The sequence below is a fragment of the Gopherus evgoodei genome, chromosome 7 (genome assembly GCF_007399415.2).
Source record: "Gopherus evgoodei ecotype Sinaloan lineage chromosome 7, rGopEvg1_v1.p, whole genome shotgun sequence".
Lineage (NCBI taxonomy): Eukaryota > Metazoa > Chordata > Testudines > Testudinidae > Gopherus > Gopherus evgoodei.
The window spans coordinates 86,202,815-86,274,903 of record NC_044328.1 but is presented as its reverse complement, the minus strand read 5'-3'; the positions used below and the strand labels follow the sequence as shown (position 1 = coordinate 86,274,903).

Sequence of the window (72,089 nt, the reverse complement as noted above, 5' to 3'; positions counted from 1 at the left end):
TCACTCAAAACAAACCTCTCATATCAGATCAAATCAAACCAAACCAAACATATCCTGGGTTCTGGGTTTTGTTCCAGAGGACCTCCATACTGCCATCTCAGCCTCTTCACTAGGAAAGGGGAAGGAAGAAGGAACCTTGCTGCTGTTGGTGTATGGTGAGGTGCATGGTGAGCCCTCATGTGATTGTGTGCCTGAGACCTTAGTCCCCTCTCCCCCCGATTTAAGGGGAAATGGGTGTGGCCCTCATCTAAAAAAGATCTATAGTGTAAGCCAGCGTGTTGCAGTGACCTCATGCAACATGACGATAAACCCCTTGTTGACTTCAAATTGGAGCAGAGTTAGGCCAGCGCTGGGAACATCTGAAAATCCTCCCTCAAAAAAAGATTGTCCTTGGTCCTGTTTTTGATGCCTGCAAATCTACTGATAAATAAAGTGTGAATGAAGCTTCTCTCCTCCAGATTGGATCAGACCAAGAGAAGTAGCATGCTGTTTACAGGCACCTGCTGGTAACATATACACAAAGACACAGCTGTGCATTATTATATAGGATTAAAAAAACCACAGCAGCCATTTATGCAGTAGTTAATCATCGGTCTTATTTTTAGTAGCCCGTGGGAATGTGTTAACAATTTTACAGAGCCAGATATAGACAATGATTGATCCAATTTTATTTTTATTTTGAGGTCAAATCCGGAGAGGTACAGAGTACCTGAAAATCCTATTGAGGCTATTTGAAAATTTGAACCTTATTTCTAATCTGAATTCACCTAGCATTAGCTTCCAGCCATTGGATCTTGTTACTCCTTTGTCTGCTAGATTAATGAGCCCTTGTCAACTATCTGTTCCCCTGGTACTCTCAGGGCTTAGGGGGTGTCCTTATTCAGGGCTGGCCTTACCACGAGGTGAACTGAGGCGGCAGCCTCAGAAGTCAGACTGGGGATGGGGGGAGGGAGACACCACTAGACCCAGAATGTAGAAAATTGTGTCTGCTGCTGGTGCATGTATTCTCTCTGCTCTAGATGCACAGAGATGGTGGAGTGCTGTGCTGGAGGAAGGAGGGCACAAGAGACATAACAAGCAGGCAGGAGAAAAGGTGAGGGGGAATAACGGAAAGCAGCAGGAGCTGCAGGGAGAAAGAGGAGACGCAGCCTCTTATGTACCTCTCTAGCACCCCCAGGAGCCTGGAATGATTAACAACAGCTTCTCAGGGAGCTTCCTGTTTTCTGCTGCTTCACTGAACCCACTGGAGGAGAACAGGCAGTCAACCAAAGTAGTAGGAGCCAGTTAGGCCCCTTAAGATGCTGATATCTTCCCTCACTCAGGCCCTGCTACCAGCCTGCTTATTTGTCCCCTTCAACTGAGTGTTGAGAGCCACTATAGCTGGCACAGAACAGCAGTCATGAGTGAAAGAAGAAAACGCCCTTCTGAGGCAGCATTCAGAAAAAGAAAGAGGCAAAGGAAGCTTTTCTATCTAAGCAGGAAGGAGCTCTCCTGAGATACACAGACACAAATGTTCATGGTGAGCCTTCCGGCCCCAGTGAGGATGTGAGTGGTGAGGAGATGCCTGATCTTCCAGTTAGTCAGAGTTCAAGTGACCTGGCAGCTACTGCAGCATCAAGATCTGGATGGGGGGAAGGGATAGCTCAGTGGTTAGAGCGTTAGCTTACTAAACGCAAGGCTGTAAGTTCAATCCTTGAGAGGACCATTTAGGGATCTGGGGTAAAAATCTGTCTGGGGATTGGCCCTGCTTTGAGCAGCGGGTTAGACTAGATGATCTCCTGAGGTCCCTTCCAACCCTAACATTCTATAATCTCCATCTCAAAGGGATGTAACCATGCACATTCCTGAAGAAAAGTGTTGATCAGAGAAGAGTGTGGTGGAGGTGCAAGAAACAGCTGCTACTGAGTTTAATTACTTAAGTCTAGATGATCCAGGACTGTGGCCCCATTTGAGCAGTAGCCTGAGGGATTTCCTTGTACTGCCTGGGCCACAGCAAGTGAAAAACTTCATGTTCCCCCAAAAAATGAAAATAGAAGTTTCCATCCAATACATTAATGGCATAAAATCCCCAATGGTGACAAAGTAGAGAAGCCATGGCTTATGTATTCAAAAATCCAGAATGCTGTATACTGTTTTTGTTGCAAACTCTTCCAGTCTAATGTTCCAGCCACATTGGGTTCACAGGAACAAAGGACTGTGGAAATCTGGCATGCCATGAGAAGGCAGCAAATCACCAGAGAGCATTTCATAGGTGGAAAGAGCTTGAGATGAGACTAGAGGTTAAAGGTCACCATAGATGATTAGCATCAAGAGCAGATTGTATCAGAGTCTCTTTACTGGCAAAATGTTCTGAAAAGGCTCCTTGCCAATGTGTGAATGCTTGCTACCCAAAACCTAGCACTGTGTGGCACTTCAGATCAGCTGTATGTGCCAAATAATGGAAAGTCCTTAAAATTGTGGAGCTGATGGCTGAGTTTGATGCTGTACTCCAGGAGCATCTAAGAAGAGTCACCACCCAAGAAATGTACACACACCACTACCTCAGAAAAAAAAATTCAAAATGAGATCATACAGTTACTGGTAACAAAAGCCAAACAGAAGATTGTAGCAGATCTGAAGTTAGCAAGATATTACTCTGTTATTTTGGACTGCACACCTGATATCAGTCATATGGAACAAATGACTTTAATGGTGCATTTTGTAACAACAGCAGAACCTAGTGAAAATGTCCCTGCAATGGTGACTGTGAGAGAGCATTTTCTAGAATTTATTGACATTGATGATAGTACAGGAGCTGGTATGACAAATGTGCTTCTTAAAAAGCTGGAAGATACAGGAATTGCGATAGCTGACATGAGAGGTTAGGGCTACGATAATGGTGCCAACGTGAGAGGAAAGAACAGACGAGTGCAGACCATGGAACGGAGAGTTAAACTCTCAAGCTTTTTTTGTCCCATGAATTTCTCATTCATTGAACTTAGTCGTCAGTGATGCAGAATCAGCTTCTAGTGAGGCTGCTGAATTTTTAAATGTAATTCAAATCATCTATGTATTTGTCTTTGCATCAGCTCATCAATGGCAAATTTTGAAGCAACATCTGGGAACATCCTCTCTGACACTGAAACCACTGAGTGCCACACAATGGGAAAGTTGGGTGTAGGCGATGAAGCCTATCAAACACCAAACTGGGAAGAGAGATGGTGCCATAACTGGCATTATGGAGTATAATGATATGACAGGAACTGTTCGTGGGATAACAGTGACAGAGGGAAATGATGTCACCAGAAACATACATAACTTCACATTTCTGTGTGGCTTAATGTTGTGGCATGACATACTGTTTGAAATAAATGTTGTAAGCAAGAGACTTCAAGGTGTTGACCTCAATATATCTGGAGCAATGGAACAACTGGACAAAGCAAAGTCATACCTACAGTCTTACTGGTCAGATGAGGGATTTCAAAACTTTCTGAAGAGTGCACAGAAGTTGGTAGAGGAACTTCACACTGAAGCTATTTTCCTACACATTCAAGAATACAAGAGTCACCGAAGAAGAAGTGATTTAGGTGATGAAGTGAAAGCCCTTTCAAGATACATTTCAGCAGAATCAACTCCAAAGGCTGTTCTGGAATACATGTGCACAAATAAGATGACCACCCTCTTTCCAAATGATTTTGTTGCTCTGCGCATACTTCTAACACTTCCTGTAACAGTTGCCAGCGGAGAACGCAGCTTCTCCAAGCTGAAGTTAATAAAAACACATATATGCTCCACAATTACACAGGAGAGGCTGGTCGGCCTTGCAACCATCTTAATAGAGCATGTGCTGGCCCAGACTGTGGACCTTCAGCAGGAAACAGTTCAAATCTTTGCAACCAAGAAGGCATGGAAAGCACCATTTTGATTTTTCAAATGGATAAAAATGCCAGAGTTTACTATGCAGACAAGAAAAGTTACATTTGCTGTTCAGGTGTTTTAAAGTTAAATGTTACTGAAAACTTTTGAACAAGCCATTTTAAGTTGTTAGTTCTCCTTTATTGGGGTAGGTAGCAGAGCAGTACAGGAACTCCTCACTTAACGTTGTAGTTATGTTCTTGAAAAATGTGACTTTAAGCAAAAAGATGTTAAGCGAATACAATTTCTCCATAAGAATTAATGTAAATGAAGGGGTTAGGTTCCATAAATTTTTTTTCACCAGACATATATACACACACACATATACACACACACACACACACTAGAAGTTTTAAACAAACAGTTTAATACTGGTACACAGTGATGATGATTGTGAAGCTTGGTTGAGGTGGAGGAGTCAAAGGGTGGGATATTTCGCAGGGAATGTCTTACTGCTAAATGATGAACTAGCAATTGGCTGAGCCAGGGCTGGCTCCAGGCACCAGCAAACCAAGCACTTGCTTGGGGCAGCACAATTACAGGGGTGGCATTTTTGCTTCAGCAGTTGTGCATTTGGAGCTTTTATTTTCTTTTTGTGCTTGGAGCAGCAAAAAAAATAGAGTCATACCTGGGCTGAGCCCTCAGGAGTTAACTCTCACACTCTACAGGGCAGCAGGAAAGGAGAGAGGGCAGACAGGGACAGAGACACACACCCTGTGTGTGTGTGAGAGAAAGAGATGCACATTTCCCTTTTAAGTATGAAGAGTGGGGTCAAAAGTACACTGCCTTGTTAATTAGATCAGCAAGCTAAGACCTGATCGTGGCTGCAGCTGCCAGGGCTGTCCTTAGCCATAGGCAGAACGGGCAGCCACCTAGGGCACCACTAGGTCTGAGGGCACCACTCTGCCAGAAAGCAATGGAGAATGTAAGAGCAGGACTGCTGGGTCCTAGAGAGAGCCAAATGCAGCACAGTCTGAGGGAGGGGATTGGCTGTTGGGGTCTCTGGGAAGGGGTGGGGGAAGGAACTCACCTGTGAGTGTGACTCTTTTCCCCAGCTTGAGGTGAGGCAGGCTTGGTGGCTCTGGCAGTATCCTTTGTTGTCCCTCATAACATCCATTCTTCTCTCCCCTGCCCCACAGAGCACCACCCCTTTTCTTCCTCCCCCCCCATGGAGCACCCCTCTCTCTCCCTTTCCCTCCATCAGGGCTGGGTTGGGTGGGAGGGGAGACTGGCTGCCTGCCTGCTGAGGAATGACAGTGAAAGTAACTCACTTCCTCTCAGGCAGCCAGGATTTGAATGGTCACACATGGCTGGGCTGGGAATAGCCAGATAGCGTGTGTGAAAAATCAGGACAGGGGTTGGGGTAGGGTGAGCAGATGTCCCACTTTTATAGGGATAGTCCCAATTTTGGGGTCTTTTTCTTATATAGGCTCCTATTCCCCCCCACCTCCCGTCCTGATTTTTCACACTTGCTGTCTGGTCACCCTAGATGGGGGTAATTGGTGCCTATATAAGATAAAGCCCCAAATGTCGGGACTGGCCCTGTAAAATCAGGGCATCTGGATCTGGTCACCCTATCTGGGGAGCACGTCTCTCCTCTGAGCTCACAGTGATCCATCTCATCCGGGGGGTGGAGGAGCTGCACAGGGCAGGATGAGGTGCTGTGGCTCCATGGGTGCCCCGTCCCTGAGATCAGATGCTGTGCTAACTTCACCATGGTCCATTGGGCTGGCGGTGGTGCCCATTGGCGTGTGATCGGACCTGAGGGTTTGCTGCTGCTGTTGCCACTCTGCACCCCAAGAGTGGATTTTGGGGTCCTGCAGTTTTCCACCTATCTCCTCCTCTATTGCAGCTGTTGGACCAGCAGGCTGGGGGGTGAGCCACGCATGAAAGCAGTACTGTGTTGCCATTTAGATTGTCATTTAACAAATTTTGTTCACCAAAAATGCTTGCTAACAATCCTGAATTCAATTTCAATATTTTTTAAAAATCAATATCTTAGCCAAAAACAGAAAATTAAGTTGTTGACAATTATTTGTGACAAGTTTGGCATGGGGAAGGGAGTGGGCCAGTTTTCATCAGAGAAACAAAAAATGTTGACTGACTTTCCTATAACCCTGTTACTGCTAAATAGAGCCCTCCAATAACTGTAATATGCTCATCTCCTTACTAGTGTATAGAGCAGGGGTCGGCAACCTACGGCACACATGCCAAAGGTGGCACGTGAGCTGATTTTTGATGGCACACAGCAGCAGGCTGAGCGGCTCAGCCTGCCGCTGCTCTGGGGTTCCGGCTGCTGCCCCATTGCCACCCAGGGTCCCGGCCGCCGGCCCCACTCAGCACCCACTGCTGGCCTGGGGACCCCCAAGGAACCCCAGGCTGGCAGCGGGCTGAGCAGGCCTGCGGTTGGTACCCTGACTGAGCCACTCAACCCGCTGTCAGCCTGGGGTTCCATTCACTCAGCTGGTAGCAGGCTGAGCAGGACTAAATTCAACGAAATAGGAAAACAAGAGCAACTAATGACAAAGTGCAAGAACCTAGAGAAGTGGTCCCCAACCTTACCATGGTGGCGGACGAGCATCCGCCGAAATGCTGCCAAAATTCAGTGGCATTTTGGCAGTGATGCCTCTGGATGACGCTGCTTGTCAGGGACAAGCAGCGTCATCTAGAGGCGTCGCCACCGAAATGCTGCCAAAATTTCGGCGGATGCTCGTCAGCTGGTGAGTACGCAGGCGTACTGAGAGGCCCCTGCGGGCGCCATGGCACCCACAGGCACCGCGTTGTGGACCCCTGACCTAGAGAGCCTCCTGAAGCACGGCGATCATTCTGATTTAAATGGACTTGAACTGTACGAGAATTGAGTACACTGTCATCATTGTTGCCACATGCAAAATCGATGATGGACATTGCACAGTTTATTCATACCAGCAAACTTCTTGATATATATATATATATCCTAATGTGTACATTACCACTCATATTCTACTTACAATTCCTGTAACAGTAGCATCCGGAAAACGAAGTTTCTCAAAACTAAAGCTCATTAAAAACTATGTCTGCTCTACAAGGAGTCAGGAACATTTGACTGGTCTTGCTATTCTTGCAATCAAACAAGACATTACTTTGTCTTTGTCATACGATGACATTATTACTGCTTTTGCAGCCAAAAAAGCCAGAAAGTTTGCTTTTAATCAAAAACTAGTCCTTGTTTCAATACCTCTTCATATAAATTTCCAATAAAACGTTGACAAATTTAAAAAATTGTATTATTTGCATCATTCTGTCAAATCAGAATTTTTTCTATAGTGCTACTTCTTTAGTGCTAGTCCATCAGCATTATGGTGTGCTTAACTACGTTAAACTGGTTTTAATAACATGCATGTGGCAATTTTTCCAGTAGTGTAAGCTTATGTGTGTGTTGCTAAGAGCAAGACAGGCACAGGGGCACCAGTTTAATATTCCCGCCTAGGGCACCATAAATCCTAAGGACGGCCCTGGCAGCTGCTGCTGCCTGGAAGCTCCCTCTATCGTGTGTCCCCCTGCTTTATGGAAGATGGGGTAAGCGGGGTGCAGGAGGGCAGGGGGACACTGTGACAATAGCCCCCCTCTTCTGCCCCTCTCCTCCACCCCAGCAAGCAAGAGTCCAAGGCAGAGGGCAGGAGCAGCACATGGCAGTGGGGGGAGGGACAGCTGAACTGCTAACTATTGATAGCCTACTGAGCGGCTGCTGCACAGGGAATTTAGGGGAGCGGGGAGCTGATAGCGAGAGCTGATGGGGGCAGCTAGTCCACCCTGGTTCCAACTACCCACCAGCTAGCTCCAATGGGCTGCTCTTCCTGCAAGCAGTGGACAAAGCAGGCGGCTGCCAAACAACGTTAGAAGGGAGCATTGCACAACTTTAAACAAGCACGTTCCCTAATTGATCAGCAACATAACATGAGAGGAGTAGAATGGGAAGAAGGCAGAATTGAGAACTTTCAAAGTTTTGGCTCAAGCAAGGGGCCATGGGGGCATCGTTTGAGCTCCCTGCCCAGGTGCCAAAATGTTGAGGGCCGGCTCTGCATTAATTTTATGTGTTTCAGTGTTAAGGGTGGGTGGATGTGTGAAAATGACCAAAAAAAGGCATCATATATTTTATGGACAGCCCCATAACTGTGAGTAGGTCAACTCTTCACCTTCTTTGATAATTAAATAGATTGAGCTCCGTGAGCTGATCACTATAAGGCAAGTTTTCCAATCTTTTAATCATTCTTGTGGCTCTTCTCTGAACCCTCTCCAAGTTACCAACATTCTTCTTGAATGACAGCAGAACTGGACACAGTATTTCAGTGCCAAATACAGAGCTAATGTAACCTCCTGTCGTGGTTGCAGGGCTAGCTGCACCTCTTTCCCCCGCTCCTCGTGCCTTTCCCCGCTATGGTGGAATTCTACAGTTCTCCAGCTGTGACCAGACTGAGATGAAAGTATCGGCCATGCTTACTGAGCAGGTCTTGACTGAGCAGTCAAGTTTTTCCAGACTGCACCATGAACAAAGGGGTACAGAGTTGCCACAGTTTGGAAGGGTGCTACAAAGCCTGGGATATGGGTGACTGGACTCAGGGATGCAGCAGAGATTCCTAACCTGGGGTTACAAATGAATGTAGATGCTCAAGCCCTAGGTTAACAAACCCAGGGTCTCCTAATTTGGTAACTAACCCTGGGCTTATGGGTCAGTGTAAACATATCCATTGAGTTTAAGCAGGGCTGTCCTTAGGCATATGCAGCATATGCAGCTGCATAGGGCACCATGAAATTTGGGGCACCAAATTGCCCCAAACTTCATGGTTCCCTAGGCAGCTGTGTGCTGCATACATGGCAGCACCAGCCCCAGCGACCAGCCCTATCCCTCGGCTGGCCCCCCCCTGCAAGATGCAAGGCCATCCCTAGGGGTGTGTGGGGCCCCGAACAGCTCCCTCCGCCCTGCCTCTTACCCTTCCCCCCGGTCCACCCCCAGCCTGCCCCTATTTAACCTCTTCCCCCAGTGACCCCCACACTCACCGGCAGCAGCAGGAAGCAGAGCAACCTAGCCCCAGCTCCACTCTACTCTGCCAGCTCCCAGTTGCGGCGCCCTGCTTCCCGCCGCCAGTGAGTGCAGGGAAAAGATCGCCCCCTACACTCACAGGCAGCAGGAAGCAGAGAGATAAGGCCTCACTCCTCTCCACTTCCCTGGCCCCGGCCCAAGCCCCAGCCTTGTCAGTCAGGTTGGGGAAAGAACCACCTCCGGCTCTCACAGACAGCGGGAAGCAGAGCACCACGGCTGGGAGCTGGTGGAGTAGAGTGGGCTGGGGCTGGGCTGCTCTGCTTCCTGCCGCTGCTGGTGAGTGGGGGATCCCTTCCCCCAAGTCCCCTTTCCTGAACGAAATGGCTGGGGCAAGGGTGAGGGAAGTGGAGCAGGCTGCTCCTGCCTCCCCACTAATCCCCTGGGCCACTCTGAGCCTGTGGGACCCCCAAAAGTGGCCCCCCACAGCTCCTGCCTTCCAGACCCTGGGGGAGGAGGCCTGGGGCCCCACAGAGCCCCCCTGAGGGAGGGCTGCTTAGGGCACCCAAATGGCTAGGAACAGCCCTGCTTTTAAGGCCAGAAGTATCACAACCCGTGGTTCTCTCATGGTCCAGTAACCATCTTCAGATATTTTCCAACAGGTGTCTTATCTGGAGCCAGTGTGTTCTTCCTCCCTGCTTTTCCTTACAGGGTGCTATGAAGCTACACAAATACAGTCATACAGTAAGCGTCTCAATAACAAGGTTAATAGACAGTACATATTACAGAGCAGCCCCAGCTTCCCTCCACATGATATTCCTGTTTATACATCTCCAACTTGCATTAACTCCTTTAGCCACAGCATTGCACTGGAAGTTCATGTTAGAATCTACCCACCTTCCAGGGGGTGTGGCTGTTCCGTTTTACTTTTAGAAAACATTTGTATTTGGACGTTACACAAATGTCCCTTCATTAGGGTAGTGAGTGTGGAGTATATGTCCAGTGCTCCTGTGTGTACGGCCACTGTGTCTGATCACTGTGTTAGAAGAAGTAGGTGGAAAGTGGTTATGTAACTTCTTAGGGCTGAATGGTTCTTCTGTGCATGCTCTCAGCACAGTGGGAGGCAGTTAATCGTGTGCCACTCTGGACTGCTATTGTATCCATAACAGATCATTTTCCTCATTAACCAAGTGAGCAGATGCAGTGCTTAGGATTATACGTTTGTATATCTTTCTTTTCAGTCCAAGCATCATGGATATAGGTCAAGTTGGCACAGCGCAGCAAACTCAAATGGTTCAAAGCTCTGCAAGAGCACCCTTCCCTCCAAACTCCATTTCCTATTCTTATGCTCCTTAAATTGTCATTTAAAAAAAAAAAGCAGAATGACAAATGCTAGCTGGAGTCATGGGGGCAGAAGCCAGGAAATCAGGTAATAAAAAGGAAGAGGGAAAAAAGTCTTCAAAGGCTGGATTTTGAAAAGAGCACTGCAGCCAAAAGTTCTCAACAGTCTCATTGGGAGAAGGTGGGTGCCGGCCACTTTTGCGAGGAAAAAAAACCCCTCAATCCTTCGAAAACTTTTTCCCTTTTTTGTCTTCCCTTTTATTAGAAAGCTGATAAAATGCCCACAGTAGTTTTTTTCCTAACTTTCCTAACAGATCTAGTTAGAGGTTGGTGATGTCCCCAGACATGAGGGTTTATCTTCCTTCCAAAACACTTCTTTTCAGGATTACTCTCTGTCATAAATTGGGAAGGATTTTGAGCTGGTTGCTTTTAGATGGGCCCCAACAACGAGGCTTCCATTGGGAGATCATTACCCTATCTAATTCACGTTCAGGGTCCAGTCCTCATCTGGTATAAATTGGCACAGATCCGTTCACTTCAATGGAACTGCAACAATTTACACCAGTCGAGAATTTCACCCTCCGTTTATGTTTTCCTTTTCTTAAGGTCATCCAATTGCTCCCATTCTTGGTCCCGCTAGCAGAATTGCCTCTTCCTCCCAAGTGTTTAGCCCCTTTGAATACTAGAAGAAAGAAATTAGTTTCATCATTTAGCTACGTTATGAATATTTACTCCTTTTAATCTCTCCTCAATCAATCAGTCCCTCCATCTCTTTATTCATGTTTGCTGCTCTTCTGTGATCATTCTGGTACTGAGCTTCCTGGAACTGCTAGTTTTGGCTGCTTATCTGAAGCAGACAGAACACACAAGCCTTTTGAGCTTGCCCCAGTGCTAGTCAGGGCCGCCCAGAGGGGGGGTCAAGTGGGGCAATTTGCCCCCACTAGAGTTTTTCGGGGCCCTGGAGCAGGGTCCTTCACTTGCCCTGGGAGCCCCGGAAAACTCTCACGGGGCCTGGGCCCCCGGAGCTTTTTCCACTCCGGGTCTTCGGCGGCAATTCGGCAGTGGGGGGTCCTTCTGATTCAGGACCCGCTGCCAAAGTGCCAGGTCCTCGGTGGCAATTCGGCTGCGGGTCCTGGAGCAGAAGCAAAGTCAGTGAAACCCTAGGATTAGCAGCAGTTTATGAACCTCAGCCAACCTTCAGACTTTTTTCCCAACCCCTAAATATAAAACCCAAATACTTCCTGTGTGGCTGATCGACACATGCCAAGGGGACACTGCTGCTTTATATCCAGCTTTGATGCTGCATGCACTAGAATTTCAGGAGTTCAATAAACTACATTCAGCAGTAGCAGAAATAGACAAAGGTGCAATACTGAGAGAAATTCATGATATTTCATTTCTAGTGCAGAACACATTGAACAGGCTCTGTATTATTGCCTGAATGTTCGGTTATGCACTGCTTTGGAAAATAGCTTCAGGAGCATGCACAGGGTTGGGCTGAATACTGTTTTTACTAGCAGCCTTCTCCTTTCTCCCAGAGCTCTTGAAAGTCTATCCGCCAGCAGCATCAGGAATGGTGTTTGATTACAAGTGTATGGTGGCTTTAAAGGGACAAACTATTACAATTTAAGGCCCAATCCAATTCCAATGAAATCAGTGGGAGCCTATTGACTTTCAGGGGCATTGGAGCATGGCCAGAAGGTTCATAGGTTGCTATAAGCAGCCATAGTAGTCAGGGTCATCATTCTCAATGGACATTTTCCCGCTCTCTATGGTTAATACTCTAAGGCCTCCATCCACACTGCAACTTTTAGCTGCAATTTTTTAGCTATAGGCCAACTGAGGGACACAAGTAACTTTGTGGTTTCCATCTTGGAAAACTAGCAGAACCGTTAACTGTGTCCAACTCCTATATCTCACAATTCTTTCTGGATACATGGGAGTGAGACTATCCGCTGATACGTTATTAGCTGTCGCCCAGCCATACCCTGGAACTATTAGTCTCAGTTCTGTGAGGCAGGAATTTGTACCCACATTGCTCACATAATCCCTCTGGACCATGATAGATCAAGAGGATTCAGCTCTTTACATTGTTCTCATTCTGCCACAGAGGAACTTCTACATCTTGGAGCTTCAGATATAGTGACCAATTGCCCATTGACCAACTGCTTACCCATAAACGGTGTCACTACTAGGGAATATTACCACAGCCTTGGAGTACACGGGAGAGAAGGGGAGGGGGTCTCACATGTGTCTCTCCTCCCCCCCCCGCCCCCCGGCTGAGTTTTAGCGCCTGAGCAGGATGGCTACACTGCCTATTTTTAGCCCTACAATGACCAAAAACCCCAAACTGGACATAAGAAATCAAGATTTGTTTTAGTTTTTCCACTCAAAAATCTCAAAAGCCCCTCTTCTACTCACATAAAAAGTGTGATAAACCCCACCTGTTACTCAAAAATGGCCATCCAGGTCTAGTCACAGGTACAGTAACTCTGTGTAACTATGGGTACGTCTACACTGCAAAGAAAAACCTGGTTCTGGAACAAAACAAGTGTGGAGGGTTTCAGAGCTCAGGCTCCAGCCCAAATGGGAATGTCTACACTGCTATTTTTAATCCTACAGCCCAGGCTCCAGTCAGTTGACCTGAGACTTGGCACCTATGGGTTTTTCTTTGCAGTGCAGACATAACCTATATGACCTGCATGACCATCTAGGACTGTGATCTTTTCAAACTAAGCAGACCAAGGATCTGGATGGAAATGTATTACTCTGTATTTAGTGAAATGCAGCCATGTCTGGAGTGGCATGCATCAACTATTGCTATTGTGTACAATATCCAGGCACTATTTCCAAAATGAGTAGGAATAATAATATTCAATTAAACTGTAAAAGGAAGAGTTGATGCAGGCAGAATGGAATTATTTATGTCAGCATTTGGGTGGGACACACCCTTAAGCACTCTTGTTCTTGCTACTAATGCAATGGAAATTTTAGGCGGAATTTAGGTTCCCATTGGGTGCCTGACTCCCTTAGACTCCTTTGAAAATCTCAGCCTTAGGACCATAAGTAGGCAGGATTTCAGATATTTTATCTGAAGAGCAGCACCTGCAAGAAGAACAGTGCCCCCTAGCACCATGGCAAGGCACTGATTCAGCACCCACTAGGAGGAAGAGCTCCACCTAACACCAACTCCTGCAGCACCTGTTTTCCTTGAACACCTCCAACTTAAGGACTGCCCTGGACAGCACTGCTTAGCTTGAGAGATCCCAGCCCTAGCAATATGGCTGCAGTTCAAGGTGCTCTGTGGGATATGCAGTTTACCTGGCTCTAGTGAAAACAGGAGAGCTACTACATCACAGGGGGACAATGAGGAATCACCTGCTAATATCTGTACAGTGCTTTGAATGTGTGCAGCTAAATGCTAGCTATTACTTAGTTAGATCCCCCCCCATTCCCCCATTTCCTCCACTTGTGAGTTACCAGCTCATTTCCCCCTTACTTAGAGCATGCTCCAGCTCTTGGCTGGCATTATTCCAGCTGCCTTGACATAACAGGTTCTCTCATTCCCAATCATGCATTTCCTGGCACTGTCCCCATTGGAAACCTCCAGTTCTCAGGGTAGTTGATAACATCTGGTGACCTTTCCTTGATTATTTCCCTACAGCACTCTTCAGTCTGATATTTTCTAAAATTGGGCTTTGCCTTCCTGGAAAGCACGACACTCAGGGTGAGTGACTCATGAGCTTTGGCATGCAGTTCCAGCAGCCTGGGACATGAAGGCAGCACCCTCCCCCTCATACAGCAGATGTAACAGTAGGAAGTATTATTTCGCAAGGCTGTGCTCAGATATTTCCTAGAAAAGCAACACAGTGTCACATGTGTGTGTGTTCCCATGTGAAGTCAGTACAAGGAAATCCATATACACCATATGTAGTCTAGAAATAGTAGGTGTTTTTAAGACCCATGTCTGCATAATCTCTTGCCTGTGGTATGCAATAAACATTCCACATCTTTAAGAGAAACTCCTACATGGCCTGGGTAAAGGAGAGTTTTTTAAATCAAGTCCCAAAATAAGTGTAGAGGCACCAGAAAGACAACAAATTTTACATCTGCTTGCGGGGACATCTGATGTCACCTGGTTATTCTGATGGATGCCAATTAAAAACTGGAGCAAGACTAACCCCCAATACATAACCCCCAATAATATAAAGGGCTTGGCAACAATCTGTATGCTGAAGAGAGGAAGGAGAATCTTGTGGTTAAGGCATTGGCCTCGACTCTGGAGATCAGGGTTCAGTTCTGAGAGTGACACACCTTGGGCAAGTCAGTAGGGCTGGCTTTCTGCAGGAACTCAGAGGTGCACTTTCAAAGAGAACTCAACTCCGGCAACTTCTTTTGTTGCCTTACCAGGAGCAGATTTCCAGACAGCTCAGCCCAGGTGATGCTGAGCTGTTTTTAAAGCCTGAGTACGCATACCACCGACAGCTGGTTGAGTGGGCTGCGCTTGTTGGAAAGCCTTGCCCTAAAGGTGCATGCTGGGATCTTGCATCTCACCTCACCTCACCCTTCTACAGAGGGGGAGCAGAGGCACAGAGAAGGGGGAGAATGGTACTTTCCATCTTCTACTTTGTCCTCCTTGTTTATTCAGGTGCAGGCTCTGTCATTCACTATGTTGATACAGCACCTAGTAGACTAGGATTCTGAGCTTGTGTGGGGCCTCTAGAGGTATGGCTTCACAACAGCCCGTGGCAGCAAGTCCCAGAACCTGGGTCTGCTGCCATGGGCAGTTTTTTTACTGTGTAGATGTACCCTAGGTGCAACTACAATACGAATAAATACCCCATAAGCAGCTATACTGCCTCATGTCTGAGGTCTCCCCCTATCTAGTGTATCTGACTCTACAGCTTAAGTAAAGCAACAGTAGTTTACCTTTAAGAAGTTAATTGTAGTGTAATCAAACTCCTGAAGAGGATGTACACAACAACAGCACCATGTGCTGTGGCATCCAGCTGTATTAGGGAGGAGTCATGTTGAGAAACGTAATTTAAGGGGAGGAAAAAGCAATGAGATCAGTTATATTGATTCCTGTCTGGTCTTGATGGAAAGAGTTAGAAAGCTAGATGTTGACTTGAAACTGGTTATTAGAATAAGACAGATGGAACATGATCTTTGGAGAAAACAGTACTGTTTGTAGGTTTCCAATACTAGGTTTCTTAGGTAACTGGAATTCTGCCAAACCATCTGGCTCTTCTGCAGTTCATTCTAACAAAAAGAGGCCTGTACGAAGTCTGTAAGAAAATGCTGCTATCTGAATGTGCAGGAAGTGTAAGAAACTTGTGAGATGTGCCACTCAAGAGGTTTTAGAAAGATTTACGAGTACAAGATAGGAGAAAACCAAACCAAACCAAACCAAACCCAGAAACCCACAAAACATCTCATTAGCTGGGAAAAAAAAAGATCCCAGGAAAAATATGCTTAAGTGTGAAGGAAATATCATAACATACCCAGATCCACCAATATCTTTAGGTACCTAAATGCCAATTTATTTCAATGCTGTAGGTCTACTGGTCCAATCATCCCAGGAAAACTAACAGTATTTTAATATTTCTTGAAATTAAAAACTTTAGATTGATATTCTTCTATTTTGCCCCCATCTAGGAGTTCTAGTCCCTGCCAGTCTGCTTCAACCCTGTTTGGAGGACACCCTCTCAAGAGGATAGCTCAGGGGTTCTCAAAGTTCATTGCACTGTGACCACGTTTGCACAATAAAAATTACTATGCAACCCCAGGATGGGGGACTGAAGCCTGAGCCAGCCTGAGCCCCCAGTGGGGTGGGGGGCAAAGCTGAAGCCTAAGGGCTTCAGCCCCAGGCAGGGGGGGGGCTGTAACCTGAGTCCTGATGCCCAGAGCCGAAGCCCTCAGGCTTTGGTTCTGGGCCCCAGCAAGTCTAAGCCAGCCATAGCGACCACATTAAAATGAGGTCCTGACCCAGAGTTTGAGAACTGCTGGGACAGTTTAGTCTTCTGCTTCTCTGCTGAAACTGATAAAGGGCCAATTAATACCAAATACCAGTTTCTTGGATATAGACACTTGTCTATAATGGGACTTGCCCCAATATCACATTGCACCTGTTTCTGTGCACTACTAAATGGGGTTGGATATGAACTGGCAACATACGGGTTAAAAGCTGCATAGCCCATTGTTACTCTGCAAGGACCCCCCCTTCCCTCTGTCTAATCCATTTATCTTGCATTTAGTCCAAGAAGCTGAAGTAAACTAAAAAGGCACAAGGATTATTAGAGGGTGTATGAGGCATGTAATTATATCTGTTCTTGGCATCTCTCCATTCCAACTGGGGTCAGGACTTCTAGTGAGAGTCTGACACGGCAAGCCTAGGCTGTACTTGCAACTGCAGCATGGTTGGTGGTGAAAGGGATCATTAGGCTCACAGGGGGATTCCTCTAATCAGCACGCAAGAGGCAGGTGGGAACAGATCAGAAAATTCTTTATACTGAGGTACCAAACGGGTTTTTCCACAGATCAGATCAGCCAAGTATTTTGTCATGAGTGTTTGCACCAGGATAGTATCTCTAAAGGTGCTGCTGCTCTTCAGTAGTCAAGCACTGGTATGAGACAAGGAATCGTGAGAGAGAGAGAGAAAGAGATTGATTCATCCTCTGCTAACCTTTCATTGTTTTCTTGACATCCACCATTCTGTGGCTTCAGAACTTGTGCCTTTTCATTCCAGGTCCCTCCTAAACAGTGTCTATGTGACGGCATCTTTGTAGCCAACCACCCTGCCTTACTGAATTCACTTGTAGTGCCCCTGGCGGTAAATGACAGGCCATCGAGACATGGCCAGGATATCCAAGTGTCACTGTCTGGTGCCATGCCAGTACTTAAACAGGACAAACAGACTGGAGGGAAGACCGAACTTTCCTTTCAGATAAGTCAACAAAAGTCCTTTTGGCCTTTCTCTGGGGCTGGGCAGGTAGCGTTAGAAGCCGCTGGCAGTTTATGAACAGAGAGGGATGTAAACCCAATTTTCTGGCTCTAAAGTTTTGAGAGAGGAATGTCCAAGGCTGTATAGGCTGAAATGCCCTCCTGAGCAGAGGCACTGCACAATGTCTGTCTGCTGCTAAAACCCTGTTTTAAGGGCTTAAGTGCTCTATAGGCCCTGCATGGACTTTTTCCACTGGGGGAAGTTTTCAAATATATGGTGAAATATCTATGGGTGTATGGCCCAGGAGACAGGGCATTGGACTGGGAATCAGGAGACCTGGGTACTAATTCCTAATCCTTGGGCAAGGCATTGCTCCTTTCTGTGCCTCCAGTTCCCTTGAGCCTTGTATGTTTAGAAAGTAAGTTCTTTTGAGCAGGAACTGTCTCCTGCTGTACATTTGTTCAGCACCCAACACGATCAGGAGCTGATCTTGGTTGGGGTCCCTCGGCAGGGCTGGATTAAGGCAGGGGCTTTAGGGGCTCAAAGGGGGCCCCGCAAAAAAAATCACAGATAGCAATCTCTGAGCCGCTAAAAGGGGTGCTCAGGCAGGCTGCCTGCATGTTGTGGCCCCACGCTGCTCTCGGAAGTGGCTGGATGCTGGCAAGTCTCTGTGGCCCCTGGTAGTAGATGGGAGGGCGGCTCTGCATGCTGCTCCTGTCCCAAGCACCGTCCCCGCAGCTCCCATTGGCCAGAACCAGCCAATGGGAGCTATAGGGGTGGCACTTACAGGCACAGACAGCAGACGGAGACCTGCTGCCCCCCTCCCTCCAAGGGCTGCAGAGGTGTGCTAGCAGCCAGCCACTTCTGGGAGCAATGTGGGGCTATGGCAGGCAGCCTGCACCTCACACCCTCTCCTCCATCCCAAACCCCTGGCCCAGGTCAGAACCCCCTCCTGCACCCAAACTTCCTCCCAAACCCCACACCCACTCCTGCACCAGATCAGAATCCCCTCCTGCACCCAAACTCCTTCCCAGACCCTGCACCCTCTCCTGCATCCCAATCCCCTGCCCCAAACTCCCTTCCAGGAAAAAGACTTGTATTCAAAAGTCTAATAGCCCCGGACCCACAGGAGAGTGAATCTGGCCCTATCCCTCAGTATAACCTTGTTAAGAAACACTTCCTGAATACAATGGCTGCTGTGTTACAAGTCTAAGTCATAACACTATGAGACAGCAACTTTCGTGCCTGAGCTAAACCATTACTGCATTCCACATTAATGGAACAACAGGTGGTTGTTCTCTGAGCCTTCCATTCCATTCACCTTGGGAAACTCTTTCGTAAACAGTGGACACCTAGTTTTATGTTGTAATGTTGACAGACTGGGTTATGCAAACATCCCTGCCCTTATCCTCACCTAATACTCCTTTTGCTTTTCTTCCTTTCCACATGAGACAAGGAATCATCTTCTGAAGTCTAATTGTTTCAGGCAGCAAAGCACACACCCCAGCAGGCCAACAGTCACTGGCACTGTGCGTGACAAGGAACTGCAAACTGCTGCAGTCAGAGCAAAAGCAAGATTAGCAGAGCCTTTCCAAAGATAAGCACGCTAATCTCCGATAATTGGCCTCATTGTGGTGATCAGACCAGGCTTGTCACAAGTGGCACCATATGTGCACCAACTAGGTAACAGTGTGATAGAATTACATATCCGCCCTCTATGGGAGTGGATTCCCACATCATGGCCTCTCACCTAGTTCTGATTTCAGCTAAAACTAACTCTCAAGCCATTAGGTCTTGGATCTATGGTTGCTGAAAGTGTTGGACAGAAAACAAAAACACAAGTCAGAAGAGGTAAACACCAGTGAACTGGCTAGGAGCCGCATCTCATCTGAAGACTCCAGTATAGTGCCTGGATGGGACCGATGAACACAAGTAGTGCATCCATGTGCATCACCTCCTAAAATTACATTCCTAACAACCATCCCATAATTACTTTGGGGTATGCAATGTGGTTTTCCTTGGTAGTTATGGGTGTCCTCATACTGCCTCTTTGCTCTTCTATTCTTAGTTTCCTGGAAATACTCCCTTCCATAGAAGAGTATCAGAGGGGTAGCCGTGTTAGTCTGGATCTGTAAAAGCAGCAAAGAGTCCTGTGGCACCTTATAGACTAACAGACGTTTTGGAGCATGAGCTTTCGTGGGTGAATACCCACTTTGTCAGATGCATGTAGTGGAAATTTCCAGGGGCAGGTATATATATGCAGGCAAGCTAGAGATAATGAGGTAGTTCAATCAGGGAGGATGAGGCCCTCACCCACGAAAGCTCATGCTCCAAAACGTCTGTTAGTCTATAAGGTGCCACAGGACTCTTTGCTGCTCTTCCATAGAAGAAACATCTGAAAAGCGTTTTTATTCTTTGAGTTAGGTGTTGACAGAATAAAACGATCAATAAGATTGCATTGCTTCTGCATCAGATAGGCCATGTAATAGATTCAACACTTAGGCCCAGATCCCCAGCTGGTGTGACTCAGGGTAGCTCCAGTTACATTCTCTGCTGGAGTAGATCTTTGAATTTACACTGTCCATGGATCCAGCCCCTAGAATTCATGAAGTGACTAGTGACTTTTAGCATTTCCATTTTTTGGGTGTCCAACTTGACACACCTTGAAGGGACCCCATTTCAGAGAATAGGCACCTAACACTTTTGAAAGAGAACCAATCCCCTTGGGACCGCTCATGCAACTGAAGCATTTCCAGGCTGGCTCTAAATGATTAAAGGGACTTACTTTGACCTCTAACGACAGAGCAAGGAACAAAAAAGTTAACCCCTCTCCCCAGAGCTGTAGTGTAAAGTGCTGTTTGGTATGTGCCCTACTGCTCAGATATGAAATCAGACCCACCCATTGCCTTGTAGCTAGCCTCAGTTAGAGGCTGCAGGCCTGATTCTCAGAGAATAACTTATTTTCAATCAGAAAATGCAGATTCAATCAAAACCAAACCTTTTTGCAGAATTCTAACAGTTTTGATTAAACTTATCGGGAAAGTTTCAGTTCCAGGATGGAATTTTGATCAAAACTAGAGAGAGGCATCCCAGTTTAGCCAATCGTCTGGTGGGTAGGGCACACATGGGAGATATGGAAGACCCACATTCAAATCCCTGCTCTGAATCAGAAAAACCTGAGCCTTCATACAACCTAGGGAAGACCTTGCCCAATGAGCTATTGGCTACTCTGGGGTATCGTGCCTTCTTTCTCTCTCATCAGGAAAAAAAAAATGTCAAAGGTCTCAGTTTCGTCCTGTTGTAGAAAAAGACTTTTTGAAGTCTTTCTGTCCTGTGAAAACAATTTCCCACCAGCTCTAATGCCAAGCACCTACAATTCCATTGGAAGTCAACAGGAATGGCAGGTGCTCAGCATCTCTGGAAATCAGGCTTCATATGCCCCAATACTCTTGGCAGGTTCTTTTAGTTCCAATGATAGAGGTTCTTATGAGTTCTGTTCCCCATGCTATATATGGGCTATAGCCAACCATTCCTAGTGATGGTGAAGGCATGTGGTCATGGGCTGTTTTATTTACAGCTTTTTACTGTAAAGCGAGAGGTGAGCTGGTTTCTGTCTCCCACAGGGGACAGGCAGGTCAGAGAGATTTATATAAGCAAGCTAAGCTGGCACAGAGCCTCTCAAACACAGTGATAGGAGATATAACCATCATGTAGGTCTACCGCATGCTCCAGAATGAAGATTTCCCCTGAACATACCACCTCTCAATGGTCCCTCATTTTCGATCCAAATTTACTTCTGTTTCCCACAAGCTTGCTATTATCCCCATTTTCTTGCTGTGAATTACAGGCATGAGAGATGCCTAACAAGGGTGAGGTTTTAGCAGAAACAAAGTTTGCTACATGGATGATGGTTGGGCAAGCTTCCTAGAATCTGAGGATGCCAGGATGTCTGGTGCTATTTTAGGGGGGGATGCAGAGCTAACCCATACCCCTAAAGCCTTCTCTTCCAGTAATTCAACCTTAGGTTACAGGCGAGGTGAATTCATTTAAAACAAAATCCAGCCCTGTTCCTCTAGTTATCAGAAGCCCATGGTAAAGGCTCTGTATTAGCTATGCATCTTCTCACCCAAGGCTTAGACTGGTATCAGTATTTATCCCTCATTAGAATGATCCCTCTGCCAATTTCCCCACAGGGCTAGATTGAGTTTAGACACAGCCTCGAGTAAGGAGACATACTTAAGCAGCACCATCCCAGAGATACGAATCTGTCAACAGCCTACTTCAGCAGCAAGTTATAACATCCACCCCCACCCGCACCAACTCTGCTCATCTGCACTGGGCAGAGATGGAACCAAATCGATCTTTTTGTCATCCCCCCCATGTCCACTCTCCACCCACCCACCACCCTCCTTTGCACCTGGACTCATGGTCTAGGTGGCCCCTGTACGCAGGGCTGGCTCCAGACACTAGCCTACCAAGCACGTGCTTGGGCCGGCACCTTGGGCCGGGGCAGCACTTGGGGTTTGTTTTTGGTTTTTTTGGTTCGGCTGGGCGGCGCTGGGGGGAGGCGGGGCTTGGGAGGCATGGCGCTGTGCTAGGGGGGCGGGGACTTGGGCGGCGCGACTCGACGCTTGGCAGGAGCGAGGGATTTGGGCAGCGAGACGCGATGCTTGGGGGCAGGGGATTTGGGCGACACGATGCTCGGGGGGGCGGGGCGGCGCTCTTTGTTTTCGCTTGGGGCGGCAAAAATGTTAGAGCCAGCCCTGCCTGTAGGGATGCAAGAGGCAGTCCTTACACTCCCCCCACATCCTTTCCTGTGTGGTCATACAGCCCAAGGTCCCATCTAGCCCATATTCTTTATATGTTTTTCCATGGTCTGCTCTACTTCTCTCCCACCCCCCAACTGTTTCCATTGGGTTGTGAGATAGCAGGAGAGGGGGACAATCTTTCCTAAACAGGATGGGAACCCAATAACAATCTAGTACCAGTGAAGCTTTCTAATCCACTATGTTCAAGTAGGTTTGAAGTTATGCAAAAGAAGTGCCTATCCTGCCCCAAGTCTGAAACAGAATATTAGAGCCTTATGCTTGAATGGAGACCCACTGATATCAATGGAACTTTATACAGGCATAAGGATCAGCTCACATGGCCCACAGTGAAGGACTGGGGCTTAAATCTGATCATCTCTTCATGAGCAGAGACTTTCTGTATTATTTCTAGTCCCTCTCACTTGGAGTCACCTCTCCCGCACTGGATACTGCAGGCACTACGGTGTATACAGGATGCTCTTTCTATCTGAGTACCGGTAACTCAGTCATTTACCCCATGGCTTATATTTCCCAATCAAAACAGTTATATCAAGCAAACTTATATTCACCTCTGGCTAACTGAGGCTGCAGAGGTCTGGACTGATGAAGAGACATGGCAACTATTGCAAGCAGTAAAAGCCTAATGGAAACAGAGTCTGGAAAAGTCAACACCTCACAAGCCAATACTTTTCTGTGTATAATTTTAAGAGTAGACAAGACAATGCAGGGTTAAACCACAGGCACCCAGAGTTAATGCACATGCACCATGCGACAGAAAACCTCCACAAAAGATATGGTCCCAAGCTTTGTATTCATGATGGAACTCCCCATTAGAGACAGCAAAAAGTACCAGACAAAGTGAGATTTGGCCTGATCCAAAAACCCACTTCAGTCAGTGTCAAAACTCCCATAGGCTACAGATCAGGCTCATAGTGCTTACTAGAGTCTATTGACATAATTCACCAAAGCACGTGCTCAAGTGCCTTGCTGAATCAAGGCCTATTTCAGCACCTAGAACCTGACCCAACTCCCGCTGACATTTACAGCAGTCTTTTCAGTGACTCTAGTGGAAGTTGGCATTTTGGAAGATGTCTCATAAATAAACTGGTTCAAATCTTTGTACAAACTTTGAATGAAACTGAATATTAGAGTTATAGATGGTCAATTACATTTTTGTACTCTATTGTTAATTCTAAAAAGACTATAGACAACCAAAACGAATCCCACAGTTACAGAATCCATTACACTGCTCCACAGCCAAAATGCGTCTGAAATAAATGTAGTCCAACTTTACTAATTCTGGGTCACTGAGAATGAAAATGATGCTTAAAATTGTTGATTGGCTCTAGTTTTCAAGATATGCTATTGGGTCAGTATATATGACCCTTGACGTGGGAATGGCGGAGGATAAGTGAGTTATAAAGGGAAGGGATCTCAATTTAAACCAGGAATGACTAAAATACATCTTTGACTGGATCTATGAATAAATCTATGACTGGGTTTGGACAGTACTTGCTTTTTAGGCAAAACAACGAATGATGCAATCTGAAGCTGGTATTGCATCATACATGATATGAATTGCATCATGTTATTCCTAGAAGTCATGATGATGCAATCATAACGAAGCTTACATCACTCTGCTGAACAAATTGCCCTATATCAGCTCTAGAAATCATACAGTGTCGTGCTCTCTTATTTGTCAGTGTTTGATTTTGCAAAGGGACACATTTCTGTTTAGCCAAAGTGAGCAGAGATGCCTCGTACTTGTGTGAACAGTGCAGATAACTTCTGCTATGTTTGTGGTGAAGTGACTTTTGCATCACAAAAGCGCAGTATAACCACTATGATTAAGAAAGCCTATCACCTTTATTTTAGCTGCAAAATTGGAGATCAGGACAAGAGGTGGGCCCCACACATATGCTGCAACACTTGTGCAACAAATCTTCGCCAGTGGTTGAACAGGAAAAGGAAATCTATGCCTTTTGCAGTGCCAATGATTTGGAGAGAGCCAACAGATCATACCAGCAATTGTTACTTCTGCATAGTGCCTCCAGTTGGGAAAGGTGTGTCAAAGAAGAAAAAGTGGACTGTGCAGTATCCAAACATTCCATCAGCTATACGCCCAGTACCCCACGGAGGAGGACTGCCGGTTCCTGATGCATCAGAATCATTCTCATTTGAGTCAGACGAGGAAGAGGAAGAGGATGAAACTTCTGGTCCTGAACCATCAATGTCACAGGACCCACATTTTCTCCCATCCTCCTCCTCTGAACCACACCTCATAACACAAAGTGAACTGAATGACCTTGTCAGGGGTTTGGAACTACCCAAGAGTAAGGCAGAGCTGTTGGGCTCCAGACTACAGCAGTGGAATCTCCTGGCAGGCTATCAGGGCAAATGGAGCCCATCAATGCTTGCAGACTATTGCTGGACAAGAGATGCTCCATTTAATGAATACAAGAGACAAGCCAAGAAGCGCCGAGTAGACACTGAATAGGACTAAACTATGTACATAATAGGTTTTTGCCTTTTGTTTCATAATACATTTTATTTATATAACCCTTTTGCTGATTTTTAAAGTGTTACATAAACAGGACAGGTGAAATATTATCATGTAAAGCAACCATAAACACATGAAAAGACCTAGGTTTACAATGTATGATTAAAACTCTACTATCTACACAATATACATAGACATAAAATGTAAAAACTTAAGTATCTTAGAAACAGTAGCCAATCAGTTGTTTTAATTGTCATATTTGAAGTCAGCACATCAAAATACATAATAAATATCCCATTTTATCTCTGAAGCAGACGACTTCTCAAAAATTGTAGACCAGTGTTATATATGAAAAGATTTTTAAATCCTTCTGGAGTGTAGTTCAGGTTTTTTTTTTTTGCAATTTGATATATTACTTGTATTATAGTAGAATCTTCAGGAGGCAGTCAGGGCCCCATTGTGTTAAACATAGCGTATACTGAGTGAGAGACAGTAGCTGCCTGGAAGACTTTACAATCTAAAGAGACAAAACCAACAAAGGGTAGGAGAGAGGATGCATTAATATATTTCCTTTTTAATACAATCTTGCTCCCTGCTCCCCCCCCTCCACATTTTACAAATGGAGCTAGTCACAACAGATTGTCAACTCCATCACCATAGTGACATGTAAGTATGTTTTGGCCAAGTTCCCCCTCCACACACTAATACTGAACACAAAAACGCTGTCTCTCATGGCGTCTCCTGGCACAGTCATGCCCCTCTGTTTTATAGCAGTGCATCATTCCCCTCCACCCTCCATTCCTCAATAGGAAATGTACTTTTCCAGTATCTGGTAATATATTTTCTAGTTCAGGCCAGAAGAATTTGTATCTGGTCCAGATGATACATACAGGGGAGGAAGTAATCATTTTACAAAAGACAACTCAACTTCAGTCTCATTTTTTCTATATATTTCACTATGCGCTATATTGCAGAGCAAGTCAAAAATGGATGGGAAAGGAACTGAAATGTTTCCAGGGCTCATGAGACACTCATTTTTCATTTTTGAAGGTTTGTTGTGAAGTTTTTAATTGAAAATCTTCTTGAAATGCTCCTTTAAGAAAACCCAGGTTTAAGTTAGTGAATGTTCTTTTTGTAACTGGCTTGATAAGAGGAGGAAAAAAAAGTTATGCCAAAAAAATAAGTTTTTTGGAGTGGTTTTCAAAAAGGTCATTTTTTGTACAGTATGTGTCAAGCAGCTCTCCTGGATTGTGGCTTAGCTACAGTCCCTCCGTTTATAGTGATGGGTGTGGTTAGATGTTGATGATGTTTGGCTGTGTGTATGTGTGTTTCCTTTGTGTGCCACCCCAGCCCTGTGAAGATAGCTGGCACGGCAGACCTCGAGCAAACCACCCAATGACCACAAGATCCGTTAAGGGACAAAGACACCCAGCCAGGTTTATTTTTCAATGAAGCACTGTACTAGCATTCCACTGACTTTACTGGACCACTAATACATGTATGCCCATAAGAAAGGACCAGCTCAGTTGAATGGCAGATAAAGATATTCCCTCCAAGACCCAGCTTTATACCCCGATAAAAACAACTTAGTACTGCCCCTCTGATGTGGCTAGTTATTACCCATCACCTTGTACATGTTGGTTCCATCAAAACATTTTTATTACGTACTATTATCCTGACCTTATCTTTTAGGAGGGGCGAGTATGTTCCTGTTATTTAGGGGGAATGTTTTTGTATCATTTTTAATATTGGAATGTTTTGGTACCACTTGATATTGAGATGTGTTTGCCTGAGTATTTTGTGAATAGCATTTCTTAAGAATGTGTATTTTTGCAATATTAGCCTTGTTCTTTCAAGACTTTGTGAGAAGCTCTTGCCTTATGCCAGGCCTTTGATACAAGGGCTTATGTGGCTTAATGAATGGGGGTGGCAACCTAGTGACAGATGATGTGAAAAAAGCTTAAGTACTCAATGCTTTTTTTGCCTCGGTCCTCACAGACAAGGTCAGCTCCCACACTGCTTTTCTGGGCAACACAGTATGGGGAGGAGGTGAGTAGCTCTCAGTGGTGAAAGAACAGGTTAAAGACTATTTAGAAAAGCTGGACATGCACAAGTCCATGGGTCCAGATCTAATACATCCAAAGCTGCTGAGGGAATTGGCTGATGTGATTGCAGAGCCATTGGCCATTATTTTTGAAAACTGAAGGCAACCAGGGGAGGTCCTGGACAATTGAAAAAAGGTAAATATAGTGCCCATATTTAAAAAAGAGAAGGAGAACCCAGGAAACTATAGACTGGTCAGCCTCATCTCAGTCCCTGGAAAAATCATGGAGCAGGTCCTCAAGGAATCCATTTTGAAGCTCTTGGAGGAGAGGCAGGTGATCAGGAACAGTCAACATGGATTCACCAAGGGCAAGTCATGCCTGACCAACCTGAATGCCTTCTATGATGAGATATCTGGCTCTATGGATATGGGGAAAGTGGTTCACATGATATATCTTGACTTTAGCAAAGATTTTGATATGGTCTCCCAGAGTATTTTTGCCAGCAAGTTAAAAAAGTATGGATTGGATGAATGGTATACAAGGTGGATAGAGAGCTGGCTAGATTGTCATGCTCATTGGGTAGTGATCAATGACTCAATGTCTAGTTGGCAGCTGGTATCAAGTGAAGTGCCCAGGGGTCGGTCCTGGGGCTGGTTTTGTTCAACATCTTTATTAATGGTGTGGATGATGGGATATATTGCACTCTCAGCAAGTTTGCAGATGACACTAAACTGGGGGGAGAGGTAGATACACTGTATGGTAGAGATAGGGTCTAGAGTGATCTAGACAAATTGGAGGATTGGGCCAAAAGAAATCTGATGAGGTTCAACAAGGATAAGTGCAGAATCCTGCACTTAAGATTGAAGAATCCCATGCACCACTATAGGCTGGGAACTGACTGGCTAATCAGCAGTTCTGCAGAAAAGGACCTGGGGATTACAGTGGATGAGAAGCTGGATATAAGTCAACAGTGTGCCCTTGTTGCCAAGAAGGCTAATGGCATACTGGGCTGCATTAGTGGGGGCATTGCCAGCAGATCGAGGGAAGTGATTATTCCCCTTTATTCGGCACTGGTGAGGCCGCATCTGGAGTACTGCATCCAGTTTTGGGCCCCCCACTACAGAAAAGATGTGGACAAATTGGAGAGAGTCCAATGGAGGGCAACGAAAATTGTTAGGGGCTGGGGCACATGACTTACGAGGAGAGTCTGAGGGAATTGGCCGTGCTTAGTCTGTAGAAGAGAAGAGTGAGGGGGGGATTTGATACAGCCTTCAGCTACCTGAAGAGGGGTTCCAAAGGGGATGGAGCTCAGCTGTTCTCACTGGTGGCAGATGACAGAACAAGGAGCAATGATTTCAAGTTGCAGTGGGGGAGGTCTAGGTTGGATATTAGGAAACATTTTCACTAGGAGTGTGGTGAAGCACTGGAATGGGTTACCTAGGGAGGTGGTGGAATTTCCAGCCTTAGAGATTGTTTAAGGCCTGGCTTGATAAAGCCCTGGCTGGGATGATTTAGTTTGTGCTGGTCCTGCTTTGAGCAGGGGCTTGGACTGGATGACATCCTGAGGTCTCTTCCAATCCTAATCTTCTATGACTCTATGTTTTAGGGCCTTTAGGCTCTCTTCCCACTACAATGGGCAGACACCCCACCCACCCCAGAAGAAGCCCGAGAGCAAGGGAGACGGTGCCTTAGACAGAGTTACAGTCTCCTCCTCTCTTCCCCCTAGCACTTGGAGGTATATGTGGGGATAGTAACTGTCACTGAGGTTGGACCATTCTGAGGTTGCTCAGTTAGATTGGCCAGTGTACTAGGTGACTATCCCCTTCCTGCGTGCTTGCTTAGAGTGGAGTTGCAGGAGCACAGCACTGAATTACCCCTGCACGACTAGGCCCAAGGGGCTGGGGACCTGTGTATGGATATAAAACACCCTTCCACCCCTTACAACCAACACTGCATGAGCACAAAGACCAGGGACAGCCCAGCCTTATGTCTCGCCACTAATGTCTTGTTTTGAGGCAATCCCAAAGCTCTGCAGTGCATTTCCTCTGAGAAGCATTACATACCCTGCATCCTTCTGTGGGCTTGCTTAGGCAGAGAGTTAGTGAGCGGCAAGCTGGGGCATAAGTCTACAGCATACTAATGTGTATGCCCTACCTGGCTGGGTGGACCATGCTACCACACACTAAATTCATATTAGGGACCTTTAAGTGCATGGCAGCAAGGTCCACATGGCCATTTATTGTGCAGCAGGCTAGTGCATTACAGATCAATACCCTTGCTTGCCCTGCATTAACTTTCCAGTTAGACAAGCCCCAGGTGGATGTTAACAGTGTCTTACTCCATCAGAATGATACAGATTGCTAGCCAAATTGTTGTGAGTTAGTCTAGACTTGGACTGTGAGCAGGTGGCCTTGCATTTTGTGAAATGAGTTTTACTTTATGGCATAAATGAGGAACTTGCCATCCACAAGCTAGAAAACAAACCTGCACAGAAGCCAAGAGACTGCTGCCAGGGATATCTACAGGGCTGGCTCCAGGCACCAGCCGAGCAAGCTTGTGCTTGGGGCGGCAGATTCTATCGGCAGATTCTATGGGGCGGCATTCTACCCAATCCTAGGGTGGCACGGTGGCTTTTTTTTTTTTGTTTGCTGCTCCGGCCACCCTGTAGGGGGTGGCGGTGCAGAGAAGGGGAGCACCCTGCAGCAGACTTGGCAGGGCAGCCCACATCCTTCCCTCCCCACCAACCGGAGTGGAGTTGAGCGCTCCTGGCAGATGGCGCAGCAAATCGGGGCCGCGGGGCAAGTGCCCCACTGAAGCGCTGGCTGTCCCTCTTCTCTCTCTCTCCCCCATTCCCTTCCCCTCCCCCCCATTAGATTGGGTGCGTACTCTGCAGCACAGGGAGTTCCCTGGCTCCGGCTGCCCTGTAGGGTTTTTTGTTTTGTTTTTCCCCTGCTTTGCTGGCTGCATGGTTGTTTCCCCCCACACGCATACTTTGCTGCTCCAGCCGCACCATTTTTGTGTTGTTCCCCCCGCAGCTTTGCTGCTCCAGCAGTGCCATGTCCCCCCCAGCTTTGCCGCTCCAGCTGCGCCGTGTTCCCCCTCCCCCGGTTTGTCACTCCAGTCGCATCGTTTCCTCCGCCCCGCTTTGCTGCTCCAGTGGCCCCGCCCCTTTTTTTTTTTGCTTGGGGCGGCAAAAAAGCCAGAGCTGGCCCTGAGTGTCTATACATGTTTTTAAGGGAAAGGATCTGTGCCAGGGGTATCATATGGGAAATATAAATGTAGCCAATATTTTAGCATTAGAGACCAAATCCTTGATCCCCCATTCTACCTCCTTGGCATGGCATCAGCCAATCACTATGTCCAGGGGAAAATGTCTACTGGGTCAGGCCCTGAGATGGCAAACACATGTGAGGAAAGGAATCCTGGGAATAGAGGCAAAAGGTCAGATCAGCCTGTTTGTCTTACAGCTAGGTGGGAAGCTGTTTTCCCGTTCTGCGAGAATCTAAGGTTTCAAAAGTTTTTGTCCTAATTCAGAACAGGAAAAGTCAATGTCTCAAATATTTTTGTGAACAGAAAAGATTAAAAAGTTTTAAATTAGGGTGATCAAATCATTTTGTTTCAATTAAAATCTTGTTTAAAACTTTAAATTAGGTTAAATTTCAAAATAATTATTTAGAATACAAAACAAGAACTTTTTCCCTTAGAAAATGTCAAAACAGGTCATTGACAATTTCAAAACTTGTCAATGTTTTCTTCCAAATGAGAAGTTTCTGAAAACTCTCTCTTTCCTGCAGAGTTCTCTTTTTGATAGATTTATAGCAGAATATTCCTGAGCAGCTCTAGCTGGTTTCTGCGTGCCAGAGGTGTTCACCAGAATCAGGCTGCTGCACAGTGTTTCTTGCACTTCCACTAATGGCATCATCTCCCCAGGCCACTAGCCAGCTACTGGAAGTGTTAGACTCTCTCTGATCCTTGGCAGGGCGCTGATTGGCCAGAATAAGCAGTAAGCAGGCCCTGTGGATTTTTATACCACCACACAGATTGCAACAAAAACAGTGAAGTTAGATAGAGTCAGATCCATGATACTCAGCAGAAATAATTACTCCTCTGCTACACATCTGCAGACTCCATGCTGTGCTTTGATCAACAGCCCTTAGCTATTATGATTAAATGGCCATGGGACTGGCCAAGGAATTTGAAGAACTCATGGAAAAACAAGTTAAGTACTGTTTTTATGTAATAGAAGGGCACCATTAAAGCCCTGAGGTTGCATACTGTATGCCCTGATGTCAAAAATATTTCCTCTCTTCCTGTTCACCCGCCTGAAATGCCTTTTGGAACCACCACGACATTACAGCAAACTTTGCTAGTCTTTTACTAAATCACCACAGACTTGTCATGTGATAGTCCCATATTTCCAGTCCCATCACTGCAGAACAAGGATATTTTTGTTTGTAAACACAGCAGAGCTGTAACTATCCCCCCAGTGATCTTATAAACTTATTTCTATAGCACTGCAAGTGTATACAACTCTTTACAAACTCAAATAAGACTCATGCACTGCATAAAAAAAGCTTATGATATAAGCTGAACCCAGTATTGTCAATCTCATATTCAATAATTGTGACACAGATCTCCTCTCCCAACCCCAAAACCATGACATTTAAGAAAAATTGACATTCACTTGCCTTTTGGCTTCTGTGCCATCAGAGCACACTCAGGTCAAATTTTCAAGCTTTTCTATAACCATGAGCATTAGAAATCTTTAAAAAATGAAAACAGAGATTCTCACCTAGTCACCTGACTCCAGGAGCCAGAACTTTAAAAAAATGACACTAGATATTGCAGGACTGCTCATCAAAATTGCAAGAGTGGGCAACAATGTAAACAAGACAGAGACAAGCAAGACAGATCAGGAGAAGAAGGGAGGGGGTCATTGATCAGAAGAGAGGGGGATTGCTAGAGGAAATAGGATTAAGACAGGGGCTTGGCAATTGAGCACAGGGAAGGTGTTCCAGTTGTAGGGGGATGTCATAAACAGATAAGTAAGAGTTAATAGAACAGAAGTACTTCACATCTCTTTTGCCTGTAAAAGGTTAACAAGATCAGTGAGCCTGGCTGTCACCTGACCAGAGGACCAATCAGGGGACAGGATACTTTCAAATCTTGAGGGAGGGAAGTTTTTGTGTGTGCTGTTAGTGTTTGGTTGTTGTTTCTCTCTGGGTTCTGAGAGTGACCAGACGTGCAACCAGGTTTCTCTCCAATCTCTCCCATACAGGCTCTTATACGTCCAGAATAGTAAGTACTAGGTAGATAAAGCGAGCTAGGCTTATGTTTGTTTTCTTTATTTGCAAATGTGTATTTGGCTGGAAGGAGTTCAAATTTGTATTTTGCTGAAAGGCTTTTAATTTGTACTTGTATACTTAGGCTGGGAGGGTATTCCCAGTGTCTATAGCTGAAAGACCCTGTAACATATTCCATCTTAAATTTACAAAGATAATTTTTACTGTTTTTCTTTCTTTAATTAAAAGCTTTTCTTGTTTAAGAACCTGATTGTTTTTTTTATTCTGGTGTCAGATCCCAGGATACGGGGTCTGGGTCCACCAGGGAATTGGTGGGGAGAAAGGAGGGAAGGGGGGGAGAGAGGTTAATTTTCTCTCTGTGTTAGGATTACTTTATCTCTCAGGAAGAGTCTGAGAGGGGGAGAGAGAAGGAGGGGGGAAGATGAATTTTCCTCTCTGTGTTAAGATTCAAGGAGTTTGAATCACAGTGATCTTCCAGGGTAACCCAGGGAGGGGAAGCCTGGGAGAGGCAATGGTGAGGGAAAAGGGTTTACTTTCCTTGTGTTAAGATCCAGAGGGTCTGGGTCTTGGGGGTACCCGGGCAAGGTTTTGGGGGGACCAGAGTGTACCAGGCACTGGAATTCCTGGTTGGTGGCAGCTCTACAAGTACTAAGCTGGTAATTGAGCTTAGAGGAATTCATGCTGGTACTCCATCTTTTGTACGCTAAGGTTCAGAGTGGGGAATTATACCATGACAGGGGATCAAGGCATGAACAGGCATGAACATAGCACAGTGACTTCAGGGAAGCTGTGGTGGTTTCTATCATCTAAGGCTCTGGCCCAGAGACTAGCAAACTGAGAGGAGTGGAGAGAGAGTGAAAGGGAATCAACAGAAGGAGTCCAGAGATGTTGTGGGGACAGGATTGTGTCTGGGCTTGCAGGATGATGCAGAGAAGCTGAAATATGATGCTAGAAGAAACTAGAAACCAGTTTAGGGATTGGTCACCTTACCATGAGCCAGCTATAGCATCCCCAGAGATGGAATTGTCACATCCCTGACACTAAACAGTGGGCACAACCGAGTGAACCGAGCAAGGTCAGCGCAGGCTGACTGGAAAACAGGAGGCTGGAATGTGGTTTACAAACCAGAACACTGGTGATAGCAGCACCACAGCCAGAAGCAGAAGAAGAGTGTGTAACTCTTTAACCTGAGCTGTCTCCAATAATTACTAAAAAAAAAAATATGTCAAAACAACCCCAACACTGAGTTAAGGTTACTAAGGACAAGGTTAAGGTTACTAAGGACAAACACCCAAACCCACAGAATTTAGGAAATGTAGAAAAAAGCCATACAGCGGTCTCCATTAAGGAATTCTACACACCACCACACCACCCACCAGAATGTGGCATTGCAGAGGGTCTTCACCTCAAGCATCCCCTTTGCCAGCTGATCTGGTTCTGCCACAGTACTCTTCTACTGACTTGGCCCTCTGGCCTGATCACATATAAGGTCAGTCCTCTTCCAGGGTAGCAGAGGTCCAATTAAACAAACAAACTACATCATGCTTTATCCCCTTGGGCCTGACAGGTTTCCCACTACCTCCCCTCCCTGGGGATTCCGGAAGCTTCTCCCAGTGGCCTCCCTATTTCTTACGGGCCCTAGCTCTGAACTTCCCACAGGAATCTAAGCTGCTGCCTGCAGCTCCTAACCCAGCTTCCTTCTGACTGTGCTCCTTTAAGCCATTTTATCACAAGACTCAAGTGTTCACCGTCCTAACAGCTGACCCCTCATCCTGCCCTCTCAGACTGGGCTGCAGTTAATTACTACACAAGAGGGGCTGATTGAACAGGGTTGGACTAGCCCCAGGCATCTTGGGGCATAAAGGGGCAGGGCATCCTATAATCTACTACCTTCTCCCACATGCACCCCCAAGCAGTAGCAAAGAACCCTGAGATATGCAGGGCCCACAGGAATTTATAGAGCACAGCATTGCTAACTCCTATGCTTTTATCACAAGTCTCATGGCATTTTTTTAAAGCCCTAACTCCTAGAGTCAGGTAATAATGTGGGAATCTCAGGTTGTGTATTTATTTTTTTATCAAGGATCTAGCCCTCAGGGTTCTGGATTAAAACTTGAAAACATCCATGATAAGGGCTCAGACATCAGAGGGAAAATAGAGCCCAAAATTTAAGATCGCATGGTATTTTGGGGTCTTTTGATTTTTTTGAACAGTTGAGGCAGCTGAAGGAAGATAGATGTGTTTGGACCATAAATAAATGTTATGTTATCTTTTTTTGTGTGTCACACTGGGATCATAGGCTCAATTATACCATTGCAAGGCAAAGCATTCCACTCTGGCTCTGTTCCATCAGAGCATTTAAGTAGGTGCTTAGCTTTAAGCAGGTGAGTAGCCCCATTGAAATCAACAGGACTTGAGCATGCCCTTAAAGTTAAGCAGGTGCATAAATGCTTTACTGAACAGGGGTGAGGTTGCTCCTGTGACTAAAGTCAAGCACACGGTTAAGTACCTTGCTGAATGAGGGCCTTAGCCTATAAACCACAATTCATAGAGTAGTTCTTTCAAAAGAAGATCCCCTCAGCAACAGAACCTGCTCCTTTCAAAACTAGAAGATCAAAGTTCTATAATTCCTTCATATTTTAATAGTTCTCTTTCCATCTGTCATACACCAATGAGTCATTGGGAATTAAGCTCTCCTCTGGGGAGTGCCACATCTTAAGCACTTCTGTACCTTGTAAGCCGCTTGCAATTGTGCAGCTTATCAGTTATTCACTCAGTCTGTGAATGAGCCTCAGCTTCTCATTCATAAACCAGCCCCTACTCCTTGAATAAAAGGGGAGGAGAGAGGCACTTGCTGTGTTTCTGTCATCTCTTTCACACACTGGCCTGCGCTTGCTGAATCAATGGGGACCCCAGGCAACCTCTGGCTTTGTTGTGTTGTGCCAGGGTTTTCCCTATTAAAAGAGAAGCCCTAACTCCTAGAGTCAGGTAATAATGTGGGAATCTCAGGTTGTGGGAATCTCAGCCCCAGCACAACAATGATCTAAAGGCAGAGAAAACCCATCTGCAGATAGAAGCCCCCTTTGTACAGGGAAGAATGCCTGAAAAAAGCTTTAATAAAATAGACCGAGTTCTTGAACGTTGCAGGTTAATGAGGGAGTGGGCGTTGATTTAACAATGGAGAAGGATGCTGTGTTTACATAATGGAGGCAAAGAGAGGAGGATGAAGTAGCAGTCAGAGAGATAAAAGACCTGTGCTCATGAATGAACTCCAGACACAGCCCTGCTGCATAAAGAGAAGCCTCTTACTGGTATGGCATTGTTGTGGCATATCTGCTTCTTGTCTCAGCCAGAACCTAAAAATGTAGATATAGAAATGTAGATCCTTAGAGCACTAGGAAATACCCAAAGGGTAACAAGATTTGCAAATATGAGTAGAGATTTTTGGAGCCTCATTTTTTTGGGTGGCCAAATTGGCATGCTATAAAAAGGCCCTGTTTGAAAGTGCTGTGAAAATCAGGCCCTATTAAAAGGTCTTTCAATTTCGGCACTTGAAATCACTTATGAAAACCTTGGGCACTGTTTGAATTTTAGATGACAGCTCAGATCAGATATTGCTTTATTGGAATGTCATCTGTCCCTGATGTGAACAAAGTTCAGTGGTGACACTATGCCTTCAAGGTAGGCAACAATGTGCCTGAGCTAAGTATGATAAGTGTTTGAATGTCTATTCAGACCAACCCACAAAATGCCAAACCTACTGATCTTTGCCTGTCACTAATTCAAATCAATCACTCAGAATGATGGATGTGGGCAGGTATGTGCTACCATGTATGATTTTTAATTCTGAGGTGCAATGTTTCTTTTGGGAAATGACAGATTTGGTCCATTCTTCTTCAGGCCTTTCACTGATTATTTATAACAACAATGCTAGCTTCTGCAGAGACCCCAGGGGGGTCCCCATGTGTCAGGATGGCCCCCCTGAACAACTCACCCTTCTTGAGAGGGAGGCTTTTTTTTAAACCTCTTCAGTCCTTTTGATTCACCTCCTAGAATTGTCTCAAGTGTTTGCTGAGAAGTGGCTTGTCTTGAGTCATTCTTCCCTTCCTGCTTGTTTTTCCTCTAACAGCCCTCTATTAAACAAACAAACAAAAATTCAGATAGTAAACATCCCAATAAACAGGTCAACATACATTGTTCATAATTAGTACAGAGCAGCTCTGATTCCATCACATATGCTCCTTATTTTATTATGGGAAAGCCACATTCCTTTTGCCTCAGGATTATTTGATTAATAAGGCAAGTCATATACCTTGAGGAGTCCCTGCCTCCAACACACCTTACAGAACAGATGTACCATCACCTAGAGATTTGAGGGTAGGCACTTCAATAAATGCATACATACATTTGAACCCATAGTTCATTATCATGCGTTTGTATTATGGTAGCACTTTGTGGCCCAATGTGCTAGCCTTTTCCACAGCTCCCATTGGCCGGGAACAGCAAACCACAGCCTCTGCGAGCGGCTGCAGGTTGCCTACCATTGTGCTAGGGTCTATATGAACATAGACACACCCACAGGGCTCAGAGGAAAACAGAGGTCCAAGGAGGTGAAGGGAATGGCTGTGGATGACACAGCAAAGCCAGGAATAGAAACCAGTGCTCCCAAGTCCTGGTCCAGTGCACTGTTCTCTGGACCAAGATGCCTCACAAGAAATTACACCTCCAAAGAGGGAGGCTGGTTTTCAACATTTGGCCTTTCATTGTCAATGGAAAAAGCAGTCCCTCTTTACTGTGTGTCCTGGAGATGCGTGCACAACATTTTGAACCATCCTGTGGCTTAATTGGCTTGAGAGTTGCTTGTTGGCTAGTTTTTGGCTTGTAGCTTGTTGCAGCTTGTTTTTGATTGGCTCCCAGCAAGCAGGGGCAAGGGGCAAGCACAGGCAAGATGGGGAGAGAGTCAGGGGTGCACAGTCCCAGACTGCACGCCAGGGGGAATCTAGTCACAGGGTATTGGGGTTCTTAGGGATTGGCTTGTTTTGGCCTTGTTTTGAAATGGGAAGGGCTTGATTTTTGGCTTATTGTGAAAGTCCGGGTGCTAATTTACTGTGTGAAAGTTGGCAACTGTGCCTCCCACTGGCCTTGGGTATCTATAGGGAGCTCTTTATGCAACCTCTTTTATATCCCCTTTTGCCACAGCTGCCAGCAAGGGTGTCAACTAATGCCAGTTGTCAGGGTGATTTGTGTATTGCTGTCTGTGCTGGGAACACCAGGTTGACACCCAAGCCCCTGAATAGCAATCCAATGAGTAATTGTTTGCGTTGCTTCAAAAAGGGGTCAGATTTGAACCCAGGACCTAGCAATAAATCCCAGCCTACTGAGCCATTTAAATCTCTTGTGTGGGGCAGATGCTATAACAATTTAAAGCAAGGCAACTCCACTTATGGGAGTTACAGAGCATTCTATTTCTCCCGGGAGATGGATACCATCACATCAAATTTGGACCAAATTTATGTTCTCTCTGGGGCCTGCCGACCTCACAGATTTGATCTATTGAAATCAGTGGAGTTGTGTTGAGACACTGTAATCGTTAGTGTAGACAGCACCTCTACCAGTAGATAGGGATAACTATCTTAATGTTATCTTGTATGTTGTCGATCTGATCTGGAGGGCGAGTAGGATGTTCAGTCCTGCCTGTGTATACTGGAATTGGTGCTTGCATTGCCCCAATAAATCCATGTGCTTCCATCAGTGACTATTACAATGCACCAAGAATTTCCCAAATATCTTTGAACATCCATTATGTTTGCAAATCAACATACGGTTTGTTGCCAGTAAGTTGCATTCCTCCCCCAGTTCCGATCTTTTGGCAGTCATGTTTTTTAGATTGTAAGCTCTTTGAGGCAGAAACTCACACACACAGAAAGGCTCCCTACCCCCTTAATTGAAGTTAGTGTCTAGATATTACTGTAATCGAAATAAAACAAACTCTAGTCTCTACTGAAATGCTACAGCTTTCCCTGCCATTCTTCTTAACTTCACTTGGTGCCCTTTCTAAAACAGTTGTGGCAGGTTTCTGCTACATTTGTCTATTGTAGTTTGTTACTAAATATATATCTTACAGTGAGCTATAGCTCTTCAAGAACTAGGCAACTTATACTTTGAATAGATTATTCAATCATTAGCAGAAAAGCACTGTATAAAAAGTACAGCAAATTGCAGATAATTTGCTTTCTGCTGTTAACTTTTTCCCACAGGATTTAAAATCCAAGACAGCTCCAGGACAGAAGTTGTAGATTCTGCTACTGCACTACTGATCAAAGATTCACCACAAGCTAAAAATAGATTGCTATGAAAGCTATGAAGGAGAAGCTTTCTGTCCCATCTACTCCCATTATTTTTAAACAGAAAAAACCCATACAATACCTAGTCATAGCTGGGGATATTGTCTGCTTCACTTATGGCCTGATCTAAAGCCTAGTGAAGTCCACAGGAGTCTTTCCACTGATTTCATTGGGCTTTAGGTCTTGGCCCTTGGGGCTCAATCCTGCACTTCTCACCTTAGCAAAGCCAGTGGAAGTGTGGCCTGATTCTGCATTCCTGACTTTGGCTTCTGAAAAAAGATCAGCAATGTGGTGTGTCCCAAAGCTGCATTCAGTCTCCACAAGGGAGAGGAGCAGCAGGAACATCGCCAGGCAGAAACTTCCCTGACAAGTGGCAGTGAGCAGCTGGCTATTCCATTCAGCTCATCACAGCCAGGTCCAGCCCCAACTCCTACAGTGCTCTGGAACCCTTCAAGCGGATATTCCCAGACCTGCTGAAGAAGGTAGCATGGGCATTGTATATTGGCTTGGGGGCCAGCAGACCCTAGCAAGTAGTCACTGAGCAAATCAGCTGCAGCCAAGGAGCAGAGAGAAACCAACCAGAAAAAATTTATGAACCACTTCCGCAGAGACAACTAGTCACCCATATGCAAAGAACCACTGCTGTAGGCAGAGACTATATGTTCCTGCCAATAGTGTGTGTGTGGGGGGGGCACGGTGAGGGCTTCAGAAGTGTTACTGAGCATGCTCCGTCCAAGCCAAGCAGCAAATCTTGGGGTGCATGGAGGAGTGTTTCATGTAACCCTGCATGCCCATCCCTCACGCGTCACCTCTGACTGTCGGAGATATTGCAGTCTCAGAAACTGAAGGAGAGTGCCAAGATATATAGGGCTCTCTATGGACATGATGCTGGTGGAACATTACAAGCAGAACGCAGTTCCATTAGATGCCAAAGTGGCATGTATTCATGGGATGCATCCAGTTTACCTGAGAAAGTGTGTTCTAATCCATCCCCATCCTACTTCCCCACTCTTCTCAGCAGCCTGCTTCATGGTTAACAGCCAAACGAAAACACCCTGTCCTCGCTGCACCCCAGAAACAATGGCCCGTCTGAGACACCGGTGAACTTCTCTTGGAGTCGTGCTGACCTAAATCGGAATTATCATCAGTTCCTTTATATTTATTACCGGGAAGAGTTGGCAGCATTAGTGGCTTCTGCAATGATTAATGGGTTTAAACGCCTAATCCGCTCCAGAAGAGGAAATGAAAGCCAAGCCGAACAACACACACACACACACACACACACACACACACACACACACACACACACACACACACACACACACACACACACAGAAATACATTTAACAACTGTGTGCTGTGCTGAGGAACTCAAGAAAGTTTAGCTAAATTTTTTTTCATGTGGTTGGTTTGGTGCTAAATTATGGCAGCTGGCATTTGAAGGCAGGGTGGGCAAACGGGATGTGGGTGACAGGAAATAATTACTTCAGCTTCCTTATGTTGATTTTAGTTCTTCAACTAAACTCTGCAGAGGTGCTTCTTGCTCCAGACTCTTCAGCATAGGATCAAAACCGTCTAAGCAGTAAGAACACATTATGCTTCAGGGCCTAAGCCAGCCATTAGTTCATGGGACAAGGAATAAGATTCCCCTGTGGGCAGATAATTCCATTATGGGGTTTCCTGAAACTTTCTCTGAAGCTTTTGGTATCAGCGCCATCAGAGATAATACCAGAGAGGCTGGGCCACTGGTCTGATCCAGTGTACCAATTCTGACATGCCAGCTCACCCCTGGAGAAGTAGTCAATTCAGAACCTAGTTCATCCACTCCTATGTATGTGCCTAGATGGTCCATATCTTCATAGGATCCAAGTATAGATAGCATCTATCAGAATCAGGAATTGAACCTAGGTCTCCCAAGGTCTGTTTACAAGCCCTTCCTTCCTACTCATCTTACAGTTCTTTGTTACAGATGGGTTACATAGCCTAGAGTTATGGTTGCCAACCCTCCAGGATTGGCCTGGAGTCTCTATTGAAAGTAACCATGGTGATTTTAACAGGATGTTTTAAGAAAATGACATTACGTCATGTTGGGGGGGAAAATCTCCTGGAATAGCTTCAGTCAGAGTTGGCAACCCTACCCAGAGTCCAGCACATTGTTTTGCCCACTTTAGCTAAAACAAGCAATGACACTATCTACAATACCACTCCATCAGGGAGATACAAATCAAGGTGCAAGGATACTGGAGGCACACCGAGAAACAGACACGAACACTTGGAGCAGCGTGACTGCAAAATGTTCAGCTCTCAGCGATCCCACATGCTGGGCTGCCTAGACGGAGAGGGCTGAGAGTGTGGGTTTCAATTAAAAGGCTCGGGACGTCCAAATATCACAGCCAAGTAGTTCTCTAGTAATACATTTGGTTATGGATATGACTTTGGATTTAAACTCTTAACAGAAACATTATAGGGACTGTTAAGACAAAACACAATGAAGCTGACTCTCTGGAAGGGAGCCTCAGATTCCCCATATGCTCAGCACCAGATGTTTAAATCAAAGCTACCATGGGAGACCAGGATTGCACTAAAAACAGGAGAGAGGAAAGCACTCAGGGAACTGTCTCCCCCACAGCCTTGTTAATTAGAAGTAGAACAATGGCCTCTCAGTGTACGCAGAGAGGGATGGATTATGGCTCAAAGATGGATTGAGACCAGTCAACTCAAAATAAGGGACACATGTCATTTATTTATTTTTCAGGTGAAGCAGTGGGGCTGCACGCTGTGGGGCCCTTTTGTAGTATATAGGGTTGGTCCTCTGGGTCAGGGGTTCCAGCTCCTGTGTTTGATCCTTTCCTAACCCACCAATGTGGTGCGACACGAGCCCATAACTCAGGTTATTCTGGTCTCAGGCTTGGTTATAAATCCAAGAGTTGGACCAGGATCGCAAACCTGCCAAGTGAATCTGGGCCAGTTTATAGTTTAAACCAGGCAGGATCTGGTGGTTTTGACATGCCATCAAGTAAAACACTAAGCAAGGATTTTGCAAGGCACAAATGCCTTACACCTCCTGCTTAATAATTAGTAACTAAGTACATGGTAGATAGCTTACAATGGCTGAATAGTTATAGTAGACCCAAATCAAAATACTAAACTCGCCATGCCACAAAGCCTGCAAGAACTCCAAACATTTTACCTGGGCTTCACAGCTCTGGAAAGGGCCCCACACTGTAAGAAGATAACCCCTGAGTTAGCTGAGACACACATGATTGACTAACATAAGCCTTTAGAAAACACTATAAACTCAGTTCAAGACTTGACCTAGGTAATTATATGGAGCTTGATCCAGAGCCCACTGAAGTCAATTGGAGTCTTTCTAGTGACTTCAAAGGGTTTTGGGTCAGAACTCTAATGTATATAGATACAAAAATTTATATAGCAATGTTTATATGAAATGTTAAGTAAATCTGGATATTTTGTGGAATTAACTGATTCCAAGGCCAGACAATCATCTAGTCTGACCTCTTGTAAAACACAAGCCAGAAAACTTCCCCAGAATAATTCCTAGAGCAGATTTTAGAAAAAATTTAGAACAGTGCGGAAAAAAGACATATCTGGCTTCAAGACTAAGCTTGATAAGTTTATGGAGGGGATAGTGTGATGGGATAGCCTAATTTTGGCAATTAATTGATCTTTGATTATTAGCAGTAAATATGCCCAATGGCCTGTGATGGGATGTCAGATGGAGTGGGATCTGAGTTACTACAGAGAATTCTTTCCTGAGTGTCTGGCTGGTGAGTCTTGCCCACATGCTCAGGGTTTAGCTGATCGCCATATTTGGGGTCAGGAAGGAATTTTCCTCCAGTGCAGATTGCCGGAGGCCCTGGGAGTTTTCACCTTCCTCAGCAGTGTGGGGCATGGGTCATTTGCTGGAGGATGCTCTGCACCTTGAAGTCTTTAAACTATGATTTGAGGCCTTCAGTGGCTCAGACCTAGGTTAGGGGTTTGTTATTGAAGTGGATGAGTGAGATTCTGTGGCCTGTATTGTGCAGGAGGTCAGACTAGATGATCACAGTGGTCCCTTCTGACCTTAAAAAGTCTAGGACTAAAACCAGCCAAGCTTGATTTTAAAGTTGTCAGTGTTAGAGAATCCGCCACAGCTCCTGGTAAGTTGTTACAACAATTTATTACTCTCACTTTTAAAAACGTATGCCTTGTTTCCGGTCTGAAATAAGAGATAATCACACAGGATCTACTGTAATTGGCACCCAGAAAGGTTTCCTTTTGCCCCCAATGGACTTTCAGAAGTGTTCTCTAACAGATCCCCTCTCTCAGTATTTTCCTATTTCCCTTTTTTTACCCTAGGAGCACCTGGAGTCTCACAGACTCCTCCACAACTGAATCCATGCAGTGCGATGAACTACACTGATGTCTGAGTCAGATGAGCACACAGTTCAAGCCATCTCCACATCTTAAAAATAGGATAAACAACTTGCTGGAGAGAAGCAGCTTTTCTATTCATAGAAAGACTAATTTGCATATCGAGCAGCAGGTCTGATGGCACTCTCACAGGCTAGGTTTCACAAGAATGCACATCCCATACTTCTGAATCTCCAGGTTTAGCCTCTCTGTAGCATAGTGCAAACATTTCACGTTACTTCAAAAGATAGTCAGGGATCCTCCTGATAACTGTACTACCTGCAGTCCTTGCACGATCAGCCAGTGACAATCAGCCTAGGCAGTTCAGCACCTTTTCCAAAGAAAGCCTTGTGTGAAGAAACAACGTAATATCATCCAATCTGCTCTACCCTGAGTTGCAGTTTAGTTCCTGGAAGTGCTACTTTTAGCCAAATTCTACCCTGCTCCACCAGTTCGACTTTAAAGGGTTTGCTGCACAGGTGTAACAGTAGAAACTGGCCCTTATTTGATTAGGGAAGGTGGTCTGTATGATAGCAGAGCAACAGCTGCTAACTTGATTCCAGGGACCTCTTGAAATAGATGATAGAGGCTCATGCTTTTGAGCAAAAGGGCCAAATCTCTTTAGCTGGGGTTGTAACACTCTCATCCTCTGCAGATCAGGACAGAAGTGGGTTTGTCACACTCACCAGCAGGTTACAGTAGCACCGACCTAAAAAGACTGTATTGATCAGCTGAAGGTGCACTCATCCTGATGGCTGTTTAAGTGCAAGTTAGAGATGCTTTGGTTTGCGTTTGTGAAGAGGAGGGTATAACTCTACTCTCCTGGTCAGCATTATATTGACAAATTCTTTTCTAGACGTGCAGCAGCCTTATCCTAATGCCCCATTATTCATAGAATCATAGACATATAGGGCTGTAAGGGACCTCAAGAAGTCATCAAGTCCAGCCCCTTGCCCGGTGGCAGGACCAAGTAAACCTATACCAGTGGTGCCCAACCTTATTACTAGGAGGGCCACACAAACCTAAGCACAACCTTGTGTGGGTCACACAGATTCGACACATTTTCATAAGATGCAAAGTCACCTGTATTGATTTATATTTTAGATAACAACAATCTATGTGTAGTATTGTCTATTTAAAAACAAATAAAGAAATCAGTGAACAAAACATGTATCAGAATTATAGAAAACAGGAGGAAAAAATATAAAGAACACATAACCCTCTCCTTACTTAGCCATTAGTATGTTGTGTTGGAGCAGACCACAGGCTGTATGAAACGCTCTAGTGGGCCATGTACAGCCCGTGGCCCATAAATTGGGCACCCATGACCTGGACCATCCCTGACAGGTGTGTGTCCAACCTGTGTAAAAACTTACAATGATGGGGTGTCATAACATTTTTCCCAGATCTGGACCTTAGCGTCCAAAATATGGGTGTTAGCATGAAAACCTCCAAGCTTAGTTACCAGCTTGGACCTGGTAAAGCTGCCACCAGCCAGGAATCTATACAGTGCCTGGCACACTGTGGTCTCCCCAAAACCTTCCCTGGGGGACCCCCAGACTCAGATTCCCTGAGTCTCACAACAAAGGGGAATAAACCATTTCCCTTCCCCCTCCTCCCCTTCAGGTATTCCCTCCCTGGGTTCCTGGAGAGATATACAGAAGCAAGCTCCGTGAATCTAAACAGAGGGACTCCACCCTTCCTGTTTCCAGTCCTGGAAAACACAAGTACCGAGATAGCTAATCTCCCTTCTCCCTTACCCAGAGGGTATGCAAAGTCAGGCTTAGTAAATCTAACACAAAGACATTTTCCCCCTGACTTCTTTCTCCCACCAATTCCCTGGTGAGCTGCAGGCTCAATTCCCTGGAGTCCCCACTAAAGAAAAACTCCAACAGGTCTTAAAAAGAAAGCTTTATAAAAGAAAGAAAAATACATAAAAATGGTCTCTCTGTATTAAAGTGACAAATACAGGGTCATTTGCTTAAAAGAAAAAAATGAATAAACAGCCTTATCCAAAAAAGAATACAATTTAAACATTCCAGCAACTACACACATGTAAATACAAAAGAAAACAATATAAACCTATTATTGTCTTACTATTCTTGTACTTACAACTTGAAAACAGAGATTAGAAAGTCAGGAGACAGAAAGATCACTCTCAGAGCTGAGAGGGTCAGACACAAGACAAAGAACAAAGAACTCACATACAAACTTCCCTCCACCCAGATTTGAAAAAGTCTTGTTTCCTGATTGGTCCTCTGGTCAGGTGTTTTGAGGTAAAAGAACATTAACCCTTAGCTATCTGTTTATGACATGGGGATTCTGCAACCTCCCTTGGAAGCCTATTCCAGAGTTTAATTACCCTTATAGTTAGAACATTTTTCTTAAATAAAACCTAAATCTCCCTTGCTGCAGATTAAGCCGTTAGTTCTTGTCTTACCTTCAGTGGACATGGAGAACAATTGATCACAGTCCTCTTTATAGCAGCCCTTAACACACCTGAAGACTGATATCAGGTCCCCCCTCAGTCGTCTTTTCTCAAGACTGAACATGTCCAGTTTTCTAAACCTTTCATTATTTTTGTTGCCCTCCTCTGGACCGTTTTGAGTTTGTCCACATCTTTCCTAAGGTGTGGCGCCCAGAGTTGGACACATTACTCCAGCTGAGGCCTCAGTGCCGAGTACAGCGGGACAATTGCCTCCTGTGTCTAACGTAAGACACTCCTGTTAATACACTCATGACAGGGTTGCTCTACTCACCGCTGGACAGCGCCACCTCCTGGCGGTTCTGGGGATTAGCTCAGCCAGGCAGACGCTCCTTTCAGCAATGACACCCTGTTAGTTTCTCCTCTGCAGCCACTCTTTCGCTTCAGGAATGGCAGCATCCTCTTCATGATTCAGCCCTCCAGCCAGTTCACTGTTGTGGTTTCTCCTTCCGGGGGAGTGTATCATGGTTCCCACTCTTCAGCACCCTGAGGCTTCATTGCCTCTCAGGGCCACTCCCACAGTGACTGGCAAGGGAACCTGGGCCCGCCCTCTGCTCCGGGTTTCAGCTCAGAGACCCTGTACACAGCAGCCAAGATCCATTTCCTGCACCTTGCTGCCTTTTCCTGAGCTGCTTCTATACTTCCTGGCCAGTGCTTAATATGTAATGAAAGAGGTGCCATGGCTCAAGCAATTTTTTTACATTCATAATGGATGCAGCAAGCCCAGAGGTGCTGGGGCTATAAACTGCCACGCCTAGAGGGCTTAGCCCTGGCAAGTCCTGGCACAAGTTAAGCACTGGTCCTGGCCCTGCCCACTCCTCTGGGTTTGCCAGTCTCTCCACTCCCTCCTCCCATGGAGTAACTTTAGACAGCTCATTTCTCCAGCCCCCCAAACACACCTCCATTTTCCCAGGGAGTGACTATAGCCCCCTCTGCTTCTAATTTCCTGTCTTTTGTAGAAGTCTCACTTGTCCCTTAGAGGTGAGTGTCTCTTCAGTTAGCTGCCACCAGCCTAAAATGCCCCCATTTTCAGCCTGATTAGCTAATTCAACTCTTGCCGGGCCAGTGCAGGGCTCATACCCCTTCCCAGCACCCAAGAATGATAGTCTTTTTCTCAGCTGCATCACATTGTTGACGCATATTCAATTTGTGATCCAATGTAACCCCTAGATCATTTTCAGCAGTCCTACAACCTAGCCAGTTATTTCCCATTTTGTAGCTGTACATTTGACTTTTCCTTCCTAAGCGTAGTACTTTGCATTTGTTGATTTCAGACCAATTCTCCAATTTGTCAAGGTTGTTTTGAATTCTAATCCTGTCCTCTAAAGTGCTGCAACCCCTTACATCTTAGTGTAATCTGCAAATTTTATAAGCACGCTGCCCACTCTGTTATCCAAGTCATTAATAAAAATATTGAATAGTACTGGACACAGGACTGACTCCTGTGTGACCCCATTAGGTATGTCCTCTCATTTTGACAGTGAACCATTGATAACTTCTCTGAGTACGGTCTTTCAAACAGTTGTGAATCCATGTTATAGTAATTTAATCTAGACCATATTTTCTAGTTTGCTTATGAGAATATCATGTGGGGCTGTGTCAAAAACCTACTTTCCTGGACCTTCGGGAGGAGCAATGATGGAGGAGTGGATGGAGAGGTTTATTTTCATCTTTTTCAAACATTTGTCCAAGTGTCCCAGTAAGTATGGGTGGGACTTTTGAGAAGCACTCAGCATTGAGCTAACTCAGGATGAGGAGGAGGAGATGTTCAGAAGGCCAACAGCCATTAAACATCTAATTCCCATTACATTTGGTCAAGTAGGGGGAGAAGTAGGTCAACACTGAGCATTCTTGAACATCCCACTTTAAAGGCTGGCAGAGAGAGGAGAAATTAAGAGTCCTTGTTCTCCCTAGCAATATATTTCAAGACAAACAAGAAAAGCTAAGTCAAATAAAATTTCCACTGCAGCACCATTGACCCCAAGACCCAGCCTGCTAAGCCCTTGAGATACACACCTTGTTAGCATTCCACATGCTTCTTATCACTCCCCCAGCCCTTCCTCCCCTGCCCTCTTGTTTATTTACCAGCACAGTGCACACACACACTCTTTACATTCCTTCTGTTATAGCCTACACCACTTCTCCTGGACTGGAGAACAGCTCACCCACCTCTTGCACAAACATGCCCCGGGAAATGCAAGCAGGGGTAACAAAGCAAAGTTCCCAGCCAATGGGAGCTGTGGGGGGCAGCGCTTGCAGGCCAGGGCCGCGCGCGGAGCCCTCTTCTGCCCGCCCCCTCCAGGAGCTGCAGGGATGTGATGCCAGCTGCTTTTGGGAATGGCACAGGGCCAGGGCAGGCAGGGATCCTGCCTTAGCCCCACAGCGTCAGAGGGGTGGTAATCCTGTGGGCTGGATCCAAAGCCTTGACGGGCCGGATCCAGCCCACAGGACATAGTTTTCCCACCCTGGCCTAAGAGGTTGTACCTGGTAAAAGTTTGCAATGAAACTGGTGATGGCAATAAAGACATGTTCACATGGCACTTCCCCATTTTATGTCCAAGACTCATCTTTCAGGCACATTCCTTTGCAGCTCACCTAACCCTTCCTGAAAACATAATGTAAATGGCCATGCATGCAACACAGATATATTCCCAAGAAGGAATTCACTGGTCTTATGCAGTAACATTATGTACGGGAGAAAGTGCAGGGTCTGAGAGGGACTTTTTAGAGAGAGAATTTTTCATTTCCTGGGTACTAATATTTAGTATCATGACTGATAGTTTGGGAAGGGCCTTGATCAGGAAGTAGCTGCAGGCCAACCATGCTTGGCTTAATTCCTAGGTTCTCACTGGAATTGTACTGTATGTTTTTCTTGTACATAGAGTGAAATGGTTTCTACATCAGATGCAACACAAGGTTTTCATATTTATTGAGCCCATTTAGAAAGTTTCCTTATCTACTGCCATTGTGTAACGTTAGAATGGCTGTCTAAGAAAGAGGAATGCCTATTTGGATAATGACGTTCTGTTCCCAGGAAGTTTGTCCTGCACTTCATCTAAGAATCAGGGTTAGTGCAGTTCTTGTTTGGAACATGAGTGCGGATAGGCTACAAAGAGCAGCAGAGACACGGTGCCAGGAGACAATTTGTGCATATAAGAGTGAATTTGCTAGATTAATTAAAGAAGCAGTTTTGAAAACAAGTTGTATTCCTGTTAGACTAGGAAATGTCAACTTCAGTCATCGCTCAATAAAGCAACAGGCCCTACACAGGATTGTTTCTTGCAGATAGCCTTCCAATTCACTTTCACAATGTGACCCCCTAACTGTCCTACTGTAACATTATTGCAAATGGTATTGTTTGGACCGGATATATTGTCTCAAAGGATTGGCAAATTAAGAGAATTGAGAATCTTTAACTGTGAGACCTATGAGATACTTATACTAAATATGGAACCATGTTGCAAAATTTTGCTCTGAGTCTAGATTTTGAGCACCATAAATTTTGCAGGCATCTGAATTTAAGACTCAGGTCACGGTCACTGTGTAGCCTGGAACTAGCCACAAAATTCAGCTCTGGGTCCAGTTTCAGATTGGAATTCCCACTCCATCAGTTTCAAGGGCATTTAGATTGGTCAGACCCATTTCAAGTCTATAGTCTTTCTAGATTGCCTGGAACCACAACTGCCAACCATTCTTTACCTTGCCTTAAGGGAACACATGTGAGTCAAATGAACAAACCCAGATACATGACTGTCAGCAAGCAGGCCAACAAAGAATATTTTGCACTGACTCAAATGTTCATCTATAAAATGGTGCTTTCTCCCCAAAATGTAAGATAGCCAAAAGCTATCATAATCATAGAATTAGAATCATAGAATATCAGGGTTGGAAAGGACCTCAGGAGGTCATCTAATCCAACCCTCTGCCCAAAGCAAGACCAATCCCCAAATAAATCATCCCAGCCAGGGCTTTGTCAAGCCTGACTTTCAAAACCTCTTTGGAAGGAGATTCCACCACACGTGGAGGAAGCTGAAATTCAGAAACAGTCAAGCAGGTGCTTTCACCTTGTGAGGACTCTGGATCAGTAGCTAGGTCAGCATAGTTTCTGCAGCATATCACCTCCAAATAAAAAATTCCGTCCTAGAAGCACAACATTACTCAATCTCTTTACAATGCAGTGGGCATCTGTATGAGAGAGAGAGCCCATCTCTATGGCAACAACATGCTGTGTTCTGGTAACAAGGGAGCAGACTGCTCTTCACCACTGACAGGAGAACGTGCAGCGAGGTTCGCCCTTTCCTTGACACGGCACAAAAATTCTTCAAAGTTCAACAAAAGGGTGTCAAAAAATGAACAGCTCACTCTGTCTTTTTGAACTATTCCTAGGCTGTGTTTCAAGCACTCCCATCTTGCCTGACATTTTCTCGCTTGACAAAAGTGATGCGCTGAATAGACTAGAGGGAGAATTCCCAGCTTAAAACCTCCCAACAGAGAATTTTTAAAAGTCTTGAAAACTTTTATACTCTAAAAATAATCTGTAGACACACCTAAGATTTAACAGTTGCCGTGATTCTGAACAGTATGGCAACCAAGAAGTGCCTCACCGCAGGATTAGGGCTCCCATCACGCTGCTGGAAAAGGCCAAGAGCCCCTCCCAGTCAAACTGAAGGAGTATCTCTATTAGCCATTGGTAGGATGGGGCCTGTGATGTGGCTGAGCAATTCTGATTCCATCCAGTAAAGGGCTGTGGAACTCATGCACACTAGCCAGTTTATTGTAATCCCCTTCTACTTCTTACTCACTAGATTTAAAAAAAAATGCTCAGTAAGGCTTGAGTAATAGAACTAGAGGTGTAGGTGCAATACACTTAGCTTACAAAGAAGGCCAATGTTTATGGCTGCGTGGCAGAAGTTGACTTGCTCCAGGGATGAGAAGTATATTATGGGGGAAAAAAACAAAGTCTTTAACCTGTTCAGTGGAGGGAGGGGTGTGTATTTTCCCTCTCTGGAACCTTCACTCTGCTGATAGACTAATGATCTGCTCCAGTTTTGCAACTTTGCTAATGAAGAGTCATTCCGCAGGCTGAAGCAAGGATGGGCAAATTGGCTCTGATTAAATAAGATCCTATCTCCAGCTTTCCCCAAGATGTGAAACGGATGTTGGAGGTTTGAAAAGAATTCATTCTCATTTACCTCCCCAGCTCCCCACCACACCCCCCATAATCTTTCCTTATTGCTCTTGCATTTCCTGATTCTGCAAGAGACACACAGCAGAAATACAGTTAGAAAGCACTGCATATCCTGCCACAGCATTTGTTCACCCAAGATTGGTACTCAAACACCACTTACTCAAGAGGTTCAGAGAAGCATCTTGTGATCTAATGCACTCCTGCAGTCCCACTCTGCACACCATTGTAATAATCTTTGCACAAAATATGACTTGCAAGGTATCATTTGAAACTAATAACTTGCTGGTCAATATCATCATGGTGAAACATATACAGCAATGTGACTGAAGTGTGTGTACCAGACAAATCAGAGAGGGGGGATTATCAAAGACAAAGCTGACACCTCTAGCCAGGTGCCATCAAAGTTGATGGGCCATCACCAATCAAGTGGCCATTATTGGCAAGGAATGGGGGCAGGAACAAACAGATCTGCCCTTTGCACACAGCAGCTTGGCACACCTTTCACCACCAGACTCCTTATCTCCATCCTCATAGCAGGAATGAAATTTATTTAAGGGTAACCCTCAGGAGAATGCATTTCAAAGGGTGACATTTCAAAACAAAGAGCAAAACCACCCAAAGTTATCAATTCCTATCCATCACTTGCTCTTTCACCTAAGACAACAAAAGAAACCAGTGTATTTGACTTTGGGAAAGACCTTGACCTGAAATTAGGTAAGCCTTGTTGTGGAAAGGATGGGGGAAGAATTTTATCTTGCACTAAGTCTAGTTTATTAAGTTTTAGCACCAGAAAGTTTATCTTTATTTCTCTTGTAAGAATTTCTGACTTTAATGCCTTATACTTGTACTCACATAAAATCTCTCTCCTTGTAGTTAAATTTGCTTTATTCTTTAATCAAAATGAATCCAATGTTGTGAATTGTTTCAGTAACTCCATTTAGGGTAGCAAACTGTTGTATGTTGATCCTCTTAGGAGGCAATGGACCTAATATATCTGGATTGCCCAGGAGGAGGCTGGACAATGTAGAACTCATGTTTTAGGGGGAAATCCAGAACTGGGAGTTGTCATAACCTATTCCTAGATTTGGACCTTAGCGTCCAAAATATAGGGGTTAGCATGAAAACCTCCAAGCTTAGTTACCAGCTTGGACCTGGTAAAGCTGCCACCACCCAAAAAATTAGAGTGTTTTGGGGAACTCTGGTCCCCCCAAAAACCTTCCCTGGGGACCCTAAGACCCAAATTCCTTGAGTCTCACAACAAAGGGGAATAAACCATTTCCCTTCCCTTCTCCCTTCCAGGTGTTCCCTCCCTGGGTTCCTGGAGAGATACACAGAAGCAAGCTCCGTGAATCTAAACAGAGGGATTCCACCCTCTCTATTTCCAGTCCTGGAAAACACAAGCACCGAGAGAGAGCCAAGCTTCTCCCCACCCCCCTCCTTCACCCAGAGGGAATGCAAAGTCAGGCTAGTAAATCTAACACACACAGATTTCCCCCTGACTTCCTCCTCCCACCAATTCCCTGGTGAGCTACAGACTCAATTCCCTGGAGTTCCCCACCAAAGAAAAACTCCAACAGGTCTTAAAAAGAAAGCTTTATATAAAAAGAAAGAAAAAATACATAAAAATGGTCTCTCTGTATTAAGGAGACAAATACAGGGTCAATTGCTTAAAAGAAATATGAATAAACAGCCTTATTCAAAAAGAATACAATTCAAAACACTCCAGCAACTACACACATGTAAATACAAAAAAAAAACATATAAACCACTGTCCTTTCTGTACTTACAACTGGGAAACAGAAGATTAGAAAGCAGGAGACAGAAATCCTCTCATAGCCGAGAGAGAGTACAGGCAGAAGACAAAAAAACAAAGAACTCAGACACAAACTTCCCTCCACCCAGATTTGAAAAAGTCTTGTTTCCTGATTGGTCCTCTGATCAGGTGTTTCAGGTTACTCCTTTCCAGGTGAAAGAGACATTAACCCTTAGCTATCTGTTTATGACAGGAGTGTGTTCGGGTCACCGTGTAAGTGGTAACCAAGGTTGGTGGAAATCAGAGAGTGTGTGATTGATGTGTGGCTGGCAGGCTGCAGCTATACACAAAGACTCAGGGTGTGTCCTGCATGCTGTTTGGCTGTTTGTGAGTGGCCCAGGTGGGAGCTACAGAAGCAAAGCATTAAGAGGCACCCCAGGTTGCAGGACAGGTGGTGGCACACCCCCTCATGTATCTGGACTCCATCACATGTCATACATCTGAAATTGTAGATGGATCTTCCCCAGACTGAACCAAATTAGCTGAACACTGAGGTTGGCCTCTCAATATTCTGAAGACACTGCACTTTTTGGACGGGAGAGTTTCCCCAATAGCAACACTTTCTAGCCTTAAATGGTTAAGACTCTAATTCCTATCCAAACTCAGAAATTAAATAAAACTTTCTGGTGACTGGAATAATTCCAAACATTCTGTGAATGTGACTTCACAGGGGGGAAAAGATCTGAGATGGCTCTCTTCTCCCCCACCCAATGCTGTGTTGCTTCTGTTTGGAGACTTTGCAGAATTTTGGGAGTGCTGCTAAGCAGAACACCTGGTCCTCTCATTTATTGCTCGTGGATATGAATGCTGCAGACCACCTGGTAAGACCACCATCCCTCTACCACTATCTTGGAGAGTTTGAGCACAGCAAGTCAAACAGTAGAGCACCTTCCATTACTATGATGATCGCTACTGCTGAAATGGACAAAGCCACTCTCCCCACAACCAACACTGGCTTCGTTAGCGGGGACACTGCTAACAGCAGGGGTGAAAATACCAGTCAACTCACCACCACAGGTGAGACAAAGACTCTATGACCCACTGGCACTCACAAACAGCATTATGATACTTTGTTTTATCTATCCCCCATTTACTAATGGTTCCTCACATTGTTAGCTTTTTGACTGTGTGATGGGGCAAGGCTAGATGGCTACAGTAAAGTACTGAGAAACAGGTATGTTAGCCCCAGGCTAAACAAATCCCTAGTACCCTGGTAACCAAAGGGCAGTTGCTCCAGGTTAATCAAGGCACGTAGGGCCAATTAAGATCTTTCTAGAAGGCAGTAGACATAGCTACTTTAATTAGAACACCTGTAGCCAATCAAGGCAGGCTAATCAGGGCACCTGGGTTTAAAAAGGAGCTCACTCCAGTCAGGCAGGGAGGAGCCAGAGGAGAAGGAGCTTGTGTGAAGAGCTGGGAGCAAGAAGGCAAGGAGCTGAGAGTGAGAGAGTGTACTGCTGGAGGATTGAGGAGGACAAGCGTTATCAGACACCAGGAGGAAGGTCCTGTGGTGAGGATAAAGAAGGTGTTTGGAGGAGGCCATGGGGAAGTAGCCCAGGGAGTTGTAGCTGTCATGCAGCTGGTACAGGAGGCACTATAGACAGCTGCAATCCACAGGGCCCTGGGCTGGAACCCAGAGTAGAGGGTGGGCCCGGGTTCCCCCCAAACTTCCCAACTTCTGATCAGACACAGGAGGACCTGATCCAGACTGTGGGGGAGATCACTGAGGTGAACAAATCTGCCAATAAGCGCAGGACCCACTAAGGTAGAGGAGGAACTTTGTCACAACTGCCATTGCACATTATCTGCAATGTCAGCACCCAATGTGGCGGGTCTTATGAAGACCTCCTGATCACTGTGAAGAAGTGCAAGCTGAAGTGGTACGGCCATGTAACAAGATCATCTGGCCTATCCAAGATCATCCTCCAAGGGACAGTACAGGAGAAGAGAAGAGGAGGTAGATAGAAGAAGAGACGGACTGACAACATAAAAGAGTGGACAGGAATGGACTTCATAGAGACTCAAGCACTGACACTCAATTGTCAGGGATGGAGACGATTGATTGTTATGAATGATGGTGCCCCAATGACCAATGCGGTTATGGGAATGATGATGATGCACATTAAAAACAGATGTTTTTAAAGAACTATCCACAATCACTTGAAGATGTCTTTCTTGAGTGGTAACAGCAAAGTTAAATCCCATCATTTTGTATGTATAGTTGGGATTATGTTTTCTAGAATGCATTATTTTGCACTTACCAACACTGAATTTCATTTGCCATTTTGTTGCCCAGTCAGATCCCTTTAACTCTTCACAGTCAGCTTTGGACTTCACTATCCTGAGTAATTTTGTATCATTTGCAAACTTTGCCACCTCACCGTTCACCCCGTTTCCCAGATAATATATGAATACGTTGAAAAGCATGGGTCCAAGTACAGATCCTTGGTGGACCCTGCTATTTACCTTTCTCCACTGTGAAAAATGATTTACGTGCTTTAACTCATTCCAGATAGAATTTACTAATGAAGAAAGACAAGCTATAAAAGGACCAATATCAATCTAGGCCACTTCACTGCAATCATGTGGCCCATGATGAATTGATCCCCAACTCAGAAGATCCCAGCTCAGTGATCCAGAGGAAGCCATCAGATATGAAATGCCTTTCAAAATCTTGTATCCAAAACCAATTTAAACCCCTATATCTGAATGAGAATCACTGTAGTAGTTGATCTACTCCCACTTATGCACTGAGAATTGTATTGATTCATGAAGGAATCCTATTAGTCAATATTAGGTGGATTAACCAGCTGAGAAACCGATGAGGTGTTTTCATACGTGTACAAACACAAGATCAATATCGGTTTATAGTTTGCAAATATAAAGTTTGTCTTGTGAATTTAGGCAAAGGGTGACTGGGGATATGGGGCAAAGTTAAAGTTGTCTGAGGTCCTTAACGTTGCATTTCCGTACTTTTCAACTCTATCTTTTTCCTTTAGTGTGCATTTCTTTGCTGTTCGATGCATTTTAAACATCTATGTTCTATTAAGAAGTGTCTTTCCCTTAAAGTTTTTGCAACTTTAAATATGGCATAATAGAATTACATCAATGTACCCAAAGTTTCTACTATCTTCCTCAAAAAATAGCTAGTGTAGACAAGTACAGTCAGGGTCCAAAAATGATTAAAAAATGAGCTCATGTCAATATTTATTCTCAAGGTAGCATGTCAGGCCGGTGAGGAGAGTATAGTGCAGCTCTATTTTTCAGTGTGAACATTAGAGCTGGGAAAATATTTCAAAAAATAGTATTCACTATCATTTGTTCAAATAAAAACCATGCATTTACTTCAATGGACTCCTCTCCTTCTTTATCCATGTTCTTCAAACATTCATACAAGTGATTTCACATTCAAAAAATGTCTGCAGAAAGCAGAGAGCTCCTGGATACTATAGCAGGCCTGTAGTCATGAAAATGTTTGTATCAGAGTGTTCCGTGACCATCCATCTCTTTGATTTCACTCTGCCTGCTTACAAAAGTTTCAGTGATGCAACAAAAATGCAGATACACAGGAGACCATTCAGAGCCAAGAGCAACGAATAGTGAAGAGCATTCAAAGTGAAGGGTTCATAAACAATCTTCAGGCTGCAAAGAGCAAAGCTTCTGCATCAGATCCGAACCCTAGCATGGAAATAGCAGTGGTGTCTACTACCAAACTCTGCGAGTGACGTTCAATGCCTGTTTTCCCTCATCAGTATAAGGGGTGTGTGTCATAAACAGATGGTTAAGGGTTAATGTCTCTTTTACCTGTAAAGGGTTAACAAGCTCAGTAAACCTGGCTGACACCTGACCAGAGGACCAAGAGGGGACAAGATACTTTCAAATCTTGGTGGAGGGAAGTCTTTGTTGGTGCTTTTTGTTTTGTTCGTTGTTCGCTTTCAGGACTGAGGCCTGGTCTACACTATGCATTTATACCGATTTTAGCAGTGTTAAACTGATTTAACGCTGCACCCATCCACACAACGAGGCCCTTTATATTGATATAAAGGGCTCTTTAAACCAGTTTCTGTACTTCTCCCCGACGAAAGAAGTAGCGCTGAAATCGGTATTACCATATCGGATTAGGGTTAGTGTGGCCGCAAATCGATGATATTGGCCTCCGGGCGGTATCCCACAGTGCACAATGGTGACTGCTCTGGACAGCAATCTGAACTCGGCTGCAGTGGCCAGGTAGACAGGAAAAGCACCGCGAACTTTTGAATTTCATTTCCTGTTTGCCCAGCGTGGAGCTCTGATCAGCATGTATGGCGATGCAGTCCTAAATCCAAAAAGAGCTCCAGCATGGACCGTACGGGAGATACTGGATCTGATCGCTGTATGGAGAGGCAAATCTGTTCTATCAGAGCTCCGTTCCAGAAGACGAAATGCCAAAGCATTTGAAAAAATCTCCAGACAGAGGCCACAGCAGGGACTCAGCATAGTGCTGCGTGACAAGCGTAACAGAAAGCCAAAGAATCAAATGGACGCTCAGGGAGGGAGGGAGGGGGTACTGAGGACTCCAGCTATCCCACAGTCCCAGCAGTCTCTGAAAAGCATTTGCATTATTGGCTGAGCTCCAAATGCCTGTAGAGTCAAACACATTGTCTGAAGTGGTTCAGGGTACAGCTCGTCAATTTTCCCCCCCTTGCCCCCCGTGAAAGAAAAGGGAAAAAATAGTTTCTTGAGTTTTTTATATGTCACCCTATGTCTACTGCATGCTGCTGGTAGACACGGTGCTGGGGCAATGAACAGCAGCACCCTCTCCCCTCCCCTCCTCGGTGGCAGACGGTACAATATGACTGCTATCCATCGTCATCATCAGCCCGTGAGTGCTCCTGGCTGGCCTCAGGTGAGGTCAGCTTGGGGCGCCTGGGTAAAAATAGGAATGACTCCCGGTCATTCCCAGTAGATGGTACAGAACGGCTGGTAACCGTCTTCATCATAGCAACTGGGGGCTGAGCTCCATCAGCCCCCTCCTTTCATGTCTAAAGAAAAGAGTCTGTACTGCCTGGACTATCATAGCAGCGGGATGCTGGGCTCCTCTCCCCCACACCGTTTAATGTCCTACCTGGACTATCATAGCAGCTGGAGGCTGCCTCCCCCTCATTTTATCTCACTAAAAAGTCAGTGTTTCTTATTCCTGCATTCTTTATTACTTCATCACACAAATGGGGGGGACACTGCAACAGTAGCCCAGGAGGGTTGGGGGAGCAGGGAAGCAATGGGTGGGGTTGTTGCAGGGGTACCCCCTAGAATGGCATGCAGCTCATCATTTCTAAGGGATCTGACACGGAGTGGCTGTGCTCTCTGGTACACTGGTTCTCTAGCACACTTGCCCCATATTCTAGGCAGGACTGACTATTTTTAGATAAACCATAAAGGAGGGAATGACCCATTTTTGTCCTTGCACCCCCGGCCGATCTCAGCCAGGAGCACCCATGACAGCAGCAGATGGTACAGAACGACTGATAACCATCATCTCATTGCCAATTTACAATGATACAGAACAACTGATAACCGTCTCTGCTATCTTGCAAAGGCAAATGAATGCTGCTGTGTAGCGCTGCAGTACCGCCTCTGTCAGCGGCATCCAGTACACATATGGTGACAGTGTCAAAAGGCAAAACGGGCTCCATGGTTGCCATGCTATGGCATCTGCCAGGGCAATCCAGGGAAAAAGGGTGCAAAATGATTGTCTGCCATTGCTTTCAAGGAGGAAGGAATGAGTGACGACATTTACCCAGAATCACCCGTGACACTATTTTTGCACCATCATGCATTGGGATCTCAACCCAGAATTCCAATGGGCAGGGGAGACTGCGGGAATTATGGGATAGCTACAGGATAGCTACCCACAGTGCAATGCTCCAGAAATCGACGCTAGCCTTGGTATATGGACTCACACCACCGAATTAATGTGCTTAGTGTGGCCACGTGCACTCGACTTTATACAATCTGTTTTACAAAACCGGTTTATGTAAAATTGGAATAATCCCGTAGTGTAGACGTACCCTGAGAGGGACGGGACATCATTCCAGGCTTTCCAAATCTTTCTGAATCAACCTCTCATGTTTCAAAATTGTAAGTAATAGTCAGGCAAGGCGGATTAGTCTTATGTTTGTTTTCTCAACTTGTAAATGGTTCTTTTGCTGGAAGGATTTTTTACCTCTGTTTGCTGTAACTTTGAATCTAAGGTGGGGGGGAGTCCCTCTAGTCTATATGAATCTGAGTACCCTGTAAAGCATTTTCCATCCTGATTTTACAGTGATAATTTTTACCTTTTCTTTCTTCAATTAAAAGCTTTCTTTTTAAGAACCTGATTGATTTTTCCTTGTTTTAAGATCCAAGGGATTGGGTCTGAACTCACCAGGGATTGGTGGGGGGAAAAGGAGGGGGAAGCTTAATTCCTCTTTGTTTTACAATCCAAGGAGTTTGGATCTGTGTGAAGCCTCTCAAGGCAACCCAGGGAGGGGAAAGTCTGGGGGGAAAACGAGGGGGATGGTTAATTTCTCCTTGACCACAGGAGAAAGCTAGAGATGAAAGAAAAAGAGAGGGAGATGAGAGAAAGAGAAGAAAAAGCCAAAGAGACTGACCACCGGGGGGCTTTGGAGCTCCAGAGGGAGGCCCACCAGCAGGCCCTGGAATTAGCAAAGGTTAAGCCGGATGTACCAGCCAACCCTAACAACCCTTCTCCAGGTACTGTTTCCCATCCCAGAAAATTTCTCACCTACAAGGCAGGTGATGATCCTGAGGCCTTCTTAGAAAATTTTGAAAGGACCCGCCATGGGTACAACATCTCTACAGACCAGTACACGATAGAATTGAGGCCACAACTCAGTGGACCCTTAGCAGAGGTGGCGGCTGAAATGCCTAAGGAACACATGAATGATTATAAACTTTTTCAAACCAAGGCCAGAATCAGAATGGGGCTAACACCTGAGCATGCCCGTCGGCGGTTCAGAGCCCTAAGGTGGAAACCAGATGTGTCATTTCCCCGACACGCCTACCACACTGGAAACAATTGGAATGCCTGGATATCAGGAGCAAGTGTTAACTCTCTGGAAGAGCTGTCCCTCCTGATGCAAATGGAACAGTTCTTAGAGGGTGTTCCTGAGGAAATAGAAAGGTACATCCTAGATGGGAAACTCAAAACTCTAACAGAGGAGGGGGAGATTGGAGCGAATATCACAGGGGGCAAACTGAAAATAAACCCTATCACTGAGGCAACCCAAGACCCCAGCTACAACCCAAGGAAAGCCCCAGACACCCTATTGTTCCACCTCACCAGTCTCCAGCAAGCCACCTCAACCCAGTGACCAGTCAGCTGGGTGATGTTTTAAATGTAATGAACTGGGACATATAAAGGCCAACTGCCCCAAGAACCCCAACCGAGTGCAGTTCATTACACCACCCTCACACCAAAGATCCCCAGACCTAGATGCCTCTCAAATACCCTCGGAGTGAAGCGAAACCTTGAGAGTAGGCAGAAAGAAGGTTATCACGTGGAGAGACTTGGGGGCACAAGTGTCAGCTATCCACCAATCCTTAGTGGACCCCAAATTCATCAATCCAGAGGCCCAAGTGACAATTTACCCATTCATGTCAAAATCTGTAAACTTGCCTACAGCTAAACTGCCTGTCCAGTACAAGGGCTGCTCAGGAATGTGGACTTTTGCAGTCTATGACAATTATCCCATCCCCATGCTACTGGGGGAAGACTTGGCCAACCAGGTGAAGCGGGCCAAGAGGGTGGGAATGTTTACACGCAGCCAAACCAAGCAATCTTCCAGACCCATCCCCGTTCCTGAGCCGTCCACAAGGGCCCCGTCTGTGTTACCAGAGACCCAGACAGAGGTGATGGACCCTGATCCCCTGCCAACGACTGCAACAGCTACAGTGCATCCAGTCCCAGAACCGGAACTGGAAAAGCAACCAGCACCAGAACCGTTGCCAGTACTGACGCCAGCGCTTGCAAACCCATCTCCAAACCCAACGCCAGAGGGTACCAGTGGGCCTGAACTGGCAGAAGCAGCAGACAACCCTACCCAAGAGGCTCAGCCAGAGCCTGAAATATTGCATAGTGCACCAGCGAAAAGCTGTTCACCATCAACGAAAACAACCCCATCACCTACATCGCTTCCAGAGGGACCAAGCCCAAGTCCACAGTCTAAGAAGGAACTGGTGTCTCCAGCCTCAAGCGAACAGTTCCAGAGTGAGCAGGAAGCAGATGACAGCCTTCAGAAAGCTTGGGCGGCGGCACGGAGCACCCCACTGCCTCTCAGCTCTTCTAACCAATCCCGGTTTGTTGTAGAACAAGGACTTTTATACAAGGAGACTCTTTCTGGTGGACACTAGGAAGACTGGTATCCTCAAAACCAGTTGGTAGTTCCAACTAAGTACTGGGGAAAGCTCTTAAGCTTAGCCCATGATCATCCCAGTGGCCATTTTGGGGTGAACAGAACCAAAGACAGGTTGGGGAAGTCCTTCCACTGGGAGAGGATAGGCAAGGACATTGCTAATTATGTCCAGTCTTGTGAGGTATGCCAAAGAGTGGGAAAGCCCCAAGACCAGGTCAAAGCCCCTCTCCAGCCACTCACCATAATTGAGGTCCCATTTCAGCGAGTAGCTGTGGATATTCTGGGTCCTTTCCCAAAAAAGACCCCCAGAGGAAAGCAGAACATACTGACTTTTGTGGACTTTGCTACCCGATGGCTGGAAGCAGTAGCTCTAAGCAACATCAGGGCTAAGACTGTGTGCCAGGCCTTAGCAGACATTTTTTCCAAGGTAGGTTGACCCTCTGACATCCTTACAGATTCAGGAATTAGTTTTCTGGCAAGGACCATGAAAAATCTGTGGGAAGCTCATGGGGTGATTCACTTGGTTGCTACCCCTTGCCACCATCAAACCAATGGCCTGGTGGAGAGGTTTAATGGAACTTTGGGGGCCATGATATGTAAATTCATAAATGAACACTCCAATGATTGGGACCTATTGTTGCAGCAGTTGCTTTTTGCCTACAGGGCTGTACCACATCCCAGTTTAGGGTTTTCACCATTCGAACTTGTGTATGGCCACGAGGTTAAGGGGCCATTACAGTTGGTGAAGCAGCAATGGGAGGGGTTTATGCCTTCTCCAGGAACTAACATTCTAGACTTTGTAAGCAACCTACAAAGCACCTCCGACACTCTTTAGCCCTTGCTAAAGAAAACCTAAAGAATGCTCAGGAAGAGCAAAAGGCCTGGTATGATAAACATACCAGAGAGCGTTCCTTCAAAGTAGGAGACCAGGTTATGGTCTTGAAGGCGTAACAGGCCCATAAGATGGAAGCGTCATGGGAAGGGCCATTCACGGTCCAAGAGTGCCTGGGAGATGTTAACTATCTCATAGCATTTCCCACCTCAACCCTAAAGCCTAAAGCGTACCATGTTAATTCTCTCAAGCCCTTTTATTCCAGAGACTTAAAGGTTTGTCAGTTTACAGCCCAGGGAGAAGATGATGCTGAGTGGCCTGAAGGTGTCTACTAAGAAGGAAAAAGTGATGGTGGTGTGGAAGAGGTGAGCCTCTCCATAACCTTGGAACGTCTGCAGTGGCAACAGATCAAGAAGCTGTGCACTAGCTTTGCCCCATTGTTCTCAGCCACCCCAGGACAGACTGAACAGGCACACCACTCCATTGACACAGGTAATGCTCATCCAATTAGAACCCCACCCTACCGGGTGTCTCCTCATGCCCAAGCTGCTATAAACGAGAGATCCAAAACATGCTACAGATGGGTATAATCCGCCCCTCTTACAGTGCATGGGCATCTCCGGTGGTTCTAGTTCCCAAACCAAATGGGAAAATACGCTTTTGCATGGACTACCGCAATGCTGTATGCTGTAACTCGTCCCAACAACTATCCAATGCCACGCACCAATGAGCTATTGGAGAAATTGGGATGTGCCCAGTTCATCTCTACAATAGACTTAACCAAGGGGTACTGGCAAGTACCGCTAGATGAACCTGCCAAAGAAAGGTCAGCCTTTATCACCCATGCAGGGGGTGTATGAATTTAATGTGTTTCCTTTCAGGCTGAGAAATGCACCCGCCATCTTCCAAAGACTTGTAGACGGTCTCCTAGCAGGATTGGGAGAATATGCAGTTGCTTACCTCGATGATGTGGCCATTTTTTCTGATTCATGGGCAGAACACCTAGAACACCTGGAAAAAGTCTTTGAGCGCATCAGGCAGGCAGGACTAACTGTTAAGGCTTAGAAGTGTCAAATAGACCCAAACAGAGTGACTTACCTTGGACACCAGGTGGGTCAAGGAACAATAAACCCCCTACAGGCCAAGGTGGATGCTATCCAAAAGTGGCCTGTCCCAAAGCCAAAGAAACAGGTCGAATCCTTCTTAGGCTTGGCTGTGTATTACAGGCGATTTGTACCACACTACAGCCAAATCGCTGCCCCACTAACAGACCTGACCAAAAAGACCCAGCCGAATGCAGTTAAGCGGACTAATAAGTGTCAGAAGGCCTTTACCTAGCTTAAGGCGACACATGTCTGACCCTGTGCTAAGGGCCCCAGACTTTGACAAACCATTCCTAGTGAGCACACATGCATCTGAGCGTGGTGTAGGAGCAGTTTTAATGCAGAAAGGACAGGATCAAAACTTCCATCCTGTCGTGTTTCTCAGCAAGAAACTGTCTGAGATGGAAAGCCACTGGTCAATCAGTGAAAAAGAATGCTACGCCATTGTGTATGCCCTGGAAAAGCTACACCCATATGTTTGGGGACGGCGTTTCCAGCTACAAATCAACCATGCTGCGCTGAAGTGGCTTCATACTGCCAAGGGAAACAACAAAAAACTGCTTCGATGGAGTTTAGCTTTCCAAGATTTTGATTTTGAAATTCAACACATTTCAGGAGCTTCTAACAAAATAGCTGATGCACTCTCCCGTGAAAGTTTCCCAGAATAAACTGGTTAAAAATTGTCCTTAAAATGTGAAAAGTCTTGTAGTTTACATAATTAGTAGTATATGTAAAGGTGCATGTGTTTTATTAATCTGTTTATTCTAAAGTTCCAGAAAAAATCACCACCAGTGTGGTTCCACACTGTCAGAGATTTGCGGTGTGTGTCATAAACAGATGGTTACGGGTTAATGTCTCTTTTACCTGTAAAGAGTTAAGAAGCTCAGTGAACCTGGCTGACACCTGACCAGAGGACCAATAGGGGGACAAGATACTTTCAAATCTTGGTGGAGGGAAGTCTTCGTTGATGCTTTTTGTTGTGTTCGTTGTTCGCTCTCGGGACTGAGAGGGAGGGGACATCATTCCAGGCTCTCCAAATCTTTCTGAATCAGTGTCTCATGTTTCAAAATTGTAAGTAATAGTCAGGCAAGGCAGATTAGTCTTATGTTTGTTTTCTCAACTTGTAAATGGTTCTTTTGCTGGAAGGATTTTTTACCTTTGTTTGCTGTAACTTTGAATCTAAGGTTGGGGAGGAGGGTCCCTCTAGTCTATATGAATCTGAGTACCCTGTAAAGCATCTTCCATCCTGATTTTACAGTGATAATTTTTACCTTTTCTTTCTTCAATTAAAAGCTTTCTTTTTAAGAACCTGATTGATTTTTCCTTGTTTTAAGATCCAAGGGATTGGGTCTGATCTCACCAGGGATTGGTGGGGGGAAAAGGAGGGGGAAGGTTAATTCCTCTTTGTTTTAAGATCCAAGGAGTTTGGATCTGTGTGAAGCCTCTCAAGGCAACCCAGGGCGGGGAAAGTCTGGGGGGAAAAGGAGGGGGATGGTTAATTTCTCCTTGTTTTAAGACCCAAGGCGTTTGGGTCTGGGTTCCCCAGGGAAGGTTTTGGGGGAACAGCAAGTGTGCCAGACACTAAATTCTGGCTGGTGGCAGCGTACCAGACCTAAGCTAGTAATTAAGCTTAGAAGTGTTCGTGCAGGTCCCCACTTCTTGTACTCTAAAGTTCAAAGTGGGGAAAAAACCTTGACAGGATGGGAGGGGAAGTAATACTCCCCTACCTCACAGACAGCAGGAAGGAAACTAGTGGGGGCAGAGATGGGTACAAAGTTGGCAAGTTTGTAATGCCCATGCAAGAAGTGGGGTGGTGTGGAGGTAGGGTGACCAGATGTCCCGATTTTATAGGGACAGTCCCGAATTTTGGGTCTTTTTTTTATAGAGGCTCCTATTACCCCCACACCCATTCCGATTTTTCACACTTGCTGTCCGGTCACCCTACGTGAAGGGACAGAGCTTGGAGTTGTCTTGTCCTCCACTCAGCCTGTTTTGCACAGAAGCCACAGCAAGCATGGCACATTAGTTCACAGAACTAGGGTCTGATTCAATGACAACTGAAGTCAATGGGAGACTTTCCGTGGGCTTTGGAACAGGCCCTTACAGATTTAGAGGAACAAGACAGTGCCCCCATCAATGTGGCAGTACATTTTCCAGTATTCTGCTTAATCTTTCAAAAAGAGTCCCAGCGGCAGAGCTTTCACTAGTTCAGAGCTTAATAGCACAGAGTACTGGGAAGTTGTTCCAGATCAGTGTTATTCATATGACTTTGTGGCAGCCAAACCTAATAGGGGAGGCATCTCTTCACTTTCATACACTGCCTCAAAAGTTAATGCTACTGTAACCTTTACTGTACTTTCAAACAACTAAAAAACAGCCTGCTGTAATTCTGTTTCCTGGCGGATCAAGGCATTCACATCTATCAAAAAACAAACACAAAACCCATTTCCTTATTCTCAAGTTACACTCATATGTAGAGACTGTCAATGTGAACCAGGAAGGCAAATTCACATATTCCTGAACAGCACATTAAAGGATTTGTTGCATCATTCAAATATGTTCTTGCACTGTTAGAAAATTGCTTCCCTGCTGTGCGTTCCCTGCTAGCTCACTGACCCATACTGTTTAGTGCACAACATTGATCCTCCCTCCCTTCTGTCGATTGATGCAGTGTGTGCGTTCACGTGTCTCTGTGAAGTTTGCAAAAAGAATCTGGCTTTTGATTTCATGAGGAGTTCATAGATTTCAAGGCCAGAAAGGGCCATTAGGATCAGCTAGGCTGCCCTCCTGCATAACAAAGGACACTGCACTTCACCCAGTGATTCCTGCATTTGGCCCAACAACTCACAGATGAACTAGAGTTTAACTTTTAGGAAGACATGCCGTCTTGATTTAGAGACTCAATGAGTGAATCTTTTCCCTAGCCCTGGGGAAGCTATTCAAATAGTTAATTACCATCCATGTTAAATGTTTGCATCTCATTTCAGTTTCAGGTTTGATGACTTCCATCTTCTAGCCACTGACTCTTATTATGCACCTGTCTGTTAGATGAAAGAGTCCTCTACTATCAGATATCTTCTCTCTCTGTCTGTATTTATAGACTGGGATTTAGTTTACCTCTTCATTTCCATCATCTCTTACTCCTGGGGGAATTCTGCGCCACTGCACATGCACAAAATTTATGTCCCCTACAGATTTCTTTGCTTCCCCACAGAAAAATTACTTTCTGATGGGGAAGCCACAAGAGTGGTCACACGACCCACCCAGCAGTGCCCAGGGCAGCTGGCAGAGAGATAAATCACTGTGGGGCAGAGAGTAGGACTGGGGAAGACCTAACTGGTGGCTCTTACCCTGCACCAGGCTCAGCTGCTAGTCCTGGGTGGGCTGGAAAGTACAGGACTTCCTCTTCCTCTGCACAGCATCCAGGGCTGTGTCAGACCCACTCCGAGATTTCTCCCGTAGCTGTACAAAGCTCTGCAAACTCTCCCACCCACCCCGCGATTCCTGCACCCATTGCTCCTCGACTGCAGGGAGAAGGATCACTGTACAGGTAGCTGCCTCCAGACCCCCTCATACCCACACCCTCCTGTTGAGCCCCCACTGCACCCAGCCCCCCCATTAGCCCCACTCCCCTCCAACTGGACCCTCCCAAACAAGCCACCCACACCCAGCTCCCACCCCACCAAGTCCCAATCAGCTGCACCTGGATCCCCACCCCACTGATCCCCACATCTGGACCCCCCCACTGAGCCCCCCACACCCAGACCCCTCTATTGAGCTCTATTCTCCCCACACCCAGACCCCCTCCAGCCCCAACCTGGACCCCCTGCAGAGTCCCATTGTCATTGCACCCAGATCCCCCCACTGAGCTGCCTGCACTCAGATTGCCCCACACAGAACTCTCTCAACCCACACCTGGATCTCCTCACACTAAGCCCCTCCACACTTGGATTCTGCCTTGCTGATCCTGCCTGCTCACACCTGGTGCACTTGGCATGTAGGGGCAGGGCCCTGAGGTGTTTCTGGGGCAGGACCAGTCCTTGTGCTGTGTCAGGGTTGGATGCAGCCTCACTGCTGAGCCGGTGTCCTGGGGCGAGCTGCACAGGGATCTCACATCTCTGTGCAGCCAGTGGCCTGTGCTCACCAATACCATACTGGAGCCTCCACATTTATTTGACAAAATTTGCAGAATTTTGCAAAATTTTAAAATATTGTGCACCAAATTTTTAATTTTTTGGCACAAAATGGCCTCAGGACTAATCTTTCCTCACATAGGGAAGTAAGAGAAAGAGCAGAATTTGCTAAGAGGACCTAATTTTAAAAATGCCACCTACTACATCTTCAACATGAACAATTCCAGTTAAATTCATGAAAACTCAGATAATATAGTATGGCAGACACTGGGGTGGACCAGGCAAATAAACTCCAAATTTATATTGATCCTCCTACTGAGCATAATAAGTTCTTATCTCTGCCTCTGTTCGTACATTGGTTTTCCTTCCGGGGGCCTGCAGTCTCCCCCTGGCAGATGGGCGAACTGGGCTTCAGCACTCTAGCCAAACTTCAGATAAGGCCTTTTCCCTCCTGGAGATAATGAAAATACCCACATTACAGTCAAATTACCCCCAGCCTCCTGCTGGGTAACATTGTCCCCTGGGCTCAGAAGTTCATTTGCCCTTGATGACACAGGGCCAGAGAAGGGGGAGGAGACTTCTCCCAAACTCAGTGGAAGTCCCAGTCTGAAGCCCCTATAGGTGGAGGTGGTAACTGAGATCTCGAACACACCCTGCAGTGCATTGGGCTCTTCATTCTCACTTCACCCCTCCTTGTGGGTCTTTCTGCACCCTGTCCCAGGCCCCTTCCATCAGCCCATCCTACCTGTTTTCCAGCCTAGCCACTCGGGATCCTTTCCCCACATCTTACCGCCAGTCTAAACTCTTTCTGACCAACCACAGAGCTTGCCTTTTATACAGACCTGCCCCACCAGACTGCAGTCACAAGGTTCCCTCAATGACCTGACCCCTGGCCTACAATTCCCAGGCTCCCTTCAGTCTACATTTCCCAGCAGTCCATTGCCAGTAACACCCAGCGTAGCAATCTAGTGTAAAGGGTCCAGCATGCTACTGTGCACTCAGCAACTTTTGAAAGATAAAAGGGCGGCAGATCAGAAGCAAAGGCTAGACTATGTGGAGGAGAGGTGGCTGATATGGACAGTGTTAGAGGGTTGCAGGCTGCAGCCGAGTGGATTTCCTGATTGTTTGACCACATTGGTATGCTAAGTTTAGCGCTTGGTGTGCACTAGCGCTGGTCAGGAGCTTTCCAATGGAATATTTTTCCCCCCAGAAAATGCCCATTTGTAGGGAGCAAAATGGTTCAAAAACTGTATCAGTTTCGACAATACATTTAGATAGTGTAAAAAAGTTCTGGTTGGACCTTTTGGGGAACTTTTTGATTTTTTTGCCAAACAACTTTTTGATTAGAAATTTCTTTTATGTATTATACCAATTTTTTTAAAAATTAAAATGTCAACATCCAAACATAATATTTTGATTGATCCAGAACATTTTTTTTCTTTTGAAAGGATATTTTAAAAAATGGTTCTATTCCAGAATGGAAAAAAAATAGTAACTCGGGGTATTTCCCATGAAATAGAAAAATCTGGTTCCCACCCAGCTCTATGTCCACCTCAAAAATAACCAGGCTAGAGAGCTAGCTCGAGAGCAGTAAAGGTCTGTCCCTGTTCTTTAAACATTAGCAATCAGCAACCTCCAAAAAAAAAAAAAATTGCATAAAGAAAGAGGAATTTCTCCTTCAACTAAATCAAGAAGGAGAAAAGAGAATTTTCAGGACGGGATTCCAGATCCTTTCAGTTTTGCTTGACAGCCAACATAATCTGAATTGCATGGAATGTCAGGGGCTGTTCTCTCTCCAGTTCATAGAAAAAACATTTTGTCCCTGGTCCAATACTTGAGTGGCATGTTTGAAACCCACTTATTGCAATCTGAGCACTTTAGTTTAAAGAGCGCCTGGGCCAGGCATACTTTCCATTCCACTTTTAACGGCTGCAAATGCCAAGCCACAATTTTCTGTACTAACAGTATAGCCTCTTCAGTTGGGGTCACTAATGGTAAAAAGAATAGCTTATGTTTACTGTGCTCTTCATCCTGAATGATCCTAAACTGCGTTACTACAGAGACAGCCACACTTCGGCTACGGGATGCACCCAATCTGGAGTGGGGTTTAGGACACATCTGTGTTCAGGCTCCCCACTAACATCAAGTTGTAGAATTTACTGACATCTGAGGCCAAATGCTCTGAAGGTATAAACTGGTGTAACTCCACTGAGGTCACCAATTCAGGATTTGATCTTTCATCTATTGGCTGTTGCCTGCGACCATGCATCCTCCATGAGCAACTGGGTAATTTTTTGTAGGACATCAGTATTTTGAGGAAGATGTTGCTTGGTATCATTTTAACTTATGCAAAATGCACACACACACGGGTGAATTTTTTTGGCTGAAAGATTTTTCCAGTGAAAAAATGCAGATTCAGCAACAAAACCTTTTTCTGAATTTATGTCATGTTCAGCTAATTGTTCATGTACAAATACCAGCTCTACCCCTCAAAATATCTGAAAAAGTGAAAAAGGTTTCATTTCAATGCTTTTGAAATACTTAATTGGAGTAAAAGGAGGGGGAGGTGGTCAATTTATTATCAGCTGACAATATAGTTCCTGCAATCTCTTATGTCCGGAGTGGACTCCCCCGCAACATTTTCCATTTGAACACTTTGCTAGGCACATGTTCTGTTATGTGAAGGTGGTTTAGTCTGGTGGCAGCATTCCACCTCCTACACAGCAAGGTAGCATAGATTCTGTGATGAGGCTACGTGGAATTTTACTAAAGATGGCAAAGTAGGCTAACATAATGGAAGAGGATTCTCCAAAAATGCCAAATCCATAAAATGATACAAGTTTCAACAGCCTTGTGGTCTCAATAATCTAGGATTAATAGATTATTAATCCCCAGGGATTGCTTTGCATTCTGATGATGGTTTAGATGAGCCAGAAGGCTTTGCTTGGAGCTATTTGGAAGGTCTTGCATCCAAGCATGGAATCTTATTTGCTTCCTCTCCCCTTCCACAATCATCAAAATTTTCTTTCTATGCTGGGTTATTTTTTCCATTTTTTTGGCTTTAACAGGGTCTTTAAATCCACCAAAGGTGAGAGCAATTCATTAGATCATAGGGTTTTCCTGCTATCCTGTCATTTCCTCATTATCACTGATGCCTGATTGCACTAATATTTTGTCGTGGTTCATCCTGTTGCAAATGTTTCATTCTCTAGCATTACTGGGGGCCTGCAGTCAGGGATAACTCTCTGACCAAAAGCAGCAAAGAGTCCTGTATTGATGATGCTCCAATACGTCTGTTAGTCTATAAGGTGCCACAGGACTCTTTGCTGCTTTTACAGATCCAGACTAACACGGCTACTCCTCTGATCTCTGCCCAATGGGCTTGTGAATTATACAGACTTGGGTAGAAGATTAATTATTCCTACTTTACATACGAGGAATTGAGTGCAGAAAAATTAAGGAACTGGTTCAACAGAGAACTAAAGTGTATACTGAATTTAAGTAGCCCCATTGAAGTCAACAAAGCTATTCACATTTCCACTTAAGCATATGCTTAACTTTGTTTCCTGACCTGGAGGCTAAGTGATCCATCCAGGTCACACCCAGCATCTGTGGCAGAGTTGGGTATTTAACCAGGATCTGCTGAGTCCTAGTGAACTGCCTTAACTACAAGGCTCTTATAAACACTGGGCTGAGCAAAGTAATGTCATAAAAAGAATCAATAATTAAGGAAGAATTGATTTCAAATATTTGTTTTAAACTATAGTTAAGTTTATTCAAAAATCAACATCTGTCTTCCAATATGATTTGAGAACTTAAACAAGTAGTTATTTAATTAAAACACCCACTGCAATCCACCTTTAAATTGCATTTACAACCATTTCCTCTTACCCCTGAATATAGCTGATGAAGACAAAGAAAGGCCATGGCTACATTTCCTGTGTCAAATAATGTAAAGAAAAAACCCAGTCTAATTCACTTAAGTTATCTAGCGGAGGCAATTAACCTTTTGAGTGAGAGATGCTAATTGCTAAGTAATTCTGTTTTCTACTGTTTCATATCTTTGTGTAAGCCTGACCTAACCCTGCAATAATCAATCATTTCTTTTGCTGAAAGTCAATACGCTCTCATTAGTTGTTTCTTAGATATTTTTAGGAGCAAAAGAATTGCCAAAGAATTGCCATTGGCCCCTCAAGTCTGGTATTTTGTATATAACAAATGGACAGAACCAGTTGCCACAGAGGCAGATAAAAGAAATCACATAATGGGCAATTATGGAATAGAGTGCCCACAAGGGAAATTTTTTCCTAACCTCTTTCAATTAGTTGAATAGTTGGCTTATACCCTGAAGTACAATATTCTCTGATGGCTTGTCTACACTACCAAATCTTGTTGACAAAACTTACGTTGATGCCCAAAAGTCGACAAAACAAAAATCGTGAAAGGGTGTTCACGCTTGCTCCCTCTGTCGACAGAACACGTCCACACTGGGGACACCATCATCGACAGGGTAAGCAATGCACTGGGGGTACATATCCCTCAGTGCAGTGTTGTGGGAAGGAAGAGCTGATCACTGTGCGAGTTCTCCCACAGCCCTCTCAGCTGTGAGCTCTCCATGCGGAGGAATGGCAAAGCAGCACAGCAGTCTCCCCCCTTCCCCTGCAGCAGCAGTCTGCCTGCCGCTATGTTCCTAGCGCTGGGCAGAACAGGAGCATTCCAATTATTTGCTCTTTGTACCCCAAAAGGAGCAGCACACAGATACTTCCCGGGGCTTTGAAAGGGGAGGGGTGCATGACTGAAGGGCAGCAGAGATCAAAACACTGCGCAGACCAATCAGGGCAGGCATTGTGAGATACTGGCGGAAGCCAGTTCTGTCGACAAAACAATCAGCAGTGTCTACACTGCTCTTTGTCGACAATAAAGGGGGAAGAAAAGACAAAAGTCTCTCATAGGGATGGAAGTTTTTTGTTACCAAAACTGGGCATTTTTCACGACAAAAGTCCCACTGTAGTGTGTATGCTCTTGCTGTTTTGTCACCAAAAGGCATTATTGGCGACAAAACTTGCCAGTGTAGACTAGCCCCCAAAAGGGCTTTTCAAATAAATCATTTTATTTTGTTTTTAATTTCCCACCTAGCTCCCGTGTGGACCGAGCCTTTGACTCTATGAGAGAAATCTGTATAGCAACCGCCTTTAGCAAATGTGATCTGCCTTTCACTGTCATGCATCAGGACCCTAAGCTCAGTGCCTTTCTGGGAGGAGGGAAGATGGGCTACATTAATATCTTGAAACTACTGCACTGAGTGCTCTGCAGAAGACACTGGGAATCAGTTCGGTCCAGCCCTCCCTCTTGTTTCTGGTACAAAAGGGCTTTGAAAACCATCTCCCTAATTTACGGAGCTGTTGAAGAGGCTCCTCAATGAGCATGAGTTTAGTTAGATCAATGGCACAAACAATAAATCACCCCTCAAACACCAAAGGCATTTTCTCCCCTCCTTTGCATTCTTGGAGCTGGGTGGCTGGTTTAGATCCACA

The 72,089-nt window shown here is 45.4% G+C and overlaps 1 long non-coding RNA gene across 1 annotated transcript; it reads right to left on the bottom strand.

Moving 5' to 3' along the window:
- Positions 1–24,854: 24,854 nt before the first annotated feature.
- LOC115655448 lies at positions 24,855–45,498 on the bottom strand. Its single transcript, XR_004001392.1, has 3 exons — positions 45,368–45,498; positions 35,846–35,984; positions 24,855–25,020 (listed from the first exon to the last, which is right to left on the bottom strand). It is a non-coding gene; the product is annotated as an uncharacterized LOC115655448 (long non-coding RNA).
- Between the last annotated feature and the right edge of the window lie 26,591 nt (positions 45,499–72,089).